The sequence below is a fragment of the Rattus norvegicus genome, chromosome X, assembly GCF_036323735.1.
Source record: "Rattus norvegicus strain BN/NHsdMcwi chromosome X, GRCr8, whole genome shotgun sequence".
NCBI classification, from domain to species: domain Eukaryota; kingdom Metazoa; phylum Chordata; class Mammalia; order Rodentia; family Muridae; genus Rattus; species Rattus norvegicus.
The window spans coordinates 135373830-135445918 of record NC_086039.1 but is presented as its reverse complement, the minus strand read 5'-3'; the positions used below and the strand labels follow the sequence as shown (position 1 = coordinate 135445918).

Sequence of the window (72089 nt, the reverse complement as noted above, 5' to 3'; positions counted from 1 at the left end):
CTACATTTGTATCATTTGTCCCCCTGCATACCTTACGTTTTCAGCCATATGGACTTGTCTCTTGTAATTCTCAAAAGTTCTGAGTGACACTTGCCTCCAGGATCACCCTCATACCCAAACCAGATGACACAACAAAGCCTTATCTAAATAATTATGAAGATTCTAAGTGATTTTATTATTCTGTAAATGAAAATGACAGGATTTCCTTCTTCTCTAAGGTAGAAAAATAGTTCATTGTAATCTATTTATGTCAAATTTTCTCTTCCATCCATTCATTAAGGAATATTAAAGTGATTCATTATCTTGGCAACAACATGAGAGAATACAGAAATCTTGTTAGTATACTGCTTTGATTTCTTGAATTCTGTTTTCAACATGTATTTCTTTTTTTTATTTTTAAGGTTTTTATTTTATTTTATTCACATTTTTTTATTAACTTGAGTATTTCTTATATACATTTCGAGTGTTATTCCCTTTCCCGGTTTCCGGGCAAACATCCCCCTCCCCCCTCCCCTTCCTTATGGGTGTTCCCCTCCCAACCCTCCCCCCATTGCCGCCCTCCCCCCCATAGTCTAGTTCACTGGGGGTTCAGTCTTAGCAGGACCCAGGGCTTCCCCTTCCACTGGTGCTCTTACTAGGATATTCATTGCTACCTATGGGGTCAGAGTCCAGGGTCAGTCCATGTATAGCCTTTAGGTAGTGGCTTAGTCACTGGAAGCTCTGGTTGCTTGGCATTGTTGTACATATGGGGTCTCGAGCCCCTTCAAGCTCTTCCAGTTCTTTCTCTGATTCCTTCAACGGGGGACCTATTCTCAGTTCAGTGGTTTGCTGCTGGCATTCACCTCTGTATTTGCTGTATTCTGGCTGTGTCTCTCAGGAGCGATCTACATCCGGCTCCTGTCGGTCTGCACTTCTTTGCTTCATCCATCTTGTCTAATTGGGTGGCTGTATATGTATGGGCCACATGTGGGGCAGGCTCTGAATGGGTGTTCCTTCAGCCTCTGTTTTAATCTTTGCCTCTCCCTTCCCTGCCAAGGGTATTCTTTTTCCTCATTTAAAGAAGGAGTGAAGCATTCACATTTTGATCATCCGTCTTGAGTTTCGTTTGTTCTAGGGATCTAGAGTAATTCAAGCATTTGGGCTAATAGCCACTTATCAGTGAGTGCATACCATGTATGTCTTTCTGTGATTGGGTTAGCTCACTCAGGATGATATTTTCCAGTTCCAACCATTTGCCTACGAATTTCATAAAGCCGTTGTTTTTGATAGCTGAGTAATATTCCATTGTGTAGATGTACCACATTTTCTGTATCCATTCCTCTGTTGAAGGGCATCTGGGTTCTTTCCAGCTTCTGGCTATTATAAATAAGGCTGCGATGAACATAGTGGAGCACGTGTCTTTTTTATATGTTGGGGCATCTTTTGGGTATATGCCCAAGAGAGGTATAGCTGGATCCTCAGGCAGTTCAATGTCCAATTTTCTGAGGAACCTCCAGACTGATTTCCAGAATGTTTGTACCAGTCTGCAATCCCACCAACAATGGAGGAGTGTTCCTCTTTCTCCACATCCTCGTCAGCATCTGCTGTCCCCTGAGTTTTTGATCTTAGCCATTCTCACTGGTGTGAGGTAAAATCTCAGGGTTGTTTTGATTTGCATTTCCCTTATGACTAAAGATGTTGAACATTTCTTTAGGTGTTTCTCAGCCATTCGGCATTACTCAGCTGTGAATTCTTTGTTTAGCTCTGAACCCCATTTTTTAATAGGGTTATTTGTCTCCCCGCGGTCTAACTTCTTGAGTTCTTTGTATATTTTGGATATAAGGCCTCTATCTGTTGTAGGATTGGTAAAGATCTTTTCCCAATCTGTTGGTTGCCGTTTTGTCCTAACCACAGTGTCCTTTGCCTTACAGAAGCTTTGCAGTTTTATGAGATCCCATTTGTCGATTCTTGATCTTAGAGCGTAAGCCATTGGTGTTTTGTTCAGGAAATTTTTTCCAGTGCCCATGTGTACCAGATGCTTCCCTAGTTTTTCTTCTATTAGTTTGAGTGTGTCTGGTTTGATGTGGAGGTCCTTGATCCACTTGGACTTAAGCATTGTACAGGGTGATAAGCATGGATCTATCTGCATTCTTCTACATGTTGACCTCCAGTTGAACCAGCACCATTTGCTGAAAATGCTATCTTTTTTCCATTGGATGGTTTTGGCTCCTTTGTCAAAAATCAAGTGACCATAGGTGTGTGGGTTCATTTCTGGGTCTTCAATTCTATTCCATTGGTCTATCTGTCTGTCTCTGTACCAATACCATGCAGTTTTTATCACTATTGCTCTGTAATACTGCTTGAGTTCAGGGATAGTGATTCCCCCTGAAGTCCTTTTATTGTTGAGGACAGCTTTAGCTATCCTGGGTTTTTTGTTATTCCAGATGAATTTGCAAATTGTTCTGTCTAACTCTTTGAAGAATTGGATTGGTATTTTGATGGGGATTGCATTGAATCTGTAGATTGCCTTTGGTAAAATGGCCATTTTTACTATATTAATCCTGCCAATCCATGAGCATGGGAGATCTTTCCATCTTCTGAGGTCTTCTTCAATTTCTTTCCTCAGTGTCTTGAAGTTCTTATTGTACAGATCTTTTACTTGCTTGGTTAAAGTCACACCGAGGTACTTTATATTATTTGGGTCTATTATGAAGGGTGTCGTTTCCCTAATTTCTTTCTCGGCTTGTTTCTCTTTTTTATAGAGGAAGGCAACTGATTTATTTGAGTTAATTTTATACCCAGCCACTTTGCTGAAGTTGTTTCTCAGCTTCAGTAGTTCTCTCGTGGAACTTTTGGGATCACTTAAATATACTATCATATCATCTGCAAATATTGATATTTTGACCTCTTCTTTTCCGATCTGTATCCCCTTGATCTCCTTTTGTTTTCAGGTTGCTCTGACTAGAACTTCAAGAACTATATTGAATAAGTCTGGAGAGAGTGGGCAGCCTTGTCTAGTCCCTGATTTTAGTGGGATTGCTTCAAGTTTCTCTCCATTTAGTTTAATGTTAGCAACTGGTTTGCTGTATATGGCTTTTACTATGTTTAGGTATGGGCCTTGAATTCCTATTCTTTCCAGGACTTTTATAATGAAGGGGTGTTGAATTTTGTCAAATGCTTTCTCAGCATCTAATGAAATGATCATGTGGTTCTGTTCTTTCAGTTTGTTTATATAATGGATCACGTTGATGGTTTTCCATATATTAAACCATCCCTGCATGCCTGGGATGAAGCCTACTTGATCATGGTGGATGATTGTTTTGATGTGCTCTTGGATTCGGTTTGCCAGAATTTTGTTGAGTATTTTTGCGTCGATATTCATAAGGGAAATTGGTCTGAAGTTCTCTTTCTTTGTTGTGTCTTTGTGTGGTTTAGGTATAAGAGTAATTGTGGCTTCGTAGAAGGTATTCGGTAGTGATCCATCTGTTTCAATTTTGTGGAATAGTTTGGATAATATTGGTATGAGGTCTTCTATGAAGGTTTGATAGAATTCTGCACTAAACCCGTCTGGACCTGGGCACTTTTTTGTTGGGAGACCTTTAATGACTGCTTCTATTTCCTTAGGAGTTATGGGGTTGTTTAACTGGTTTATCTGTTCCTGATTTAACTTCGATACCGGGTATCTGTCTAGGAAATTGTCCATTTCCTGAAGATTTTCAAGTTTTGTTGAATATAGGTTTTTATAGTAAGATCTGATGATTTTTTGAATTTCCTCTGAATCTGTAGTTATGTCTCCCTTTTCATTTCTGATTTTGTTAATTTGGACGCACTCTCTGTGTCCTCTCGTTAGTCTGGCTAAGGGTTTATCTATCTTGTTGATTTTCTCAAAGAACCAACTTTTGGTTCTGTTGATTCTTTCTATGGTCCTTTTTGTTTCTACTTGGTTGATTTCAGCTCTGAGTTTGATTATTTCCTGCCTTCTACTCCTCCTGGGTGTATTTGCTTCTTTTTGTTCTAGAGCTTTTAGGTGTGCTGTCAAGCTGCTGACATATGCTCTTTCCTGTTTCTTTCTGCAGGCACTCAGCGCTATGAGTTTTCCTCTTAGCACAGCTTTCATTGTGTCCCATAAGGTTGGGTATGTTGTACCTTCATTTTCATTAAATTCTAAAAAGTTTTTAATTTCTTTCTTTATTTCTTCCTTGACCAGGTTATCATTGAGTAGAGCATTGTTCAATTTCCAAGTATATGTGGGCATTCTTCCTTGATTGTTATTGAAGACCAGTTTTAGGCCGTGGTGGTTCGATAGCACACATGGGATTATTTCTCTTTCTGTAACTGTTGAGGCCCGTTTTTTGACCAATTATATGGTCAATTTTGGAGAAAGTACCATGAGGAGCTGAGAAGAATGTATAATCTTTTTCTTTAGGATAGAATGTTCTATAAATATCTGTTAAGTCCATTTGGCTCATGACTTCTCTTATTCTGTCTACGTCTCTGTTTAATTTCTGTTTCCATGATCTGTCCATTGATGAGAGTGGGGTGTTGAAATCTCCCACTATTATTGTGTGAGGTGCAATGTGTGTTTTGAGCTTTAGTAAGGTTTCTTTTACATATGTAGGTGCCCTTTTATTTGGGGCATAGATATTTAGGATTGAGAGTTCATCTTGGTGGATTTTTCCTTTGATGAATATGAAGTGTCCTTCCTTATCTTTTTTGATGACTTTTAATTGAAAATTGATTTTATTTGATATTACAATGGCTACTCCAGCTTGCTTCTTCTGACCATTTGCTTGGAAAGTTGTTTTCCAGCCTTTCACTCTGAGGTAGTGTCTGTCTTTGTCTCTGAGGTGTGTTTCCTGTAGGCCGCAGAATGCAGGGTCCTCGTTGCGTATCCAGTTTGTTAATCTATGTCTTTTTATTGGGGAGTTGAGGCCATTGATGTTGAGAGATATTAAGGAATAGTGATTATTGCTTCCTGTTATATTCATATTTGGATGTGAGTTTATGTTTGTGTGCTTTTCTTCTCTTTGTTTTGTTGCCAAGACGATTAGTTTCTTGCTTCTTCTAGGGTATAGCTTGCCTCCTTATGTTGGGCTTTACCCTTTATTATCCTTTGTAGTGCTGATTTTGTAGAAAGATATTGTGTAAATTTGGCTTTGTCATGGAATATCTTGGTTTCTCCATCTATGTTAATTGAGAGTTTTGCAGGATACAGTAACCTGGGCTGGCACTTGTGTTCTCTTAGGGTCTGTATGACATCTGTCCAGGATCTTCTGGCCTTCATAGTTTCTGGCGAAAAGTCTGGTGTGATTCTGATAGGTCTGCCTTTATATGTTACTTGACCTTTTTCCCTTACTGCTTTTAATATTCTTTCTTTATTTTGTGCGTTTGGTGTTTTGACTGTTATGTGACGGGAGGTGTTTCTTTTCTGGTCCAATCTATTTGGAGTTCTGTAGGCTTCTTGTATGCCTATGGGTATCTCTTTTTTTAGGTTAGGGAAGTTTTCTTCTATGATTTTGTTGAAGATATTTACTGGTCCCTTGAGCTGGGAGTCTTCACTCTCTTCTATACCTATTATCCTTAGGTTTGATCTTCTCATTGAGTCCTGGATTTCCTGTATGTTTTGGACCAGTAGCTTTTTCTGCTTTACATTATCTTTGACAGTTGAGTCCATGATTTCTAGGGAATCTTCTGCTCCCGAGATTCTCTCTTCCATCTCTTGTATTCTGTTGGTGAAGCTTGTATCTACAGCTCCTTGTCTCTTCTTTTGGTTTTCTATATCCAGGGTTGTTTCCATGTGTTCTTTCTTGATTGCTTCTATTTCCATTTTTAATTCCTTCAACTGTTTGATTGTGTTTTCCTGGAATTCTTTCAGGGATTTTTGCGATTCCTCTCTGTAGGCTTCTACTTGTTTATTAATGTTTTCCTGTGTTTCCCTAAGGGAGTTCTTCACGTCTTTCTTGAAGTCCTCCAGCATCATGATCAAATATGATTTTGAAACTAGATCTTGCTTTTCTGGTGTGTTTGGATATTCCATGTTTGTTTTGGTGGGAGAATTGGGCTCCGATGATGCCAAGTAGTCTTGGTTTCTGTTGCTTGTGTTCCTGCGCTTGCCTCTCGCCATCAGATTATCTCTAGTGTTACTTTGTTCTGCTATTTCTGACAGTGGCTAGACTGTCCTATAAGCCTGTGTGTCAGGAGTGCTGTAGACCTGTTTTCCTCTCTTTCAGTCAGTTATGGGGACAGAGTGTTCTGCTTTCGGGCGTGTAGTTTTTCCTCTCTACAGGTCTTCAGCTGTTCCTGTGGGCCTGTGTCTTGAGTTCACCAGGCAGCTTTCTTGCAGCAGAAAAGTTGGTCTTACCTGTGGTCCCGAGGATCAAGTTCGCAAGTGGGGTGCTGCCCACGGGCTCTTTGCGGTGGCAGCAACCAGGAAGACCTGTGCTGCCCCTTCCGGGAGCTTATGCAGCCTCAGGAGTGCCCACCTGACCAGGCGGTGAGGTCTCTTTCCCACGGGGTCTGGGAGCAGAGAGCTGCTGCGGGCCAGTATCCGCGGGTGTGGGACTTCCGGTAAACACAGGACGTGCCCGGTCCTAGAGGAATTCTGCCTCTGTGTGTCCCGATTTCACCAAGCAGCTTTCTTGCTACAGACAAGTTGGTCTTACCTGTGGTCCCAAGGCTCAAGTTTGCTCGCAGGGTGCTGCCCACGGGCTCTCTGAGGCGGCAGCAACCAGGAAGACCTGTGCCGCCCCTTCTGGGAGCTTCAGTGCACCAGGGTTCCAGATGGCCTTTGGTGTTTTCCTCTGGCGTCCGAGATGTGTGTGCAGAGTGCAGTCTCTTCTGGTTTCCCAGGCTTGTCTGCCTCTCTGAAGGTTTAGCTCTCCCTCCCACGGGATTTGGGTGCAGAGAACTGTTTATCCGGTCTGTTTCCTTCAGGTTCCAGCGGTGTCTCAGGCAGGGGTCCTGCCGCTCCTGGGCCTCAACATGTATTTCTTTACTTACTTATTCATTTATTTGTTTATGGGGTGGAATGTGGCATGTGTTCTAGAGAATAGATATGAAGATCAGAAGACAATGTTCAGAAGTTGGCTTTCTCACTCCACCTTGAGTGTTCTGGGGATGAAACTCAGCTCATCTTTCATCAGGCTTGGTGTGGAGTGCCTTTATCCTCCAAACTATCAGGCTGGCCCGGATTCTATTTTAACCTTTAGGGGTGTGTGCACACCACTTTCTACATATGCTTCCCAGAGTTGCCTAGGTCTTTTTCTCTATCTTTTGTTTTTCCCTCCATCTCTTCCTTGTTCATTTCTCTCCCCCCTCCCTTCCTCCCTCTATACTCCTCCCCCCCTTCCTCCCTTCTCTTGGTGCTGTGGATGTAATTCCGGGCCTCTTGCTAACCTATATTCCTAGTTGCCCTTTGTTCACTTAAGTGGGCTATCGTTTTTCATCGCCATTGAACTGAATTGGTCAAGTTTTTTATATTTGGTTGTCCCTTCATATTTGTAGAAGATGCTTCTAGAACCCTATACAGACGTCAAAATCTGTAGATGCTCAAGTCTCCTGTTTGAAATAGCATCTTCTCCTATATAATTTTGTCATCTCTAGATTGACATATGACCCAGAACATGTTATAAACGCTTTGTAAACAATTGTTAGTCTGTATTGTTTAAGAAATAATCACAAGAAAATTTTTGCTTGTATATACTACAGGAATAAATTGAAAGATATTTCAAGTCATGGTTGGTGAGATTTGAAGATGTGTAACCTCTGGCAACAGAGAATTTACCAACTTTGGATATGAACTTATCAGGTGTATAGTTTGAAAATATTTTCTCCCATTTGACAGGATATCAGTGTAGAATGTTCTAAGTTTGATACTATCCCCTTTAGCCCATTGAGGTTATTTTAAAGAGGAGTCACATACCTACTTCCCAGAGGCACTATAATTTTCAGTAAATAGATCTCTGTGACCTAGTCTTTAAGGGTCAGTTTCTCTTTACATCACCAGTGACTCATTTTATATATGGTGTGTGTGTGTGTGTGTGTGTGTGTGTGTGTGTGTGTGTGTACATATATAACACATATATGCACCAATTTCATTTCCCTCCTTGCCTTGCTGATAAAGGGATACACTCACCCCACCCCCACTCCTCACCTTCCACCCTACTTGCTTACTCTTCAGCATTTATCTTCTAACCTGCTTTCTCTTATTTCAAGTTTTCTCATCTTCCTGGTCCCCAATAACCCAGATGGGATAGAAAGACCAACATGCAAGGCCATGGAAATGTTCACATTATAATAAATATTCGACATTTTAGTTAATGTAAGGAGTCAAGCAATGTAACTTGTTTGTTTTACTGACATGGTATATAATATTTTAAAATGTCTCTTTTCTTTTCTCTTTATTTTTTTTCTGGTTTTTTTTAAAGACATGGTTTCTCTGTGTAGCATTGGCTATCCTAGAACTAACTCTGTAGACCAGGCTGGTCTCAGACTCAGAAATCGACCCCCACCCCACCTCTGCTTCCTGAGTGCTGGGATTAAAGGTATGCACCACAACCACCTAAAAAGTCTCTTATTTTCAAAATTAAAAATCTATTCAAATAAAAGTAAAGATGTCTGAAAGAACTAACCTGGTAGTCAAGAGACCTTCTTAACTCACAGTCAAGCATTGTTTCTTAGTTTTATAAACCACTATAATAGGCTTTACACATTTACACAACAAAATATGTGTTCTATTAGTGCCAGAGCCTAGTAGTCCAAGATGAAAATTGTTTCCTGGGTTTGTTGCTCCTGAGGCCAACTGCCTTGGTTTGTCAGTGGACACTTTTAATCTCTGCATTCGTAGCACATTTTTGTTATAACTGTACATCTAAATAACCTGTCCTTAAAATGTCAGATAACACTTTGGGTTAGGGATCACTGAGTTACAGTGGCTGTGATGAACCACCATGACCAAAATCAACTTGGGGAGGAAAGGATTTATTTATTTCCCACTTCCACATTGCAATCCATCACTGAAGGAACTCAGGGCAGGAATTCAAACAAGGCAGGAATTTTGATGCAGGAACTGGTGCAGAAGCTTTGGAAGGGTGCTCCTTACTGAATTGCTCCCCATAGTTTACTCAGCTGGCATTCTTATAGTACCACGGGCCTCCATCCCGGGGGTGGCACATTCAATGGGCTGGGAACTCTTCCTTCAGTCACTAATTAAGAAATGCCCTACAGGCTTGTGTACAGCCCAATGGAATGGAGGCATTTTCTCAATTGAGGTTTCCTCCTTTCAGATGACTTTAGCTTGTGGCAAGTTGGTGTAAAACCATCCAGCACAACTATAATCATCTCATTTTAGCATAATTATCACTTTCAGGGCACTGTCTCTAGATACAGCCACATTCTGAGAATAATAGGGGCTGGGACTGAAATGTAAGAGATTTTTATTTTTGACGAGGGGTGAATGTGAGTGCAGTCCAGAATCTCCCACAGACATTTCAGAGCACAAGACTTTTAAAAACACTCTTGACCTATCCCTCACCAGAAAAATCGAACTGGCAATATGTTGCCTTGTTTTGTTTTTACATTTATATAATCATGTGTGCATGCAGATGCACAGGAATAGTATGGTGGGGGAGCCAGTTCTCTCTTTCCATTGTCTAAATTTCAAAGACTGGACTCAGGTTGTCAGGCTTTGGTGTCAAGTGTTTTTACCCACTAATTCATCTTGCCAGCCCCCCCTACACAGTAGCTCTAACAAACCGAGTTCCCTCCTCAGTCTGACTTCCAAGTACTTCCCTCCTAAAATTGCCTGTTTCCTTATACTAGAAAGCCAAATGATACAAGGTAGAGACTTCTACGTTTCTTTGACTGTCCATTCTTTTATTTCCCTGAATGCTATGAGACGTCCCTCAGCTTTCTCTAGGAAGCTGAGTCCCCAGAGCACAGACACCATTTCCCAACATCCTTCGCAGCTTGCAGCTATGTGTAGTCATGTGAACAACGTGATTCCGACACCTGGAACTTATGAGTTACTTCCTTCTTGTTTCTGCCCTTCCTCGGGGCTACATTACTACATAGTCTGATGTGTTCCTCTCCATTGTATGAGGCAAGGACAGTACTTTTAGCAGATACTGTGAGCACAAGATACAACGCACACGGGTCTTTTTGAAGATGTTACGGGGCTAAATAATCTTTATACTCTCCATTTTATTTGTTGCTCGAGAGACAGAGAAACATCTATGTTGAGGTAGGGACTTAAAACTCTGGATCTGGACCTGGGTGATATCTAATTTAGTTAGCCTGACATCTCGTCCATGCTCACACCAAGGTGGGGGTTGGGGGTGGGCAGCTCTCCCATGCTGACCAGGCAAGAAGCAGGGCTCCTCTCCTAAGTGCTGCAACTGATGAAGGGTGGGCCAGCTCACTGGCTTTCATGCCCTTCAGACAGGGCCAGTTCTGCATAGCCCTTTGACATCAGCATGGCCCCAGGTGGCAGCGCAGACCAGGGACATTTGCATGGCCTTTGGTAGTAACATGGGCCGTGGACATTGATGCAGACCTCCCCCTTCCCCCAACTGCTGCAGGGCCATGGACCCAGACATGGCCCTTGGCAGCAGTCTGCAGCAGTACCTCACGATGGCCTCAGATGGTATCACAGGCTACTCACATCAGGCTGTTCCTCATTAGAGTCTCCAGTTCTGCCTCTCCTTATTGTACATAAACCATTCTGCTTCTCTTTCTCTTCCATTTCTCCACTACTTACTTGTTCCTCTTAGTGGTGCCCAGTGCCTCTTAGTATCTTCCATGTGATGCCAGGCAGAGTCCTCTAGAGTATACTCTGCCCTACCTCACCACACTGGTCATAACCCACCATGTGGGTGGTAGGAAGAACACCCAGTGCTCTTAACTGCTGAGTCATCTCTTTAGCCCTTCAGTTCATTTATTTTCACTTTTATTTTTTAAATTGTCTCTTATATGTACTACCCTGCCTCTCTACTTCATACTACTGTGATTGTAGGCATGTGGTCGAGACATGCCTAGAGTGCTGGAGTTGGAAACCCGGGCTTTCCATATGTTAGGCAGGCACTATATCAATTGAACTATAGCCCTGAAAACACTGCTATGTTTGCCTTACCAAGGCTGGCCCTAACAATGGGAACATTCCAGGAGTTACCCTTTGAAGCACTCTGAAGCAAAGTCCTCATCATTTATCTCTCTGATTTACCCAGATGAGCTCCTCCCAACATTCCCACAGTGAGGAAGCTTCCCAGGCTCCTCCCTGCTTGGCAGGACTTCTTAAGGTACTGATTTGGGCATTAGTCTGGATGGCATCCAGCCTACCAGACGTCTGGTTGAGGCAATTAGAAAAGATCTGGTAGGATGACTCTGGGTGCATGCTTGGGTTCCCTCCTGGGAAGGCTTATAAACTGTGTAGAGTGTTACCCTCCTACTGTGGGATCTTTGCAATGGCCATGCCTTGTGTTTCAGTTAGTGTATCTTCTGTCCTGAGTGCCACCAGAGGCGAGACTCAGTTCTGGAAATCTTATCAAAAGAGCATGTTGGGAATCTGAACCTGATTTCCCTCTGTGTCTGCCTCACCTTGTATTTTCTGTTGCCCTTTTCTACATTAGCCTTTATTTTGTCCATAGAAAGAAGAATGGTAGAAGGCAGGACAGGTTGATGGTGGTCTTTGGCAAGAGCTGAAACTGAGGCCAGGCATGCAGTTGTGCACCCAACACTTGGGAGGTAAATAGAGGTAAGGAGATTGCTTCATTTGAGGCCTGGACCCACTTTAGCCTGGTCTATGTAGCACAACCCTGTTTCCAAACTAACACATATAATGAATGAATAAATAACCAAACCAGAAGAGGAAGAGGAGGAAGAGGAGGAGGAGAGGCAACAGCAAGGTGTATGCAACAGGAGTTTTCTAACCAACTTTTTGCGCTTAGAATGGAGTGGCCCCCAAAGTCCTGTGAATTATACCACATTGTCCTTATTCATTTTTTTCTGTTGTGGGCTACATATACACAATGGACTTCGTTTTTAACCATAAGGAATGAAGTTATATTATTTGTAGGAAATGGATGTAATCAGAGCTAATATATTAAGTGAATTAATCCAATTGAAGAAAGATGAAGACTGTATGTTTTCTCACATCTGTGACTTCTAGACTATATATATATTATGTATAATATTATATTTATTTATGTACATATTATATATGTGTACATGGCATGGAAGTAAGCGAAAATTGCCTAGGGGGAAGCCCTGTTGATAGTCAGGCAAGAATTTTCTTCCAAGATTTTCCATCTGACAACTTGTTGGTCTATCTTGCAGGGCAAAATCAATACAATGGTGTGTCAATGACAGGTTAAGACCATATCTTGAGCAGACTGCTTATTTATGTTTATGTTTGGCCTGCTATTTAAACCTGAATCTCATGACAGGGCTCTGAAGATAGACTTGAGGACAACTTGTCCCTTTGTTTATTCCTCTTATTCATAAGGCCACATTTAAGTAGGTCTCTTTTTTCTGCTTCTAGCCAGTATTTGTCTCAATGTAAAAAAGAGTTTTATAATTAATCTATTGTATTTTATATATAGTATTGCTTTGCTTGTATGTATATGATATTAATCATCATTCAAGAAATTGTCCTCAGAGGCTAAAAGAGGATCTTGGATCCCATGAAACTGAAGTTATGGATGGTTGTGTGTCAACATGTAGGCATTAGGAACAGGACCTAGGTCTTCTTCAAGAGCAATACATGTATGGCTCTTAAACTCTGATTCATCTCACCAGCCCCTTCTACCTGTCTGTTTTTAAGCTTTGTGGTGTGTGTGTGTGTGTGTGTGTGTGTGTGTGTGTGTGTGATGGTACTCATGTACCATGACATGTATGTATGGAGGTCAGAGGACAACAATGGTATTGGTCTTTACTTTCCTCATTGAGACAGTCCTCTGCCTTGAGACAGTCTCTCCTGTTCTCCTCATTATATATACCATTATATATACTAGGTTTGCTGGCCCTTGAGCTCCCAGGGAGGCTGCTATTTCTACCTCTCTAAAGTCACAGTAGGAAGGTAGTGATAACACTTGTATGCATGTCTGTATTTAGTTTTACTTTGGTTCTGGATATTTGAACTCAGGTTCTCACCCTTGAGTAGAAAGTAATTTCCTCCCTGAGCCATTTCCCAACTGCTCCTTATATGTCTCATTTAAGAGGAAAGTTTTGGATGGGTAGCTGTGTTAGCGAGTTTATGTTGGTTTGGAATAAGATAGAGACATCTTGGAAGAGGAGAATGACTTCACCAGATTGTTCTGTAAACAAGCCTGTGGTGCATTTCCTTGAAGGATGATTAATTTCACTGTAAGTAGTGCCATCCACCCCTGGGATGAAGTCCTGGGTACTAGAATAATAACAGGTTGAGCAAGGCATGAGGAGCAAGCCAGTAAACCACACTGTCCCAAAGCCTCTATATCAGCCACTGCCTCTAAGCTCTTTCTCTTTGAGTCCTTGCCCTGACTTCCCTCAGTGACAGACCTTAAGTTAAAATAAACCCTTTTCTCCCCAAGTTGCTTTTGATCATGATGTTTGATCACAGCAATAGAAACTTTAACTAAGACAATAGCCAAGCCTATCCTAATGGGAAGGTTACAGCTTATTCTTAACCTTAAAAACTCCACTTTTTAAGAAAAAAAAAAAGCACTTTTGTGTAGTGGTGCCAAAGCTAGGGTCTCTCTAGTCAGTCCCAGATCCTAGTGGCTGCCCCATCTTTAGCCACACATTAGCTAGATGACCTTGGCCCTGTAGGAGTCAGACAAGACAATCCTTTTGAAAGTCCCTTAGGAATGAAATATGTCTATTTGGTTTGCTTCCTTAACTGAGATATAAGTGAGAGTTTCCCTGATGCCAAGTACCTAGCATCCAGCCACCCGTACAACTGACTTTATCCTGATCAGGATTTGGGCTATTATCTTGTATCTCCATGTTCATAATTAGTCCTTATTCAGAATTGTCCCACTCTATACTCTTGTCTTAAAACTGTAAAACAGGTAAAGCCACTATGGAAACCTATATGGAGCTTTCTCAAAAAATGAAAAATGGACTAGCATATGACCGAGCTGTATTACTCCTGGGCATATACCCAAAGGACTCTAAATCTGACAACAGAGATGCTTCAAATCCCATATTTATGGTTTCATATTTTTCACAATAGCCAAGGTGTGGATCAGCTTAGACATCCATCAGCAGATGAATGGATAATGAAAATATGGTTCACAAACATGGTGGACGTCTATCCATTCATAAAGAAAAATGAAACCAGGATATTTGCAAAAAACTTCATAGAACAGAAAATTATTATAATAAGTGAGGAAAACCAGGCTCAGAAGAACAAATTGTCTGTGTTTTCTCTCATATATGTTTCCTAAAATGGATTCTAGTTTATGTATATATATATATATATATATATATATGTGTGTGTGTGTGTGTGTGTGTGTGTGTGTGTGTGTGTGGTGTGTGTGTGTGATGTGTGTGTGTGGTGTGTGGTGTGTGGTGTGTGGTGTGTGTGTGTGTGTGTGTGTGTGTGTGTGTGGTGTGTGTGTGTGGTGTGTGTGTGTGGTGTGTGTGTGTGGTGTGTGTGTGTGGTGTGTGTGTGTGTGTGTGTGTGTGGTGTGTGTGTGTGGTGTGTGTGTGTGGTGTGTGGTGTGTGTGTGTGTGTGTGTAAAGGTATGTGTAGAGGTCATGAAGATGAAATGAAATCTGTGTCTACAGAGAGAAGGAAAAGAGTTATTAAATGATGGATGAGGTGACAAATGAGAATAAGAGGTTACATGTGACATAAGAGCTATTGTTGTAATGAGGAAAGGGAACCAACACGAGGAAGACAGGGTGATTGGGAGAGTGGAAAAGATGTTCAACAATAAATAACAAAGTAAACCTGGGAGGCTACACCCAAGCCCATTATTTTGTATGCTAATTTAAAAAATAAAAACCTTAAAATAAAGGTGCAAAAAAGAAGAAATCTTCAATCAATTCAAATTGTTCAAATTAAATAAAACTATAGATTTTATCTCCTAGGATTATTCATCAGATAGACAACTACTTATGATCTCGGCACAAAAGAGCTCTTGACACTCTTCTTCTTCAGTTACTGTTGAAGGAAACCACTCAATGTCTTGAAGTATGCAAGTTCAGAAAACGGGATGAAATGTTGTCTTACATTTTATCTTATGTTAAGCTACTGTGTTAGTTTGCTTTCCATAGCTATGATAAATGCTATGACCAAAAGCAATCTGGAAAAGAAAGGGTTTATTTCAGGTTATATTTTATAATCCACCATGGAGGAAAATTAGTACAAAAACTCACAGCAGCAACCTAAAGGCAAGAAATAAAGCAAAGGTCACAGGAAAATGGGGTTTACTGACTTGTTTCCATGGCTTGCTCTGCCTGCATTTTTTTATACAACTCAGGACCAGTTTCCCAGGAGTACCATGCCAATCAATTAATCAAAAGAAAATGACTCCTCAAACTTGCTTACATGAAATGGAAATTTCTGGTTTCCTTGGAGACTCAGTTGTGTCATGTGATATTTTTCTGGAAACTGTCTTATAAGAGGATTTTTTTTCTGAATCTGACACAGGGGAGGATGTTTTGCTGAGAACAAACATGTGTTTTTCTGGAAGCAGCCTGGAAAAAGATCTTGTGATTTTTGCTAGAGAAGATGTCTAAAAGAACACATGATGTTTAGAATGGGTATTAATGTAACCCAAAAGACAGTGGGCGACAGTTTGTGGTATTGGTTCACCTTGCCACTCTTTGCTGGTCTTTGTTGTGACTCCATAGAGAGAAATACCCCCGAAGAACTTCTGGGAGTATTCTGGTGGCTTCTGGCCAAAGACTTGGGTCAACTGGCAGAGCTTCACGGTTTCTTTTGTGAATGGTGTTTTTGAGTGGGTTGAGTTACCGCTACTGGTTTATGTGAACTGAATTGCTGATATCCTGACAATGCAGATTGGATTTGCCACAAAGAACTATTTCTAAGCAGGTCCACATCCTCCTCTGCCTAATTAACCTCTCCTTCCCACTACTTCTGGTGGATGGTGAACTACAAGAGAGGTTAAAGCACTTAAGTACCTTTATTAAAAGTAGGTTTTAAAAACTATAAGCTTACACATACAGGCCAATTATATGGAGGCATTTTCTCAATTGAAATGTACTCTTCCCAGATGAGTATGCAGTTTGTATGCAGTTGACAAAAAAAATTAACCATCGCTGCCACCACTGACTATTTTTCCAAGTAGTTCTGGTATATGTGAGTGTTGTGTGTAAGTACATGTATGTTATAGTGTGCAGATGCACACTCCCATATGTAAAACTAGTGGGGGATGTCAGCACACTTGTTCTATTACTCTCTACTTTTTTCTCTGTAAACAGTCTCTTACTAATGCTAGAGCTATGCTGACAGCCAGCACGGCTCAATAATCCTGACAGCACTCCATTTCCCACGGGTATGGGCTTATAGACATGCATGCAACCACACCTCCTTTTTAAACATAAGTTCTAGGGACTCCATCTCAGGTCTTCTTGCTTGCACAGCAAGCGCCTTTCCCCCAATAAGCCATCTCCCTAGACAATAGTCTTTGTTTTTACAAAAGTAATACACGCTGTATTGTAATATGTCACTTTTCCTAAAGAACATGTCTCCTGTTCCTCCTCTTTCCACATATGTGCCACATTTAACTGTTATTTTTTTTTCTCATGGTAAATTGTTTGATGTAAGATAATCGAAACCCTCTGTGCTGTCTCCATAACCCAGTGGACCATGTTTCTTCTGACAAAGACAATGATCAGTCAAAATAAGCTTGCTGAGTTTTTTTTCCTTTACCTCTTGTCTGAGGATGCATCTTGACTTCCATTAATCCAGAGCAGTGGCCCCAGAGATGATTTCAATCATCTCCTTCATGATGACAGCCTGGCAGGTGCGGTTCAACATCAACATCAATTTGGTAATCAGATCAGAAGCGCTCTTGCTGCCATTGATCACAGCCATCATCCTGGCAGTGTGCTCACTGTGGCAGACTCCTTCAGGAAGTTGTAGATACCGTTGTTGAGATTGTATTTCTGGTAATTCCACAGCACATCACTATCCATGTCATCATAAATGTTCATGCTTTCAGCCGTTGCAATGATATTGATTGATAAATGGGCTTCTCTTCTGTCTTATAGGAGATAACAGATTTGAACTGCTTAAAACTGATGGAGCTTTCATCAAACACATATCCAGATTTGAACAATCCAAGGACAATAACTGATAAGTCTCCAAAAGTAGGGGCTTTTCCCCAAATCTTTGAATGATACCCAAAACTGGTCAGAGTGAGTTGCTTAAAGTATGCCCTTGATTTATTTTTCCAACAATCTAACAAGCATAGTTTCTTTCCCAGAGGCTATGAGGGTAGCCACCCAAAACTGGATAGTACCACAAAGCCCTGGATCTGAGGATGCACTAATAAAGAATTGTGTGTTTCTTCTTGTCCTTGTGCTCCTTGCTGTCAGCCTGCTTTCTTATATACAATCAATGAACCTGTTCCACACATTTCAGCCAGCCCCATCTCCTGCTCAGCACGGATGATCTTCTTAGCTGGCACCGACATCATAGACTTGGTAATTTTCTGGATGTTTCTGATGCACTTCAGTCTCCTGGTAATGTCTTTCTAAGTTCCAATGTTGCAAACTTAGATCCACTGCAGCTGCAAGGCACAGGTCACCAGCCCAGCAATGCTCCCTGTGAGAACATGGTAGAACCTTAAAGGTCAGGCAAAAGGGCCTCATTATACATGCGTAGAACGTCCCAGCTCATTGGCCCTCTTAGCTTGTGTACTTAACTTTTAAATTTTAATGGTTTCCATGTTTTTAAATAACACAGGCACACAGTTATCTTTTCATCCATTACCGTGGGCCTATTGTCATGTTACAGTTGAAGATGAGGATCTAGTCTATCTATAACCTCATCCATACAACAGTAGAGTTATACCACAGAAAATCTACCCATAAGCACAATATTGAAGTAGAGAGTGAAGGGTGCTATGTTAGTTTTCTATGGCTGCCCTAGCAGAGTACTATCACATGAACTTTGGATCATTTTATAAAGAAAATATGTTTTACAGGTTTGTTTCTTTCTATATTATGCATATGAGTACTTTACTTGCATCTGTGTACGTGTATCATATGTATACACTGCCTTTAGAGGTCAGAATAATGCTCATGGATTGGCAGGATTAATATAGTAAAAATAGCCATTTTGCCATAAGCAATCTACAGATTCAATGCAATCCCCATCAAAATTTCAACTCAATTCTTCATAGAGATAGAAAAAAATTGCAAATTCATTTGGAATAAGGAAAAACCCAGGATAGCAAAAACTATTCTCAACAATAAAAGGACTTCAGGGGGAATCACTATCCCTGAACTTTAAGCTGTATTACAGAGCAATAGTGATAAAAACTGTATGGTATTGGTACAGAGACAGGCAGATAGACCAGTGGAATAGAATTGAAGACCCAGAAATTAACCCACACATCTATGATCACTTGATTTTTAACAAAGGAGCCAAAACCATCCAATGGAAAAAAGATAGCATTTTTAGCAAATGGTGCTGGTTCAACTGGAGGTCAGCATGTAGAAGAATGCAGATCGATGCATGCTTATCACCCTGTACAAAGCTTAAGTCCAAGTGGATCAAGGACCTCCACATCAAACCAGATACACTCAAATTTATAGAAGAAAAAGTGGGGAAGCAACTCGAACACATGGGTACTGGGGAAAATTTCCTGAACAAAACACCAATGGCTTATGATCTAAGATCAAGAACTGACAAATGGGATCTCATAAAACTGCAAAGCTTCTGTAAGGCAAAGGACACTGTCGTTAGGATAAAACCGCAACCAACAGATTGGGAAAAGATCTTTACTAATCCTACATCTGATAGAGGTCTAATACCCAAAATATACAGAGAACTCAAGAAGTTAGACTCCAGAGAGCCAAATAACCCTATGAAAAATGGGGTGCAGAGCTAAACAAAACATTCTCAGCTGAGGAATATTGAATGTTGGAGAAGCACCTAAAGAAATGTTCAACATCCTTATTCATCAGGGAAATGCAAATCAAAACAACCATGAGATTCTATCTCACACCAGTCAGAATGCCTAAGATAAAGAACTCAGGTGACAGCAGATGCTGGCGAGGATGCGGAGAAAGAGGAACACTCCTCCATTGTTGGTGGGATTGCAGAATGGTACAACCACTCTGGAACTCAGTCTGGAGGTTCCTCAGAAAATTGGACATTGAACTACCTGAGGATCCAGCTATACCTCTCTTGGGCATATTCCCAAAAGATGCTCCAACATACAACAAAGACACATGCTCCACTATGTTCATAGCAGCCTTATTTATAATAGCCAGAAGCTGGAAAGAACCCAGATGCCCTTCAACAGAGGAATGGATACAGAAAATGTGGTACATCTACACAATGAAATACTACTCAGCTATCAAAAACAAGGACTTTATGAAATTCATAGGCAAATGGAGGGAACTGGAAAATATCATCCTGAGTGAGGTAACCCAATCACAGAAAAACACACATGGTGTGCACTCATTGATAAGTGACTATTAGCCCAAATGCTTGAATTGCCCTAGATGCACAGAACACATGAAACTCAAGACGGATGACCAAAATGTGAATGCTTCACTCCTTCTTTAAAAGAGGAACAAGAATACCCTTGGGAGGGGATAGGGAGAAATTTAGAATGAGGCTGAAGGAACGCCCATTCAGAGCCTGCCCCTCCTGTGGCCCATACATACACAGCCACCAAACTAGATAAGATGGATGAAGCAAAGAAGTGCAGGCCGACAGGAACTGGATGTAGATCTCTCCTGAGAGACACAGCCAGAATACAGCAAATACATAGGCGAATGCCAGCAGCAAACCACTGAACTGAGAACATGACCCCCGTTGAAGGAATCAGAGAAAGGACTGGAAGAGCTTGAAGGGGCTCAAGATCCCATATGAACAACAATGCCAACCAACCAGAGCTTCCAGGGACTAAGCCACTACCTAAAAACTGTATATGGACTGACCCAGGGCTCCAACTGCATATGTAGCAGAGAATAGCCTTGTTGGGGCACCAATGAAAGGAGAAGCCCTTGGTCCTGCCAAGACTGGACCCCCCAGTGTAGGGGATGTTGGAGGGGGACGATAAAGGGGTTGGATGGGGAGAGGAACACCCTTATCGAAAGGGAAGGGGAGGGGTTAGGGGGCTGATGGACAGGAAACCAGAAAAGGGAATAACATTTCAAATGTAAATAAGAAATGCCCAATTTAAAAAAAAAAACAAGTTGGCACAAAATATCAAAAAAAAAAAAAAAGAGGTCAGAATAAGGCATGGATCTCATAGAACTAGCCGTAGAGAGAGTTGTGAGCCACCATGTGGGTGCTGAGGACCAAACCCAACTCCTCTGGAAGAGCAATTAGTGCTGTAAACTACTGAGCCATCTCTTCAGTTCTAGAAAATCCAGTTATCATCTCAGCATTCCATAGGTGTGCGGTCCATCTTGGGACAGTGTGGCTTTGATGGTTTCTGTGCTTTGAGTGTCTCAGTGTCTGACATGATAACTGCATTGATTTCTGGGGCTTCAGGACGGATCTGCTTTCATGTTTGTTCAGTTGTTCAGGAAATTCACTCGCTTACCTTTGTAGGACAGAGGTCTTCATTTCCTCACTGCCTGCTAGCCAGAGGGCAATCTTTGCTCCTGCAGTCCATACTCATTCCTTCTCCCAATCTTCATATCACCTCTCCCTCCAGCAAAAGAGGATGTAATGGCTGGGACTTGCTCTCATATTTCACGCCCGACATTTCCTTTTATTCTCCTTTTTCTCTAGCTCTCTAACTACAGCCAAGAAAAATTCTCTGATTACAATTGTACTGCTCAGATTGCTCAGAATCAGCCTGCCTGTCTTGAGGTCTGTAAACTTGAATTTCCAAAAGTCCTCCTTGTGCATAGCACACAGCACGCTCACAGAATCCAGAGGCTATGGCCTGAATATCTTTGGTGGACATTTTGCCTACAAAAGATACATTCAAGAAAATAAGTTGTTCAAAGCCAATGTCTAGAAGGATGGGAAAACATGAATTACTGGGCAGTTCATAATGATGGTGGCATGTGTGAAAATTGGGTTGGAGTGGCAGCCCTTGGCCCAGGAAATAATGGATGCTCACTCTTTCAACTTTCCCATTTCTCGGGCTTTACTTGTTCCTTTGGGTTCCTTTGGGTACACGATATCAGAATGTTACATCATAGCCTTGTCATAAGGTGGTTATTAAGTGTGTGTCCTTCTGATCTGATTCCTTCTCTTAGGTCCTATTCTCCAGCATGGCCTGCTTTGCTGCCAGCCTTCAGCCTTTTCCCATTACAGTTATCACTGCTCGTTGTACTGGCAAGGAAGAGTCTTTGCAGCTAGGGGGTTTGCCATCTGGATTGCCATATGTAATCCCATAAATCCTACTCTAATTGTCCCACAAGACTGCTTTCTTCATGCCATTAGGCTGTTCAGTGGATCCTGATGCCTTCCTGTTGACTGTGGAACTCAAATCAAATGTGTGTGGACACACACACACACACACACACACATATGGCAGTCAGAGGTCGGTCTATCTATCTATCTATCTATCTATCTATCTATCTATCTATCTATCTATCTTCCTTCCTTCCTTCTTACCCTCATTTCTTTTCCTCCTCCTCTTCCTCTTCCTTCTCATCCTATTTTGAGAAAGGGTCTCACTATATAGCTTTGCCGGTCCTGGAACTCACTAAGTAGACAAGGATGACCTCAAACTCACAGAGATTATTATTGTGAGGTGATTAAAGGCTCAGGGGCCCCACACCCAGTATCAAACCAAATGCTCAAGCCCATGCCAAGAAGACCAAGTGTAAACAACAGGCCATACCAACCTTCTCACATACTCTGTCCTAGGCAACTGTACCTCTTCTTTGCCTTTCTTGCTGGTTTTTTTCCTCCTTTGTTAATAAAAAGGCCCATTCCCTTTCATTTTGAATGTTCAACAATCAAGCTTTCAGTCACAGTCTTCCTCGGGATCCCAACTCATAATGTTACTTTGTTCCAGTTTATGTATTTTTTTAAAGTTTATAAAAACTTTTCTATTCATAAGACAAGGTCTTTCGGTGTGCACAGGCTAGCTTTGAACTCACCATTCTCCTGCTGCAGCCTCTGATCAGTGGGGGGTTTACTGATGCATGACTCCACAGCAGGCCTTTCTCTCATTTCCTGTCTTTCCAGAGCTTAAGGTACAGGTCTGTTTTTTTTTTTTAATTTTTATTTTCCTTGGATATCTTACATATTTACGTTTCAAATGGTATTCTCTTTCCCCCCTCTCTCATAACCCCTCCCCCTGCTTCTAAGAGGATGCTCCCACTGCCACCCCCCCCACTCCATCCTCAAGCCACTATTGCTGATGCCAAGAAGTGCTTGCTGACAAGAGCCAGATATGGGTGTCTCCTGAGAGGCTTTGCCGGAGTCCTACTGATAAAAATGAGGATGGTTGCGGCTAACCATTGGACTAAACAAGGGGACCCCAATGGAGGAGTTAGAGAACAGAGTGAAGGAGCTGAAGCGGTTTGCAACCTCATAGGAAAAGCAACAATATCAACCAAGCAGACCACACCAGAGCTCCCAGGGACTAAACCATCAACGAAGGTGCAGGTCTTTAACACAGTTAACTTCCTCTACTGCCTTCTCCTCTTCCTCTTCCTCCTCCTATAAGCTACAGAACACCTTATCTTTATTTATCAGTCTCTTTCTATTCTCTCATATATATGACTTAACACCCTTCCTCTCCAGATCCACCTCCCCTCAGAAAAGAGCAGGCCTCCAAGGGACATCACCTTAACACAGCATAACAAGCTACAGTAAAATCAGGCACATATTCTCACATCAAGTCTGGACAAGGCAACCCAGTAGGAGGACAAGGGTCCCAAAAGCCAGCAAAGGGTCAAAGACAGCCCCCACTCCCACTGCTAGGATTCCCACAAGAATACCAAGCTACTCATCCATGACGCATATGCAAAGGGCATAGATCAGGTCCCTACAGTCTTCCTGATCTCTGTGATCCCCAATTAGTCCCTGTCAGCTGACTGTGTGTCATGTTCTCCTGGTGTGTCTCTGACCACTGAGGTTCCTCGGATCCCTCCTTTACCTCCTCCCCAGGACTCTCAGAGCTCTGTCTAATATTTGGCTGTAAGACTCTGTGTCTGCTCCATTCTGTTGGTAGATGAAGTCTCTCTGATGACGGTTATATTGAGCTTTGGTCCCAATACACACTGCAAACCGATCTGACATTTTGTTTGTGGTTGGTCTCCTATTTCCTCTACTTGAGGCCTTGCCTGGTTACAAAATATGGCCAGTTCAGGCTCCATGTTTCCCATTATTAGGAGTCTTTGCTAGGGTTACTGTAGTAGATTCCATAGAGTTTCTTCTACCTTGCCCCTGAAATGCCTCCTAATTCCAGTATTTTCTCCATCCCTCCTCACTATACCTGATCCCTCTTGTTCCCTGGGACACGCTTACTTCTATCCACTTCTCTTTCCATCATGACCTCTCTTTTTAGCTGAATAACAGCTCCGCTTTCATCTTTCGAACTGCATTTGAAGCTATTTGAAGACAGGCCACATAAGCTTTTCAACTTCTATCCACATGTCAAATATTCTATTTCCAAAGGAGAGAAATATAAAGGATGTGTGTATATTTCTGTTTTGTCTATAAATCAGTTATCTGAGCCAACATAAAGTTAGGGGAACTCTCCCTTGCTATCACTTTGGTGTACAGTTATAAAATATGTGCCTGAGGCTTAGAAATTTTTACCAATCCCTTCATCTACATCTCCATGAGAACGAATGTATACATGTACTCATCCTAACTTTTTCTAGCTTTTCCCACAGGCCAAAGTTTTGTCCCTTGTCCAAGCATACAGATGTTTTGAACAGTGGTGTTGTTTCATTGAAGTCTTGCATACTATTCACTGTTCAATGGGAGGAGAAGAAACCCATCCTTTGAAGAATCTGCCAAACTCTTCCCTACAACATTTTATAAATATGAAACTGAATTTATTTCACAACTCATTTTGTTGAAAGAGTTTAGGTCCAAATCACAATCTCCTTAAGGTTCTAACTAGAGGACTTTAAAGACTCAAAAAACCTGAGGGTTTGATTCTAGGCAGAAAACTATTACTGGAAATGCTGACAGTTGATAAGTTTGAGACATATGGCCCTATTCTATTACTCCAAAATGAGAATGGTGGTTTTAGAAGTAAATTGATAGTGTAAGTAAATCTAACACTTGAAAGAATTTAATTAAATTTCCCCCATCTTTAGTGTAAACACCAGACAGAGTCTATCCTTCTGGTAAAGATAGGTAATGGAATTCCACCGTGGCAAATGGCTGCTGCACTAGCCCGGCTCCTGCTGAAACAGCAGGAGCAATGTCCACGCAAGATAGCCTGTAGTCAACAACAGATAAAGACTCTCCAATTCTGAGTGGGAAATTTATCACAAAAGGACACTAACGTGTCAGCCTCCTAAGAGGACTAAGCATCCATCCCTGTAATCTGGAACACAGTAGAACATAAGCTCGGCATTGAAAGGGAAAGGCCTCAGTCTCACCGGACTGGCAAATAGTATTGCACTTGAAATCACAGAGTGGAGGCAAAGAATGTCAGCATGGAAAGTCCAGACTTGATTGAAAAACATTTCCCAACAATACTAACATTTAATAGGCTAACTACTGATTAAGAGCTCTAGAAGCCTGGTTGGTAAATTGAATATATTTTCTAACACCTTTTTTTTTCTAACAACCGAAGTTTACACAGAAATCTTTACCAATAGACAGTAAATGGCACAGCCCTTGAAATCCAGTTGCAACACTTGGTATCATGGCTTTCACATAGAAAATATTTGTAAACAGTTTCAGAAACCCAAGTGAAAGCGTTTCTGACTAAGAGTGGGTTGGAATGGATGGGATTTTATGAAGCAGGGGGCAAGGCAGATGGAAAAGTGCTCTTCAGCTAGACAAAGTTATGAAGAGGAGCAGAATGATCCCATCATATACTCTGTGCCTCTTCCTGAGAAGGCTAGGTTGATTCCACAACAGACTTCAAATTAACAGTTGTGTAGACTAGGCCTAAATCTGTTTCCAAGAACTGGGCAATTCCAGGCAAGTTCAGACCTCAGAAGCTGCCCACCACCTGACCTGAGGCAAGGACAATGGTTCAGCAGCAGTTTCCAGACTTTCTCAGCTGCTTCCTCAGTCAACAGTTGCCAGAACTTCCCAGCAAGTTTTCAGTCCCCATACCCCAGTCCTGGAATGTCCATAGAGATGGACCCAACAGATTAGCATAGAGGTCACCTACTCCAAAATTCCCTAATGTGCTTTAAATCAGGTGTGCAAGTTCACTTGCCGGTCTCTCTATCTTGGTAATGAGAGACCCCATCATGCTGGACTTGTGCAGAATAAAACACTCTTTGCATTTACATGCTATTTGATTCCTGGGTATCATTCTTCAGTGACTTCCCTTCCCCCAACTCATGTAAAGTTGGCTGCCTCCTCCAACTTCCTTTCTTTTGTGTTGCATTCATCATCTTCCCTCTGCTGGAAATCACCATTAGCTCTTTGCTTCCTGTCTGCCTCTTTGCTTCCTGTTTGCCTTAGAGTCTTCCCTGTCCTTTCAGTACTATGGTGACCTCTACGAACTTTTGCAGGACAAGATCTTGGATTGGAAAGACATTGAGACAGATTGTTACAGGATATGTAGTTTAATAAAGATTTATCAGTGTCATGGACAAATACACAATAATAAGGTGAAGGCATTTAAACTCCTCACTGGAAACCCTCTAGTGTCCATAATTACAACTTGTACTTTGAGTCACAATCGTATATGTTTATTTCTCCTCCAGAGAGATGTTTTCTGGATAGCAGGAACACATTTTTATTTCCTTATTTATCTCAGGGAACAACACATAGTGGTTGTCCAACAAATCTTCACTAAGTGAGAGAAATAATTCAATATTTTTACTTCAAGGACAAAATGAATGTGCTACAAAGCTGTGTACCTGAAAGTGATTGCTTTATAACTCAATTTCGGCCGAGCAGCCACATACTTGATTTGTCTTTGGAAATAGTGTGCTTGTCTCTGTTTTCACTACCCATGATTCTTTCTGTCCATCTTTCTTGGAGAGTTTTGCCTTGGTAGTAGTGCCACATGTCTTTAATGCCAGCACCCAGGAGATAGGGGCAGGTGAATCTCGGAATTTCAAGACATCCTAGTCTACATACAAAGCACGTTACAGTCCGAACTACACAGAAGAATCCTATCTCAAAACAAAACAAAACAAGAAGAAGAGGGAGGAGAAGGAGAAAGAAGGGGAAGGGGAAGAAGAAGAAGAAAGAGAGAGAAAGACCAATTTTTTAAATGAAAGCCTCTGGCTTATTTATTATTATGGGGAGAGGCATGCCTGTCAGATGCTTGTAGAGGTCTGATGATAACTAGCCTCATGATTTTCTACTTCACAGTTTATACATACACATATATATATATATTCATATATATATTATATTCTTTCTCCAATGACTGCCTCTCCCCCCACCCACCCCCGTGTGGTGTGTTTGTGTGTGTGTGTGTGTGTGTGTGTGTGTGTGTGTGTGTGTGTCTGTGTCATGTTGTATATGTGGCTAGAACGTGCTTTTGCAAGTTCAGGCATATGTGTTCATAGAGATCCAAAACAGACTTCAGATGTCTTTCCTTGATCACCCTCTGCTTTTAGTTTTTGAGACAAGTTCTCTCAGTGAACCTGTAACTTATGATTCTGCTATGCTGACTGGCCAAGGAGCTTCAGGGATCTCTCTCCCTCCCCTGGATGCCCCCCCCCAATGTGGCATTAAAGGCATGTGATTCATTCTTGGCTTTTTATATTGGGCATTTTATGTGAGTCCTTTTGTGTGGATTCTGAACTTGGCTCCTTGTGCTTAATGGAGCAGGCACTTTTCCTGACTGAAGCACCTCCCTCTCCCTAAGACTATCAGTTTCTTAAGGGCAGGTAAATGGCGAGCATGAGTTTTCTTCCTGTGCATTATACACAGTGGGTAATCAATAAGCATATGTTGAGTTAATACCTTGTGTATGGCTTTTACAACTGACAAAGCATAGTGTTATTCCTTCAGTCCCTCCTGTTCTTTAGTTAAAGAAAACAATCGGAAAGCAGGAGGCTTAGCCCTTTATCAAACAATGGACAAGAAACAGGGCTGAAGGCTCTGGGAGCCCCCCTGCTTCCAGTGTTGAGAGTGTTTACTTCTTCCCTTTGTTTCCCTTCTGTAGGCCAATCAGCTTCTCCCTGCAGGGAGCTCCTTCTTGAAGAACGTCCCCACTGGGTTCATTGATAGAAACCACCTCATGGAATGCTTCAGACAAGGAACAGTAACAGCTGCAGGACTTGATTATCCAAAGGAAATTCTTCTGAGCTGGGACTTCAGGACCGTGTGTGTGTGTGTGTGTGTGTGTGTGTGTGTGTGTGTGTGTGTGTGTGTGTGTGTGTGTGACTCCTCTCTGCTTTTCTGAGCTAACACAGAAAGTAAGCTTTCTCTGGAGTCAGCTCAGAGCACAGATCAAATTACACACATCTGAATCCACGTTGCCTACATGTTAGTCAATCACATAATCACTGGGGGGAAAATCCTGTGCATTTTGGAGCATATATTATGCTTCTTCAATGTCCATTCAAATACATTACCACATTCAGATCATCCATCAGTGCCCCCAGGGGCAGCAAGAGGCAATTTTATTCCCAGGTGCCAGAAGGAAACGTGTTCAGAGTGATTAAATACATTACCCAGGGTTAGAGAGTTACCATTTTCTTGCTTGTGATTTTTTTTGAAGCCTGGAGACTAAGTAGTCCGGACTTAAAAGAACAAAGAACATTTATTAGTAGTCAAGATGAATACATACTGTGGGTCAAGAAGACTCAACGCTTAATAAAGCACATCAACCATGCACCAAAGAGGGAAACTCTTCCATACACAACTGACAAAGGAAGTCGTATGCTTCATTTATTTGGTCAATAAATAAAATTCATTTTTTATCACATTAGTCTCTGGCAGGCTCTTATGACAGGCATGCTACATTCTAGTCACTTATAATGGCACTGTAACACTGAAAATGAGCAAATCTATTGTACCCATGCTGCATTGTTAACCACTGAGCAAGAACTACTCACGTATACCACAAAGAAGTTCACTTTTGCTGGTTTATTTTTCAAACATCGAGGAAGGTTCTGATGTTCATTGACACGGTGATTAATTTCCCTGGATCTTGGTTTCAACATCTATCAAACAGGATACATGCTATCAATGTCCTAGCAGGACTTTGGGTGTTAATCTTGTACAGTATGGAAATGAACACCTGAAAGGAGGGGGCATTGGATATTGCTTTCAAATACTGTTTTGCTAAAATAAAAGATCTTCCATACTCCCAAACCATAACAATGAGGTCTCACTATGTAGCTGAAATAAGCCTGAACGCAATGTATATCAAGGCTCTCTTCAAATTTGTGAATCTCCTGCCTCAGCTTTCCAAGTGCTGGTGTTATGGATGTATGACAACATGCACAGCTTGATAATTCTTACTAACCTAGTAATTCAACTTCAATAAGACTGGAAGTCATAAGTACGTCAAGTAAGTACTGTTGCCTTTCCAAGTCTCCTCCCTTGGGAGATGGTGTGCTTAGACTTGTGATACTTAAAACATCTCCAGAAATAGAATTTACTTTCAGAACCAATTACAAAACCCTCAAAAAAAAATCCCGAACCTCATGTCTTAATAATCACAATTCAGTTTTATTTCAAAATTTATGGATCGGCCTAACCACTCATTCATTTGACTGGGCTTTAAATGTTGTCTGGCTATTCCCAAACACCTTGTCTACTCTGATGTAAATTAATACATCTGACCATGTGCCAGGCCACGGAACTAAGAATAATCTGTCTCTTACTTCAGAGACTTTGTGTTCTTGAATAGCAGTTAAGTCAATATGCTAGGTTTTGAATGTTATTTTTATTAATGCCTTAAGTGAGCATATGAGATTACAATTTTCAATATGACATTTTCATGCCTTTATCATTGTACTTTGTTCTATTTTAGTTTTTGTTTAGGTATGTGTGTGGTGTGCAACATACATGTACATACGTGTACGTGTGTGAAAGCCAGAGATTGATACTGAGTGTCGTCTTCAATTATACTCCACTTTAGTTTTTGAGACAGGGCTCTCCATGAACCCACAACTGCTCAGTCCTCACCATTATAGCTACCCAGTTTGTCTTAGGGATTCCTTGTCTCTGCTTTTGCGGTGGTGGGGGTTATAGGCAGCTGCTAGGCCTGCTTAACTTTTATGTGGGTTCTGCGGATCTAAACTCTGGCCTTTTGTACTTCTATTGCTAGCATTTTTGACACTGAGCAATGTTTGGTCTACTTGTAGTTTATTCTTATTCACTGCACTCCTCGTGCTCTCCCAACCTCCCTAATCCAGTTCCTTCAGACAAATAGTCTCACTTTCTGCTAGTTTCCTTTACTTTGTACTACCGCTTCCCCCTTTAGTTAGAAGCTCTTCCTCTTCTCTTTGATATCTGTTTATTACACTGTAATGACCTCTATGCACATGAACAGTTACCCAAGCACACAGATGTATAAATATGCATAGATAAACTGAAGTCTAGATTATGTGCATGTAAGAAACATTGTATTTTCTATTTTCAATCTGGCTTATTTCATGTAATGTAATAATTTCTAGTGCCATCCATTTTCCTGCAAATGTCATGATTTCACTTTTCTTTGTGGTTGAATATAACTCAATTGTGCATATGTACGATGTTTTATTTATCCATTCATCTGTTGATGGAGAAATGGGTTGGTTCTGTTTCCTGGCCCCTGTGAAGAGTGCAGCAATAAACATGGACCTCTGAGGTGTGCTGACTTAGTCCTTCACAGAAATATGCTGGAGAGCCATGTGATGGTGGTATTTTCGGGGATTTTTAAAGGAACCCCTACGGTGGCTGCACCAGTTGACATTTCTACTGGAAGTAAGTAAAGGTTCCTTGCTCTTTACTTGGTCTTCAGTAGCTTTGGTCCTCATTTGTCTTTTGATGATAGGTATTCAGATTGTAGAGAGATGAAATCTCAAAGGAGTTTAAAAATGCATTTACCTGGTGGCTAGAGATGTTGAATAGTTTTTCATATACTTATTGAATATTTTCATTGTTTTGAGAATTGTCTACTCAGATCATTTGTTAATGGGATGATTTTGGTTTGTAGTCAAAATTTTGTAGATTAGTTTCATTTGGAAGTCTTATATATCTAAGAATTTATTCATTTTTATAGGCTTTTTGGGTGGTTAAAATACAAGTTTTCAGAATATTTTCTAATGATCCCCTTGATTTCACTGCAATCTGTTATGACAAAATCCTCTTTTTCACCTCTTTATTTATTAATTTGGTCCTTCTCTCTTTTCCTTAGCTTATCTAGGTGTTTTTCGATCTTGTTTAAAAGAACTAGCTCTGTCTTGATTGAGTTTAAGCATTGTTCTATTAATCTCTAATTCACAAATTTAGGCTCTGGTGTTTATTATTTCTTGCTGTATACTGTTGGGGGGTTAATTTTTCTTATTCTAGTTTTTTAAGGTGTATCATTAGGTTATGTATTTGAGATAGCACTGTTTTTTAACACAAACTGTTATAGCTATAAACTTTCCTCACAAAATTGGTTTAGTTCCATTCAAAGGAGTCTGATAAGTTGTAGTCCCATTTTCATTTGAGTCTAGGAATATTTCAAACACCCTTACTATTTTTAAAAGTGAGGAAGCATTCAAAACCTTTCTCTAATGTATGATATGTGAGTTGGGTCTCCAAGTAGAAATGAATCCTTGAGTACATGTCTCCCTCCACCTCTCTCTCTGTCTCTGTCTCTGTCTCTGTCTCTGTCTCTCTCTCTCTCTCTCTCTCTCTCTCTCTCTCTCTCTGTGTGTGTGTGTGTGTGTGTGTAGAAAAGGGGATACTATGAGCAATATATTGTTTGCCAATAAATAATTTATTCCAATTTCTAGAAACACATGAACTGCCAAAATTGTTTCAAGGAAAAGAAATCGGTAACCTAAACAGACCTAAAGATGAAAAGAGTTTGACTTATTTAAAAGCAAAAAAGGAAACTACTCACGAAGAAAAAATGTTGGACCAGGTGGCTTCGGTTATTAATTCAGCAAATAGTTAAAGATGAATTAGTAAGAATTCTTCTCAAACTATTCAAAAATAGAGTAGGAAGGAAATCTCATGACATATCCTATATTATTTGTTTGCCTTTATACTGAAACCAGACAAAACATTCCAAGGATAAAGCATTATATGCCAACATCTCTTATGAGTATTGGTGCATGGTTTGGTTGATCTGCAGATTCAACACAAACTTTAACATAATCCCAGTCGGCTATTTTTTTTTTAGATGTTGGTTAGTTGAGTCTAAAACTTACATGGTGTGGCTAGGGACCCAGAATAACAAAAATAAATCTTATTTTTGTTTTTTGTTTATTTGCATGCTTGGTTTTGTGTTGTTTTTTCAAGACAGGGTTCTCAGTGTGACTGTGGCTGTGCTAGAACTCTCTTTATAGAGTAGGCCAGCCTCAAACTCAGAGATCTGCCTGTCTCTGTCTCCCAGGTACTAAGATTAAATGGCATGTGCTTATTTTTTATGTTTTAAATAAGTTTTGAATACAGGAAATGGTAGTTTTTCATATATGTTTTTACAATTAGGTAATTAATTTCCAGTATGGAATAACAAATAAAAAGCCCAATCCTATCAATGGGATATAATTTTGGAGTTAGCATTTGAGATTTCATAGATTCCTGTGCACTACAGGCTACAGCCACAGCCAGTGCTCTTGCTTACCTTCCAGAACTTGATATTAATACCCTTTGCCCCACATACTTGAGTCATAGAACATGATGAAAACAAGCTAGTACTAACTTGGAAATTTCATCCCTTCTGGAAGGTGCTATTCTAGCTATTGGGAAGAAAGAAATCAACCACAGCTAGATATGCATGCAACCCTGCAGCAAACCTCATTGCATGTTGTGTACCAGTGCAAGAGTGGCATGAAAATCATGGGAGAAACCAGAAGCTTTCTCATTAGATTTGAGGCCAGCTCCACAAGATATTACCAGGACCTTGCACCATTATTAGTCCAAGAACCTACGGCTAGATAAATAAAATAGGCTCTAGGAGAGACCCTACTATTACTGTGATGCTAAATGGACACAGAGTTATGCCAACTCCCAATGACTTACCATTGTACCCATAGATCAATGCATCTCTCAGTCCTCTGTAAAGGCTCTATTTTCAGTAGATGGTGATTAACATGGTGACCTACAATTGGCCACATTGCAGAGGATAGACCGCAGAATGCTCATTCCTAAAAGGATTGTATATATTATGCACCCAACCCCAAGAGTTAGGAATATTCGAGAAGGAGGGAGGAAAAAGAGTGTAATAGTCGGAGACAGTGAATAACTACAAAGAAACAGAGAGTAGTTCTGACAACATTTCCAAAACATAAGCAAGCTTAAAACAGTCCAAAGACCATCATGGAGAGGGAAACTGAGCATACAATCGCACACTAACTGTGGAGGAATTGTTAACTGTTAACTGTTGGGAGAGAGAGAGACAGTCTTCTTTAGAGTGTCATTCTTGATCAGTCAACCATATGGCAGTGGAAAACCCAATGATTTGAGCATCATAAATTGGTCTTGAATGATTTAAAGAAGGCCAAAAAGTTGTGTGGGTAGAGGAGGTTGGTAGGTCTCAGAAAAGTTGGGATAGGGGTGAATGTGATCAATACACATTGCACAAAACTGTTAAAGAACTAGTGAAATAAATTTAAAAATTGACATGTCAATTTGAGAAAAATTAATATCAAATATTAATATTTCCAGATTCTAAAACTTAGTAAACTCTGCAATAGTCAAGATAATATCTCATACCCTCTACATTGCCTAGGATTGTTCATAATACATCACTGTGGTGGTAAATAATGAATATTTATAAAGTATAGCAAATGGATTTTTACCTCTTATGTGTTATGAAAAATATTGGTAGATTTTAAACAAATTCACCCTTTGTAAAAATCTCTTGAACCATCTCATATATTTTAGTATCTAATGTTTAATTTTTCATATTTAATATTTTTATGTTCTTAGCTTTTCCTTGTTCTTTGTAGTCAGGGTTATATTAGACAAAATATGCATAATTATCTTTTTTTGGTCTCAATAATATGTTATTTAAAATTGGTCCTTCTCAATTTCGTGAATTTAGTCATATGAGAGCATGAAAATGTGAAAGGAGAAAGATTGGAAGGTAGAAAAGGTCAAAATATTTAGAAAACAGACCTTATGGGCCTGAGAAAATGGCTTGGTGAGTTTTTGAGATGCTTGACACACAAGAATGAGAACTTGAGCTCAGATCCACAGCACCCCACATAAAAGCTGGGCACAACAATGAACATTTTTAATATCAGCACAGGGTGGTAGGGCTGAGATCTATGTATACCTGGAGTTCCTTGACTAGGCAATCTAGGCCAATTGACTAACTTTAGGCTCAGTGAGAGCCTGTATCAAAACATAAGATTAAAAATGGCACCAAACATCAACCTCTTACACACACACACACACACACGCACGCACGCACGCACGCACGCACGCACGCACGCATGCGCACACGCACAAATGAATGTGTTGAGTTTTGACAAAGCAAGGTAGAAAGCCAACAGAAAGAATTAGGTTGTTAACAGAATAGGTGGTCTTCATGAAAGCTTAAAGGAAAGATGGAGACATCCAAACTATTTAGGGAGCTATTACAATTTTTTAAGAACAATGTCACAGAAATGTTTTCTGAACATATTATATATAATATATAATATAAAACGCACACAGACACACACACACAGACACAGACACAGACACACACACACACACACACACACACACACATATATATATATATATATATAAATGCACCCGTACAATGAGAAGAATTGAGAAATAGTGAGGAAATAATTTACAAGACTTAATAGTTCTTTATTATGGAAACTGAGGATGAAGGCAGTCTTGAACTTGGAATCCTAAGTTCTGTTTTCAATGCATGGAAAGGAACATAAAAATGGAGTGACGAATACCGTGGACAGTAAAAAAAAAAAAATCTAAATATAAAAGTCTACCTTTTGTGAATGAGTATCTCTTTTATGAAGTACTTAGAACCAGAAGTACTTCAGACTTCTGAGTATTTTTGGATTTTGGGATATTTATACAAACACAGTGAGCTACCTGGAAGGCACAATCCAACTCCAGACAGGAAATTAATCTGTTTTATATGCATCTCCTTCACAGAGCCTGAAGGGAATTTTATATATTTTTAGTGTACCTGCATTTTGACCCCAACTCCAGCGTGGGGCTAGATATGGACTCTTCCATTTGTGGTATGCTGACCCCGAAAAATCTGACTTGTGAGTATTTGAGATTTTCAATATATACAGCTCGTAGCAAGTTTGAGGTATCCTTAGCTTCAGCAAAGATGTCTTCTTTATTTTGTTTGTTGTTGTCCACATTGGAAGAAACTATAGCAGTTAATCCACACAAATACTATGATTGGTGTGAGCATCACATGACAATGTATAAGATCATCAGATGCTTAGGTTCTAGACTCTTCATAACTGAGGTCATATATAGTCTAAAATTCCTTAAGCCATGGCAATCTCCCTAAGGTACCTCCACTGAAAGGCAGCAATCTAAACTTACTCACATTGTGATCATCACAGCCACAGGCAAGTATGCTGTGTCTTTGTTACAAAATACAGGAAATGCATCATATTCTTATTCTTGTAAGAAGTTTGAAATATATAGAAAATAGAACTAAAGAAAAAATCAAAACAAAACACAAAAACAGAACAAAAAACCCCCCAAATGAGGTATTTTTATTTAATCTTCTGCTGACACCTAGTGCCAGAATTCTGCATATTCTGCTAACTGCCCCACACAAGGTGGGCAACTATAAGGCTTTTAAAGTTGCCATTAATGTGAAATTAAAACAATGATGTATTTTATTGAACAATCCTATTTGGGGCTGGCTACATGGCTAGGGAATATAAAGACATTTGGCTGGCAAGCCTAATGACTTGAGGTCCATCCTCCATGTAAAATTTAATGGGGTGATGAACATCTGTACTCTTAGAATTCTTAAACCACGATGGCAGATGCAGACAGGAGAATCGTCCAAAACTCATTAGCCAGCTAGCCTGAAGTACACAGCATAGCACCAACAGCAACAGAGGCCTTATGTCAGAAGGAAGATGTATGGAGACCTAATTTCTTGGCGTGGTCTTCCACACAAGTAATGTGGTACGCCTGTGCCCAAACAACAAACACATATCACACACACACACACACACACACACACACACACACACACACACACACACACAGCATTTTAAAACAACCATCCTACTATTATATTACCATACCTCCCTCATATTAAATATCAGCTAATAAAAGCAATTAGATATCCATCTTTTTGAGTGTTCAAGAATTCAAATTTCAAGTAACTTCTATTCTTCGTTTGGCTAGTTCTTATGAAAATCCCTCCAAGTTCATAGAGTCCTAAATTACAATTACATTCTGCAAGTTTTGAAGCAGTTAAAGGTTAAAATCTCCTTGGAAGTTATGTTGGCTGGGACTGGAGTCCACACCACTTCTATAATCATACTTTCCAACCTTTGAAGAACCTTCAAACTCAGTAAATGTTCGTACTAAACAACAACAATTTAGCCTTCCATGCAATTATTATAAATCGAGACTAACAAGGAAAGAGTATGTAGATGGAGGAGGGGCAGACAAGTTCTGAAGAATGAGGCTTGATCTGAATTTTTACGTCATTGAAATAGGGTTTGAAGGCTGTAGTAATTGAATCATGTAGTCAATAGAAACATTCAAGATTATATTTGTAATTGGTAATGTTGTAATCATAGAGGCAAAAAGAGAAATTAATACTCTAAGGTAATAATTCTCCACCTTCCTAATGTTGCAACCCTTTACTACATACAGTTCCTCGTGTTGTGTTGAACCCACAACCATAACATTGTTTTCAATGCTACTTTGTAACTGTAATTTTCCTACTGTTATCAATCATAATGTAAATCGTTTTGGAGATAGAGGTTTGCCAATGGGGTTGCAACCCACATGCTGAGAACCACTGCTCTAAGGTTCATAAATGAGTGTACTGGTTCTTTGCTCAACCTTATCTGCTGATACTGTTTCCTCTTCTTTAACCTCGAGATAATGATCATATAAATTGCCTTGTGACGTTGCTGAAAGGATTGAAATGTTAACACGAACCGTCACATGGCTAATGCCCAAGAAACCTAACTGCCATTTGTAATAACAGTATTGAAAAGAAGGAAGCATGTCCCTGTTTCTACCCATGCAGTCAAATGCTGTCTCAGTAGTAAGAGGAGGAGGAGGAGAAGGTTTTCTTTCTTTTGATTTTTGTTTTTTGCTAGAAATGCCCCAGAGAACGTTGGAAGGTAATTGTGATCATTACCATTATCTCAGCACAAGACCTGAGGCCAAGTGTCATGGCGGCATGTTCCCCAAAGGGAATATTAAATCCTTCCAAATAACTAACCTTGTTCAAGGTCACAGATATAAACTAAGAAAATGCAAATTATTTTTTATTGTTTCAATCAAATTTAGGTCCTGTTCTCCACTGAAGCAGGACTAGCTGCCATGGAATGAGGTGGCGAATGAATATAGTGTAGGCTCTAGGGTCAAAGTGAACTGAGTTGCAACGCAAGCTTGACCCAGGATAAGTTGTTCGACATTATACAAGCAAAGTGCTCTCAGCATCCACTCCTTGGTTCATAAAGTCAGGAGTACTGGGAGTATATATCTCTTAAAGACATCACAAGAATTAAATAAAACGTGCATCAAGCACTTTACTAAATGCCTAGTATTTAATCTGTAATCAATAAATGATTTTCATTATATCACTGAATCACAATGCTTGCTGCCACATCCAGTCTGGCCTTTATATTTGAAGTATCCTGCAGTGTCAAATGAGTTGCAATAATCATTTTTGAGTATGTGTGTGTGTGTGTTGTATATGTTTGCAGTTCGTACATCCACATGTGTGTGAGAGGGCCACAGGAAGAGACTTGGTGTCCTGCTCTATGGCCTTTTGCCTTATTGCCCAGAAACAAGGTCTCTCACTGAACATGGAATAGTCTGGTGGCCAGCTAGTCCTGGTATCTTTCTGTCCCTCCCCCAAGCAGACGCTCACAAAGCTACACGCTGCCTTTCACATGGATTGGGGATTTGAATTCAGCTTCTCCTACTTGTACAGCCAGTGCTGTTAACGATTGGGTCAACTCCCCAAGCCTGAATTATATAAGTCTTGGATGTCTTTACTTTTATAATACTCAAACCTGCTCATTATCACCTTCCAAATGCCAGATATTGGGGGCGGGGGCATTTGACCTTTACACTTGTAGAAATGGAAGCTCAGAGAAGGTAGGTAATTTCTTCTCAAGCAACACCATGAAATGTTGATCCAGGGCCAGGACTGTAGCCCACCAACCTATTGCTTAATGTAATATATTCCCTGGCCTTTGAAAAGATGCCATTTGGGCTGGGGATTTAGCTCAGTGGTAGAGCGCTTACCTAGGAAGCGCAAGGCCCTGGGTTCGGTCCCCAGCTCCGAAAAAAAAGAACCAAAAAAAAAAAAAAAAAAAAAAAAGAAAAGATGCCATTTATGACTTCCTATGGTATCCAGGGGAAAGGTCAAAACCTTATTGCACGAGGTATTTTTCTTTTTGTCTGTCTCTAGTTCCGATTAACCTTTCTGGTCTTCCTCACTTGTAGTCCAACAACCTCCCCAAAGAACCATATCCCCATCATAGGACTTGACTTGCCAGGTTGCTTGGTACATGTTGACTTTATTCTGACTTCCTAACAATGCTAACAAAATGCTCAGCACAGGGTAGGGATTCTGTGGATATATGTGTGGTGAATTAACCAATTAATGAATATTGACTAGGGAGAGTACAGATCTAAAAATTCCATCTTATTCTAGACCAAAATGTTCAGATTGTATTAGGTACACCTGTGTTTAATGATACCCTGAGTTTTGAGGAATTAGTTTTCCAACTTGGCAAGCAATGTCTGTGTTGATATGTGAATATTTGTCTGACCAGGCTGGGATTGTGACTATGTGCTAATCAGTCTCTTTCATGAAATCCCGGTGGATGGGTGAAGAATTCCAGGTAGGTAGGGTTGGATGGGATTAAATAGTAGTTGTTGTTGTAGGAAAGAAGGCCTACTTGGATAATCTGTAGGAACTATTTTTAGTGCTTTGTACAAACATGATATTCCAGTAAACAAAAAAGCTCCTCTTAAAAGTTTATAATTCCATCCTTTCTTAAACATTTCCTCCGTGTGTGTATGTGTGTGTGTTCATGGGTGTGGAAGGTACATCATCATTAAAATTGTTTACCACAGAAACATATTGTGAACTGATGGTAAACTATTAATGATTTTCTGTTAATATTGGGACTACACATTTATCTTATCTATTGCAAAGAGTATCAATCTTTATAATGAGAAAATGATAAGACCCAATAAGTTAGATTGGATTCAAAAGGGAAGGTTCAGGGATTTGAAATCTAGTGGGAGCTACAAGGACCCTTGGACCATTTCAATGGTCTGGTAAGGGTGGGGCCTGAAGCCCTGAGGTGAATCTGGCTGTAGGTGAGTGGAGTATACTGCTGACTCATTCGTCCTAGTATCTCAGCAAATTGAGGACAGAACGAAGGTAGTAGGCCTTGGGACAAGACTTTTCCTGTGGACCTTGAAGTAAGTTATTTCTCACAGTTAAAGGTTGGAAGGACGTCAACTGACAGAGGTGTGGACTTGAAAGTACAGGAGAGTTAACAGATGTGAGCTGCCAGTGCCTCAAGCAGCTGTTAGGACACTGCTGAGGACTTTAAACATCTGCCAGGATGGTTTTCAAAAACTGAAAATATTTATCAGTGATTTACATATTCAACATGCAATGTATAAGGCATGGGTTTTGATATCCTCCAATGGGAATGAAATGTATGGTTACAGCAGTTTACCTCCTTTGACCAGTTACTGTCTGCAAGGCTAAGTGCTTTGAGTAGGTTGTCTTGCTTGTTCTATGATACTATGATATTTTTGATACTATAATCAACTTTAGAAACAAAGGAGTGAACACGTCCCTGGCTTTTTAATTCTGAAGCTCAAATTCCTTCCAGAATATGACCCTGCATATTTCAATCTTATAGATACTTGAAAACAAGTAACAATATTCATAAAATGCTAAACTTAGTAATACATAGGATGAAGTTACAAAGAAAGTAACATGGCCATATTTCACTGGTGAGTATCCACATGCTAGTGGATTCACAGGAATCCACTTCTTACACACGCATTTTAAAATTAAATTAATAGTTACTCTATTCTGCACCTTGATTTCACATACAACTGTGGAAGAATAACTTGGTAATATTTTCCCAAAGAATTTTATGTGCAAATACCCTTTGTTTCCATTCTTGAACAACTAGAAGTTCACCCTGAAGATTAATATTTGCATGAGCCATTCAGTGCAAGGAACTGGAAACAAAGATTGTCATTCAGGGGAAAGGTGGTTTATTTGATATAGCAACAGATGAAATAAGAAACTAAAAGGAAAATAAAACTTACATGCTCTAAAAAGGGAAAATCGATCAAGGTGTATTAAGTACAAAATATTAAGGTGCAGAATATATAGTGTGAATATTAATTTTATTAAAATATGTGCATAAGAAGTGGATTCACAGACACATTAGCATGTAAAAAATTGTTTTACCTTGAAACAAAACACAAGAAGCTTTTAGCATTATACAACAGAGATTGCATTTTGTGTATCATTTGGACATATTAGGCCTTTAAAGGTTTCTTCCTTACCATTTTTTCACTTTTTATTTTATTAGCATTAAAAAAAGTGGTGTTTTGTGTGTTCAAAGCTGGCTTCAAACTCAACTAGTTCAAGATGTCCTTGAACTTCTGATCCTCTTGCTTCCACTTCCCAAGTACTGGCATTACAGACATGGGCCACTAAGTCTGGTAGTATGGGGTGCTGCCGATCCAAATCAGGGTTTTATGCATACCAGACAATGTCTTTAGCACCTGAGCTACATCAACAGCACCATTAAATTTTTATACAAACATCAAATGTATGTGTTGAAGCTTTGTAATGTTCAAGGGGAATGTGCACATCTGCTACCTCTAAGACTTCACTTCATTCCCTTGTCAGACTCTTATCTCCCTTTTACAGGTGAGGAGCTCCAGGCTCAGAGCCACAGAATCTCTTAAGGTCGTACGGATAGATGGCTATAGAGCTACAATTTGAATGTACCATTCAGAGCACAGATTCTCAACTGCCAGGCGGAACTCTTTTAAATTGTCTTTACACCCTCCCTGCCTATTGAGAGTATGCTGGTGAACAACTGGACCCTCGTCAGATAATGCATGAGAAATACTTTTCTAAGTATAGAGCTGTCCAGAGAGGCAGGCAGAAGGTTGGAGTTTGTTTTAATTGGACAGACCAGTCCCTAAATGTTTGGGAGATGGTTTTTTGATGAAGTGGTGATTAACAATTTTATTTACTTACTCCTTTCAAACATTAACAACGTTAGGGCCTGAAAGATGGCTCAGTGGGCAATGACATTTGCTACAAGCCTGGCAACCTGAGTTTGATCTCAGGAATCCAAGATGGAGAAGAGAACCAATTTCCCTATGGTCATCTGACCTCCATGCACGCGCGTGCGCGTGTGTGCGCACACACACACACACCATGCATGCATATGTAAATAATGATAATAATAATAATAATATAAAAATTAAAAGATTATGGTCACTTCCTTAGCTATGATAGTTTCAAATTCTTGTTTTAAAAAAATCATTTGGAAAATATAAGTCCCCTCAAAATACTCCATAATTAATGGCTTTGTGTCCAAGTCAAAGGCTGTATCACACTCATATATTTTACAAAATGAAAGCAACTATGAATTTGTGCACTATTGTTCTCTTTCAGGTCGCCACAGGCCATCTTTTCAAACCAACATATAAAAAAAGTTTCCTTGGACCTATAAATTACACTGTGTTCAATTTTTGAAAAATACCAAGCTCTTAAACATGATCTGAAGTAAATTGTAATTGAAGTAACTTCCAAGTCTAACTTCCTAACGAGTGGTGGAATTAATTAGCCAATGCCCTTCCTTACAAGGAAAGTATCTTCAGACTGTGTCTAACATCCATCCATCCAGTAGTGCTGAGTGGCTCAGTGGGGCTCTACTGTTTGGAAGAGGATGTTTCAGTACACGCAAAAGCAGACCTTTCTCCTCATTGAGGCCGAAGCAGAGATAATTCAAGTTGCCAACAGGTGAGATGGCCTCAAAAAGAAATGCTTTGAAAGTTTGGTGAAAGAGCACAGCCTTGCTTTGACTGCTCACTGCTAGCTGGATCAGAAGAGGAATTTCCACACTCAGTTATAAGCATGGCTGGCGAAGGGCTGTGGATTCCACCAGACAGTCTGGAGACAGCCAGACTGGGAGATGAGCAGCAGAGCTCCAAATCTGGCAACAGCACGTGTGGAAGGAACAGTGACCTATGGGGAGACTGAAACCTCACAGGCCAAAGCTCTGCCAGCAGAGGGAGTGCCTCGGATGTCAGGCAGGACCTAGGCTAGCTGGAGACAGAGACACTTCGCTGGAGAGACTGCACCAGCTTGAGACCGACCGAGGAGAAAACTGAACTAAGCTGTCTTTTGACTACTGTAAGTGACATTGGGGAATACTGACCAGGGCCAGTGGGATTTCACACTTCTCTGATTCGCCTATCTTCCAATGCCTAGCACTTCGGATTGGGTACTACATCTCTCTATCCAGCTCGGTCATTAGGGCTTGCGAATAAGGAAATGTAGAGTCACTTTTACTGGGCTGGTCAGAGATTCTCTCAGGTTTCTGAATGTGCTCAGATAAAGAGAGGGTGAAAAGCCCCAAATACTGTCCAGCCAGGTGGCCCCATGGATCTGACATGAAGTTTACAAATAGAAAGTTAGCAGTAACAATTTTTTCTAAAAATAGAATTTAGTTTAACACTAGAGTTATTATTTGCTTTTGAATTTCAAGGCTATGAACGATGGCCTTTAAAACAAAGCTTCACTGTGGACCAGCCGGGTGGGCAGTGTGTTACACGGTGCAGATGATGAAAAGATTAAATGAAATTATTCCACAGGCCTAACCATTTGCAGTCACCTTTCAATACTGGTTACCTTTTTTGCTGTGTACTAGTTGGAAATAGTTGGAACAAAACTGAATAGTCCACTATAAAATCTTCTTCTAATGCTGATCCCTTTGAGCCTTGTGATTTAAAAAAACAGAAAAAAAAAAGAGTTTCGGGTGTGCTGAGGGAGGTGAGGCAGATGTGCTAATTGATAAAGTACAGTGTCATACATGACTAAAACAGCACCGTCAAAAATCAAGAGCCCAAGTCAACTCTAAGACTCCTTTGCATACATTGCTCCGGAAAAAATATCAAGTGGAAAGAAATAATAGTAAAGAGATTCAACTTCCTAAACTGTTTTATTTTCCTAGCAACTTCCAGCCTAGGGATGTTTGGTGTTCTCTCAGCAGCTACATTATTGGCTGAGGGCCTCGGGCTAAGGAGGGAACCAGGTCCTCAGAAGCAGCTGCTGGACACCTAGAAGCTGAGGGACTTGGGCGGGCCCGGGATCGAGCAAACCGGCCAACCGCTTCAGGCGTGAAGGCACTGGAGCTGTAGGTTTCCCCGAAGCGCCCTTTCTCAAGGCCATTGCCCCGACCTGTAACCGGGCCGGGCCGCCTGGCTCGCTCCGCAGGGCGCGGCCCTAGCGCCACCCGGCTCGCCCTGAAGAAGAGGTGGGACTTTCCCCACCGGAAGTGAACGCGTCCAGTCTCGGGGAATTGGGGCACCTCAACCAGTGTGTCAGGGAAACCCTTCCGGGTTTATGCTGGGGGTGGGGGGTGGGGGGTGGGTGAGGAAAAAAAGAGGTGGGTTCAACTGGAGTCCCTGCGGCCGCCGCCGCCGCCGGACGGCCCCCGCCCCTTCCCCGTCCGTCCGCTAGCAGCAAGGCCAGGGCGGCCCGGTGGCCATGGCCTTGTCTTGACAGAACCTCCTGGGCGGCTGGGAGCTTGTGGACAGCAGGGTAAGCGGCGGCAGCGGCTCCAGGGAAGGCGGCGGCAGAGGTGGCGACTCCGGGCGCCAGTGTGGAGGTCAGGCGACTCCTAACGCGCGCCCTTTCTCCCCCTCCCCTCGTTGCAGGCCGGACGAGCCCCGAGGGAACCGGGGACCCAGAGACCCCGCCCCGGCGGCAGTGAGCGCGGCGGGGCCCGGAGGCCTTGGGCCGGCTCGGCAGCGGCGCCAGCAGGAAGCGGGGACCCCGGGCCCCTTTGTGTGCTGGGCGGGGGAGGGGTGGCGGGCAGCCCCCGGCCGCGAAGCCCCCGCCCCTTCCCGCGTTGGGGTGCGCGGCGGCTCCCCACCCTCGCTCGGCCGCTCGCCGGCGATCCCTCCTCCCCACGCCCCCCGGGCCGCCTTGGGTTCCTATAGGAAGGGCATCAGCATCCCATCCCCACCCACCCGACACTTGGCTCTTTTCCCCTCCCCCTCCTGTAACTTCCTCCTCGTCCTCGGTTGGGCCCTCCGCCTCTCCGCACTCTCCTCCCCAGTTCGCACATTTCCGCCCACCTTCCGCCTGGCCTTGCCGCAGCGCAGCTAGCGGGGTGTTATTTTTCCCCCCTTGGGTAAGGAGTTGGTGAAGGTGAGACTCATGAGGGAATACAAGGTAGTGGTGTTAGGGAGCGGAGGGGTTGGCAAATCTGCCCTCACTGTGCAGTTTGTCACCGGGACTTTCATTGAGAAATATGACCCCACCATTGAAGATTTCTACCGCAAAGAGATCGAAGTGGACTCTTCTCCGTCAGTACTGGAAATTCTGGACACCGCGGGAACAGAGCAGTTTGCCTCCATGAGAGATCTGTACATCAAAAACGGCCAAGGTTTCATCCTGGTGTATAGTTTGGTTAATCAACAGTCTTTTCAGGTAATCAAACCAAGTCTTGTAATTTCTTTGAAGGGGGGTGTGGTAATCCTACATGTACTTCTGATTTGCTTGAGCTGTGCGTTAATGAGTGCGTTTGGCTTTTGAAAGTTTGGCATGGTATGGGAAGGCACTGGATTGTTTCTGTAGAGAGTGCTAGAGTAACGCACATCGACAAATATTTTAAAGTTATTTTTAAGGAAAAGAAAAGTGAAAACGAAATAGGTCAGCCTGTTTTTTTTTTAGCCCTATGGTACAACCTGAAGTTGCTTATTCACTTCAACAAGTATTGATTAACGAGTTCAACAAAACATTTCGGAGATAACCTCAAGTGTGGAGCACGATGGGAGGTTTGAAGTCCATCCTCTCTTACACACAGCTAAAACCTGTGTACCTGCTTTTCCTTCCTCCCCTTCTCTCTTGCTCCTAAGTTCCTCAGCTTGAATCTAAATCTCAGTAGTGCAAAATACATGCGAGTCCTGCTTTCTTGGCATTTTTCTTGGGGGAATGCAGCTGAAAGGGAAGTTGCTAGTCTGAAAAGACTAGTACCTGGGATTCATAACCAACAGAAAGCCAGGATGACTCTCCTTTTCTCCCGTCGATCCATATCGTTGCTGCCATCACAGCCTATACTTAAAGAAAATATGTGGGACTGGGAACGCTGAGCGCGTGCAGATTTCCTATCCCAGTGGGGTAGCCAACCTGGATCTGGTCCAGTTGCTTTAGAAAAATCCCTCCATCCTTCACTGGGAAACAGACTGAAGTTAATGTTATTTTAAGAGATGCACTAATTGTTGCTATTTATTCCTTGAAAATAAATGACCTTATATTGACCCGTTATATTGACCTCCATTGATTTAGGAAACGGATATATATTTTTTCAGCGTTTAAAGGTATGCACTTAATGTTGCTTACTTAAGAAATCTTAAGTGCCTTAGCCAGTAGTATGCTAGTTTCACATTCTTTGGGAGTTGAAGTTAAAGTGCTATGTATGAATTTTTCTGGTAACCTTATACAACAACTTCAAGAACTTCTTTGTAAAGAGTCTAAGTTCTGGGCAAATAACTCTAAAGAACATTTTAGGTAGAGTCACATTCCACACAAAAGTCCTATAAGCATTTCCCTCAGAAAGTGCTAAGGGTATTATTTGACAGGTATTTTCTTGCTAAGGCATCCTAAGATTTGTTTTTCTATCATCAGACTCTCCTGGTCTTTTCAGAGGTGTTTCATAAGATTTCCACTGTATCCTCTCTGTTATAGACATAAATATGGAGTGTGGGACTGTGGCATTGTTTCAGCAGAGAGTCAGATTCCTTTGAGGCAAAAGTTGGTATTCGTAGCTAAACTTGTTCCAGAAGGAAACGCAGAAAAGCAACTTAACAATTCAGAGAAGACTGAATTGGTATATTTGACCTGTGTGTGAGAATGTTTTGTTTACTGTAATTAGTCAAATACATATTTATATTTAAGTCAACTCTTAAGTTACAAAATTAAAAAAAAATAGGCAATGCTGGCCTAACCCTATAATATTCCTATAGCAAAACCATTCTCTTCAGAAATTGATATAACTGAAAAGTAGCTAATGCTCTGATCTTTAGGAATTAGCTACAGTTAGTTCCATGCAATACATGTGTGAGCAAATCAGAAGGGAAGCAAACATGGGAGAAGACACGTATGACTTCTCACCCAGACTCCAGATGCATTGGCCTTCTTGGGCTGAGTTCACTTTTACCACAGTTGCTTGCTATTACAAGGCTAAACACAGTAACCAATGTAAAATGAAATATTTATGACTATGAATCTTAAAACTGGGTTTCTAAGCATTAGGCGGTGTCTGTCTGTCTGTCTGTCTCTCCCTCTCCCCTCTTCCATCTCCCCTCCCCTCCCTTTCTCCCTCTTCTCCCTCTCTCCTTGCCTCTAAAATATTTTCCCTTAAGCCCTCTTGCTAAATGACTAGGAGTTACATACATGCCGCAGTCCTATGCTGGGTTAACAGGTGTTACAAGGACTGATGACAACTAGGCAGGTTTAGGGAGCTGGCCAAACATCTGTATGTTTGAATGGAGAATCATATTTGGGGACATGATTCTTTAATCAAAGTAGACTGAAGGTGGGGGTCGGGTTAGAGGAGCTTTAAGGTTAGTGCACACTTAAGTTTTATATTCCTGATGCACAAAGCATCTAGTTCTCAAATCGTCAGGGGGAAATGCGATTGTTGTCCTTATTTCAGGATGTGACTTTAGCTTTATATAATCACCAAGTCGTGATTTTTGTGATTTTTTGTAAGGTGTCAGCTGTGCTAATACAGAAGGCTAATGTTGTTCTTTCCCTTTGTGATTGCTTGACTAGGATATCAAGCCAATGAGAGATCAGATTGTGAGAGTGAAGAGATACGAGAAAGTTCCACTAATCCTAGTAGGAAACAAAGTGGATCTGGAACCAGAAAGAGAGGTTATGTCTTCTGAAGGCAGAGCTCTGGCTCAAGAATGGGGCTGTCCTTTCATGGAAACATCAGCAAAAAGTAAATCAATGGTGGATGAACTTTTTGCTGAGATCGTCAGGCAAATGAACTATTCATCCCTACCCGAGAAGCAAGATCAGTGTTGTACAACTTGTGTTGTCCAGTAAAAAAGAAAACCTCAAACATGGCCATACCGAGCAGGTTAGTTGGTGGAATTGTGTGGACTAAGGGGTCTTTTGGTTTTAATCAAGTATAAAATAAACAGATGGTTAATGGTAATATACTCATACATTTGATACCTCCTTAAATTTCTGTATTTTTAAAACATTATTCCTCAGCATAAAACCATCGTCAATCAGTGCAGGTAAGCCGAAGAAAGGTAAGAAATTGTGTGTGTTGCCCTTGAGGGGGCTTACATTTTAACGGAGTGATTTTCTAGTTTTTCTTCTTAGCCTCGATAACGTTTGGAGGGAGATTCAAACCATAGTCCATCTTTCTCCTGGTTAGAGCACAGGAGAGCATTCAGAAATAATTTCACCAGATAATGAATGATTTTCAGGTACTTTTTAATATTTTTATATTCTGGGCAAGAGAGCCACTATAATTGAAACCACCAATTTTCTAATCATACAAGTATTTAATTTAACAGAATGATTATTTAATCAAGTTCATCTGTACCTTGCACTTCTGGAACTTAAGTGACCTCTGGTATTAACTTCCTTCTGAATAGCTGATGAAGTGAAAAATGTGTTTAAATCATCTGTAATGTGTCTGAAGACACTATCCTGAGCACAGATCATTTCTACTCAGCTTAGTAAATAATCAAGTTAAGAACAATAGCAAGCCTTACATTAAATGGTAGTATGTTTTTTAAATGAGCTTTCAAGAAAATAAGGTTATGTAAACCTTTGAGCTATTGAACATTTAAGATGACATAATTGTATACATATCTTGATCTTTTCAGCTGGCTTGTAATCCGATAACAGTCTCAGAGAATAGCCCTTAGATAATAACATAATCAACCAATACTGTGCAAGATTAAGAAAAGCACAGTAAATGCCAGATTGACGAGACAGTATCAGGATGAAACTGACCCCTCTGAGCCAGGGCTGACCTCCAGGCTAGAAGAAGCTTTGCAAATGGCAACAGGCATTTCAGGTCATAGAGATGATTCCTAACCAAGGGTCTGGCTTTATTCCTGCTGCCTAGAGAAAGGACTCAGGGCCCCCAATTTATCTTTTTAGAAAAGGTCTCTTGTCAGGTAGCATCATCTTTGAAAATGAAGGATGACAATAGTGCTTTATTCAGAATGTTTTTGCTCATCAGCCTTTATCATCCGAGAACATGGATGAAAACTCATTTATTATGTCTAGGTACATGTGTTGTTTTATAAAGTCAGTGTTGGGACTGTAGTTTAGCTTATATATTGCCGATAGTGTCTCCCATCCAGTTAGTTTTGAGGTGGCTCATATGATATGTAGGTGACAATTGAATCCTACCTCTTGATTCCATAACCTGTCTTTTAAATCATAAACCACCTTCAGGTTTGAACAAGTTCTGTGTGGTGATAGCATCTTTACCATTAAGTACTGCTTCTCTCACACTGGTGACTGAACAGATGACATATATTTACCTCATCCTTATACAAAGTAGCCAAATCCCATAAAATGTCCTTCCTGTCATTAATATAGGAAAGGAGGGTAAAAGTGAAGTTCTTTCATACACATAGGAGGTCAGTTGTTACCCCTGTTGAGAAGTGGATCATTTCTACAGCTGCCTTTAAATAGTTTGTGTTATAAGTGACGTTTGAGCTTGTTTCTCCTTTTATACATTCCTGCTCTCAGTTTTTCCATTACTTACAGGGATATATGTGTACGTGGGATGCATTGAATATATCAAGCCAACTGTGTCATGCTTTCTGTTGATTAGCATACTAAACTCAAATGTTATTAATACCAGTAATTCCACATTTTCTTAGGTGACTTTGTGTAACGTGTACCTTTTACTTGATTTTCTTGCTGTTGTTTTTATAAGCTGAGCACCAGGCTGAAGATGTAGCACCTGAAATGAAACTTCATCAGCCAGATTTCTGAAGGATCTTTTAGAACAGTGTGTACCATATACAGGCTTTTTCTAACCCCAAATCAGATAGAAGTGCTAGGTATGCAGGTCTGTGACCTGAGGCTAGTGGAGTTTGTGCTCGTCCTTCCTTATTGTCACCTGAACAAGTATGTGATGGATTGTGAGTCTCTGTGAGTCACAGAGCCCTGAAGGCTGTCAGTTCTAGATCTAAACTGACGAGCAAACTTCAACTAGTAAAGGTGACTTGAAAAGGTTTTGGCTGGCATCCTAGAAGAAGACTTTGTGTGAAGTTAGAAATAATAGTACTTAAGACACAAAGACCGTGGTTGCTGCTGATCATGGGCTGTGTTTAACTGAGGGGGACATTTATTAGTGTTCTGAGAATGGCCCCTGATAATTCCTCACATTTATTTCCTAATACTCTTTAATTTGGGTCACCAATCTGTTGCCTAACACCTGCTTCAGGGCCTGGCTCTCAGGATTGTTTCTTCCCCTTTTACCCTCCTACTGGCAGTCATTTTATTGTAAATTAGGAAGTGTGGCAGATTCTTTAGAGCCAGCCACCATCCTGATTTCCTTAGTGACCATCAGTGGTTTCTAGCAAGTTCTTTGTAGAACTGCAACTGGGCAGCCATGTTCTACCCCTTGTTTTAGTCCCCAAGTAAGTAGCTCCTACATCTGGGTGTCTAGTATTTCAATAGATAGTGTGCTATTGGAGTATAATGTTATTGAGAAAGATGACTTTTCTTACTAACCTCCTATAAAAGAAGAAAGTCAGAGAAGTGTGGGGATTGAGAGGAAGGAGAGAGCAGAAATTCTCAGTATTCTGGGCTTCTGTTGTTGAGGGCTGTTCTCTGATAGGACCATCAAGTGTTGAACATTTGTGGCAGCTACCCAGTAGATTTGATATTATACTCTGATCTTCCACTTTTGACTATATTATCTCTAGAAATTGCCAGATATTCCCATGGGAATGTGAGTAGAATGGCCCCTGGTTAAGAACCAGGGAGTTTAAGTTGCTTGGGACCAGTGGGTAGCATTTGAGTCAGGCCCTGAAACAGGGTATGGTGCATGGGCAGGGAAGGTAGGGTTTTTTTCTAAACAGAAGGAATTTGAAGATGAGTCATAATAAAATACTTAAATGTTCCATTTCCCCAAAAGAAGGAGGATATGCATTAAAGTTATCCTTTATGTGGTAATTGGGTCTAACCTTTTGGCAAGGAGAGTTTTTAAAAATGATGCTTGAGGCAGTCCTATGTGTCTATCCGGTATTAATGAGTGTTTCAAAGGAAAAAAAATTTTACAAAAGGCAGAACAGCGTCCTTTGCTATGTCCTGAAGGTCTGTAAATTTTTCTAACGTTTTCTTCAGCATGTTATAGATGGAACAGGTTCTCCCAAGTAGAGTAAATGGTGTATAAGGGTACCAAACACCAGGAAGCAAAATGAAAGAACAAAGATCATTATTTATGTCAGCCCCAGTTCATTATGTACGTCAGCCTGAAGAAAAAGGAGAGATTCTTGATTCAAGACTAGCACGTCATTTCACGTGCAGCAGAATGCCCGGGATGCTAACAAAGGCTCCTGGAAGGCTAAGCATCTATGAATGGGATTTTATTCTAGCTGAACTTACTATTTCTTAGATGGAGTAGAATGGATGAGAATTTTCAAGCCTTTTTTTTTTTAAATACAAATGTGGTCCGAGAACCGTTTCTTAATCTTTTTTCCTGGTTTTTTTTTTTTCACTAAATATGATAGTGCAGCAAATGTGCAATGAAAATCCTCAAGATTCAATCACATTATGTACCATGGAATGCTGGCATGTTCATATCCAAGTTAAACATTACTGTGTGAGCCTGGGGTGGATGTCTGCTGCAGAAAGTGCATGCTGTAGGTGCATCTGTCTTTCCTCCTGCCTTATCAAGCATGCAGTTTAAGTAGAGAGACAGTCCCCTATTTATCCTTTATCCTTATGTGCCAGAGAGGAGAGGGGGATCTGAACTGGGGAGAAGCGTGCTTTGGAACAGTGAGCCCTGAGAGCCTGGACTGAAGTAGTGGACAGAGCTGCTTGCCTCCTACTGCTGGAGACTCTCACCAGCCCTTGTCTGACCCCACAAGTTGTCAGATTGACACTTCAGTGTAGATGGGGGACTGATTAGACCTCTACTGGCTGTGGATGTGTCTCAGTAGAAAGACTTCATGTACCTTGTCCCTCTTTGATTGCTTCCTCCAACCTCAAGATTAGGCTTTTATTGTAGAATGAAATGGATGTGAGCTGATCAGTTTTACTCCATTACCCCTCTGGCTTAGCACGAACCATCAGTAGAATTAACAAAAATTGCATCATGGAGTTGGAGAACCGCCACTGAGGAAGCGTTCTAGCCTTTCTACTGGAACAATTCTCCTCATGGGATTGCTTCTCAGTGGAGTTGTACAATTCAGAAGATAATGTAACTAAGAAAAATGGAAGTTCTGTCAGTTATTAGAAAACGTATCCAATCAAAACCATATGCACAAGTGCCTTGGATTAGCCACAGTATACACAGTATTGGGAATATTGGTTTCAGAAAGTTCTATTTACAGTTGTGGGGAACAGTATTTTACTTGGACTGATTCAAAGTTAGCAATTAGAATCGCACCGTTGGCCACACACTATTACCTTGTCACTGTACATGGTGATAGTATTTGAGATGGTAGAATTGAATTCATCATGTTAAGCATCTGGTGATCTTAGCTCTAGGCCGTAAGAAGTATCTAGCTCCTTCCCTTTGACTCTGAGTCCATCATTCAGCATGTCATGGGGTCAGCTTTTGCTATCTACGTTTAATGGCATTGAATGAGTAGTTTAATGATTTAGTCTTCCTATCCCAGTGACTTTAAAAAGCTTCAAACAAATTAGGGTAAAGAAATGAAGCAAGATAGGTAACAGGACCACCAACAAAATACCCTACCTCTTCGCTTAACAGAGCTTCATCAATACCACTAATACTTAGCTCAAATATGAAAATGTCAAGTAAAATTATAAGGAAAATTTCATCTTCTACACACGCTCCTTACTTAAATTTCCAGAATTTCAAATGTCTGAAACTAGAGGAAAAAAGAAAAAAAGTAACTGTGGTCGCACATCTATATATGCTAAAAGATAAAAACAATTATGGTAATAAACACCATTGTGTTTAAAATTGTAAAAGCCATTAAAGCAAAAAAGACATCCACAGACGGCTAAGGCCCTCACAGCTCTTTGTTAATATCCTAGGCATTCTGCTGCCTCGTGAAATGATGTGTTTTGTCCTGAATCAAGACTCTCCCATTTTCTGCAGGCTGACATAAATACTGATCTTTGTCCTTTCAGGTCTGTGTCTGGTACTTTGGTGTACCAGCTTACTCTACTTCGGAGATCCTTTTTCATTTACTGAGAGAAAGTGTGAACTATTGTTTGTTTCTATTTTTTGCTCTCATAATTTTATTAGAGAAATATTTTAAAAAACCAAACACTTTAGCACGACTTTGAGTAGAAGCTTCCAGAATTAAGATTGTTGGCTGGCTGACAGTGTAAGTATTATGTTATGGTGTGGAGTGAAGGGAAGCATCAGGTCCCAGCTTTGCAGCAAGCATGTCCCAGTGTGATACCCCGAGAAGAACATGTGCTCAGCCTTTAAAGATTCTGGAGTGATTTTCTTTGAAATGAATGAGGGTGTTAATAAACTGAACATTTTGCTGTCACTGAGAGCAAAGACATTTACATTTTCCCTCTTGAATATTACTAATATGACATACTGTCCTTTTGGCTTAATGAAAGAAGTTGCTTCAGTATTCATTGCTGCAGAGAATTATAATTTATCGCTGTCTTTGAATGAGACCCTTATTATTTTGTTTAAAGGTATGCTCAATGTTAATATTGTTGAGTATGACTCAGAATTTATTGGCGTACCATCTTCAGGCATGTGGGTAGATAGGGTAAATGGTGCTCAGAGATTTTTAGGTGGAAAGTGGTGGACATGTAACTTTTATGTCATACAGAATGTGATTAGTAAGCTGGTTTGTGCCGTGTAAGTACTTTATCACTTTGACGTTACAGTATTAAGCCAACATATTTTATAAATTCAATAGGATGTTAAAATCATACCTGAAAAACTCAAGCTCTTGTATATTTATTTTGGAAATTGCTAATTAGAATTTATGGCAAGCTGTTTAAAATTAACTGGAGGAAGTCTAATACGAGTTAGTGAAAATTTTAGTATTATAGACATAAATAAATACTGTTTTGGCTTAAAGGGTATATAAATTCTAAGCTTGAAAAGTCCCTAACTGTGGCGGGTCTTTAGTGTGAATTATTAAAGAATTGATGATGTGATCCTAGTGGTCTAAAACTCAATAACATAGTAAGGAAATGAAAGCAATTCCTGACATTATATACTCAGTTATGAAGTTGCTTTCTCACTGTTTTATATACTAGAGATAGCAACTCTGTGAGAGAAGCGTTTTCCTTGCTATTAATGATAAGGAAGCTGGACTCGTTCAGACGTAACTCATGTTCTAATCTAATACTTAGCTTTCTACATTTAAGACTTACTTTTAACTCGGCAAAGTTTTTGTGATAGTTTTTAAAAAGGAAGATTTTTGTAATATGTTTAGGTGGCAGGATTTCAGTAATGATGAGTGGGAAATTCTTTCCAAGTAATCATGGTTATACTACAGCTAATGAGAACACATTCTCTCAGGCTCTTTGAACACTAATAGAAGTATGTCTGTCAAATGAAATTAGAATGACGTGTTTCTGGACGTTCCTTGTTGAGATCTTACACTGGCTTCACTTGGCACTGTCTCACACTCGCTTTTCTTTTGTTTCTGGCTATATAACATTTTTATCTTCTACAGTAAACAACAAACACAATTTCACTCCTCTAGAAGCCAATTTGTGACTCAGCACAGCTGAAGGACATAGTGTTTGTCTGGATGATGGATTTTTCTCGCCCATTATTAGATGGAAGGCAGAAATCTGTCAGCTGTAAAGGATGGGAACTGAGGAGTCTGTAACAGGAGAAGTTCTTGTGATTAGGAGGGTGCCCATAAAAAAGGGCAAATTAGCATAGGGCGTGTGGCCTGCTTCGTGTCCCACTCCAGGATTCCCACAAACCTAAACTCTGGTAACAGTAGTATACTAATCGGTAACTCATGATGGGCATTGAAGACTACCACCATTTCCAGTTACAATAGGAACAGATCCAGTTCCAAGTGAAGCACCATTTGCCCCAGGTTCTATACTGTAAGATCATTTTAATCAGTATGAATGTTTTAAATATCATATGTGTAAATGAGAAGTGTCATAGTATTGTAAGTAGTAACAGACACAATGTGTTCTCTCTGGTTCAGCCTTACTACACTTCTGCTTTTTGGTGACTTTTCTGGACCTTTGTAGTAAATTACTTTGTTACTTAAACTGATGGAGATCACAATGAAATTCCACTGAGAGCCCATGATTTACACTAGTGACCTGCAGTATGCATCCATCCATTTATCTAACCATCTATCGTCTGTCTGTCTATCCAACCACCCACGCATCCATCCATCATCACTCTCTGTCTACCTTTCCATCCATCTATCCATATATGTATGTGTGTGTATGTATGCATGCATATCTTTGGGTTTGTTATTGCAAGGGTTATCCCAATGTTCTTCTGTATATTTCTAGGTTTTCATGAGATGTCTTTGATCTTACTTGCAGATAAAAACTCAGAGGAAATTTGCACAGATGCTGCTTTGGAGAACTTTACAACCTGGGTTGCAGAACTGAGCCTTGGTAAACCTGTCTCTATCACAGCATGTTGCCATACATCTAATGAAGTGCATAAGGTCTTTGGCCCTCCAGATCCATGGACCTTAACAGTAATGCTTAGCACGTTTACCATACATTTAAAATCTGTTCTTTATCAATCCGTCCGTTTATAGCTTTTTAAGTTCTTATTGATGGCTAATATGAAAGGGTTAATTTTAATATGTTAGTTGATTTCGTTAATCAGTTTCTCAACTTGTATTTATTACTCAAACTCAGTATTACCTACTCAATGCCTTTTAAAAGAAAGATATAATGGAGAAAAAATTGAGCCTTAAACAAATGGTTACTTCTGTATATTACCTCGTAGCAATGCTTCATCCTATTTGTAAAATCTTTCTCCTTTAAATGGTTGGTTAATACTTTGAGACTTTGTTTACGTGTGGCAGTGTTGTAAAAAGAAACTAAAGATCACGTTTTACCTGTATGGATGGAATATCCCTTTTCTTCAAGTACGGTTTTTGTAATTAACAAGTTCTGAAAGTTCCAGGTGATATTGGAGATTGACTGTACAGCATGACTTGAAGAGTTAAGTATTTGATTCCATCAGGCCTTCACATGTGTTAATCTCATTGACAGCAGTGAATTGCGGCAGTAACATTTTTCTTTCTGTGAAGTTCTAAACTTAGTTCTGACCTACTTAGCAATGCCTTTGAAAAGGGATATTGTGTCCATGGTAAATGAATTGTATACCTAAACAGATAGCTCAGCTTTGCCAGTCAGGCTTGTCATTGACATCTGGGAGACTTCTGCACATGTAAAATTGAATTCAGATAAAACCATGGACAATTTCTAGTTCTTAATATTTGTCTTTCTGAATAATAGTTTAAAGCAATATTTGTTAATGTTTTCTTGCACTATCACAACTGCTTTTTAGTTATTTTTCAAGAAGCATGTTCGTAGTAGAGACAAAAATCTGTGTAACAGGAGGGAAAATAGCGCCAAGTCTCTGGCTGGCTGTGTTTTCTTTTTGCAAATGTGCTTTCTAATAGCCATTGCCTTCCGTGTTGTTTACCTAATCAGCACATTTTGTCTGAATACTTGAACATTTTACCAATAACGCAGGTATAGTAAAAGAAAAATACTTACAACGAGTAATTTTTGGTTCAGTTTCAACATCATGATGACGAGTGCTTTTTCTAGCAATTATTTTTCAATTGTGTAAGTTTGACAGTATTTTGTTGGGGGTTTTTATTTGGTTTTATTTGTGTGCTTTTAATTTGCAGAAGTTAGTAACTGCAGCTCACCTACTGCACCAAAGTTCTCGATTTTAGGAGCCCAGCTTTAGTCGTTTGAACATGCTTCTAAATAAAACAAAACCAAAACTATGCTTTGGATCTATAATAATAGCTCAGTAACTTTGTCAAGAAAAGCTCTATTATATGCAGTGATGGTTTGTGGAAGGGTGTGGCAAGTTTAAATTTGTATTGTGTGTGGTGTTCAAATAAAGTGATATCTACATTCATGTGACTTACTGGTCAGCATGGCCATTAATTAATGAGTAGAAAATGATTAAACTTTGATTTCCTTTTTTTAAATCGTGTTGCATTTGATTCCTGATCAGATTCCCTCAAGGTGAGCTCTTGTTCTTAAATTTGGGGTTCAATGGTGAGAGTATAAGGGTAGAGGCAGCTGAAACATTGGTTCTTCTTTACAAACTGCTTGAAATTCATACTTAGAGTTTGCACTTTAAAACCCAACACACATGTCAAGTAGCTTAAGTGGCCGCGGCTCATCATTATTGGCTCTGTGAAATTCTAGAGGAATCAAATAATTCATGATGGCTTCAACTGTCCGCACATTGATTTTTATACAGTTTCTTTCCTAGGAATATTCTTCTGTCCTTCCCTTCTTCGCCTTTTGTCACCTCTCTCTCTATCACAGTGTTCATTGACATTGACCTCAGCAGCAGATTTCACTTGGATTCACTTAGGATCGCAGGAATCAGGGGAAAGTGATTTTAAAGGTGGTTTCTCCAGCACATTTTAAGAAAAGGGACCAAAAGTTATTTTAGCTTCCTCAATAGATTGCATGTTGCTTATTAGGATAAGAAATGAATATTAAATGCAATATATGTCTTGTCTTTACTACGGCATCTGTTTAGGAGTTGTTCAGATCACTGCAGTAGGGCTCTGCAAATAAATCATGTAACCTATTATCATGGATCTAATGTACTGTAACATTATCAGTGAACAGGAAAAGCTCCAATAACAAGTACAAACATTGAACAATTACCTATGAAGATTTGTAAAAGTAAAGTTTTTCCAATAGATTTCATTCTTGTCATTTTGTAAGACGACCCTGCAGTCCACCTGTTTGTAACTTTTTTAATAAAATAGATATCTGTATTATGGAGGCTTGTCTCTTATTTAATTATTGGCATATTGCATCTTGTTCTAGATTGGCTAACTTGAGTTTTTTAGCAGGAAGTCATTAAACACATGATTATACATTATAGTACATACTTAAGCAGAAATTAAAAATTCATTCACTTGTTTCCTTAGTTGCTATTTTGACATTGTATGGGGAATACTAAAATATGCGCCAAATTAAAGTGCTTAATCAATTGGAGTAACTCAGACATGAAACCAATTAGTTTAAAAATGCATATAACTTAGTCTATATGCAGAAATGGCTAAAATACAAATTTGTTGACTGGAAACTGTGTATTAATAAATCTGGGCAATAGTAAGTAGTATAATTAAGTGTTAATGTATTAAATTAAGAAAATTCAAACAAATTATCATTTTGCTTTTGAGGTGAAGTTTTGGTTTGGTTTTGTAATGCTTTGAATTGAACCTAGAGCCTTGTAAATGCTGATTACCACATTGTCTTATCCGTTTGAAGGTTTAGCAAGTTGGTTAATTCATTGTCCATTCTAGTACTTTTAACTTGAACCAAGTAAGTATTTTAACCTTACTTTTTAAACTTATGATCAACTTTTTAAAATGGACAGGCATGTGGACTCCATTTGGGAATTTTAAAGAAATTATAAATGTGTACTCTATGTCGCAACATACAGGAAATATCTTATCAATCTCCAGTCTTGTGTTGGAATCCAGCCATCCCATATATGATATATTAGATATGGTCCTGCAGTCTTTCAAGGTTGCCCAACTTTCTCTGCCCAAAGCAATAGAATCCCTTCATCCAGTTAGGCCAACATTTCTAACCTTAGTAACAGAAAGAGGATGGGGTGGTACAAGATAAAGCTAAGGAAAATTAGCCAGATGAGCTGGAACTAGCATCAGGTATCAGAAAAGGACTCTATCCTAGGTCACCTTTACCTCCTCCGTATGGCTCTGAGACATCATTCTTACTTAAGAAGATGATTTCATCTAAAATTTATGTTCCTTCAAGATATAACATATTAGGGGGAGATCCAAAGCTGTAAAACTGAGGATTGAAGTGGGGACAGTTTTTCATTTATAATTGATGAAGCTAAGGTTTAGAAAAGTCATGGCTTAACTGTGTAAAGGAAAAATCAAATACCAAAAAACCTGATTCTTTTGGACCCAAATTCATCATTGGGTCCAAAATTCAAACTGGTATTATTAAAATTGTAAATCTTGTGGGGTCTAGAGAGATGTATCAGCCATTAAAGTGTAGTTAACTGGGGAAGATTACAGTCCAGGGGGATCCTACACCCTCCTCCGTTGTCTGTAGGCACCGGAAGTCTATATACATTCAGATGAGCATTACCATACATTAACGTTTTGCTTTTAAAAGAAACTTCAAGGAAGCAAGATTAATAAAAAATAGAAATGGCGGTTTTAACTCTGTGACAGTCCCTGTACAATAAAGTACTATGGGTCTTATTTAATGTGTATATGATACTGCTAAGAGTTTATGTAAGACACAAGTTATTTTCATTATAACTATTTTTCATTGGAAAGGCAATGTCTTAAATCAAGGATTTGGCAGCCTATGACTGCCAGGCAGAATCCAGCCCTGTTAGTGCCAAAAGAAGTGAAGTTGGATTTAGCAACTGTATCCAGAATCCATAGCAAAGCTCAGCTGCCCCCCTCAGTCCCATTTTGTGCTTAAAGCTACAGTTTGCGTGGAGAATCAGAAGCGCAGTTGATCCTAGTCACGTCCTTCTTCAGAAAGATCTCCATTTCCATGATTTTCACATGCTTTTGATAGGCCAGGTTACCCAACTCAGAAATGCCATAGATTTTACCTTTGAATTTTAATGTAAGCTGTTTCCTTGGAGGGGGAGCTCCTGAGATTTTGACTAAGTCACATGTTTATCCTTGGCACTTATCCCTAGTTTGTGATGACTATCCAGTAAATGTTTTACAAAATATATGTACATATATGCCTTGGCCCGTTAGGAGTCCTCTCTCCCAGCCCCCAGTTGTTTTTTTTTTTTTTTTTTTTTTTTTTTTTTTTTTTTTTTTTTTTTTTGCTGGATTTTCCTACCTCACCAATTGGGTGTAATAGGAAATGGTTTTTCTTCATCTTTGGTAGTGCTGGGCTGGATTTGTTTGTTTGTTTTGCTTTTGGGTTCTAATTGTAATAGTGATTTCTAAATTCACTTCCAAGGTCACAGTATAGCATAAGTAGATAAAAGTTAGGGAGCATAGGAATGTATTGAAAAGCCTGAAATCATAATCAAATCTCTGACTCAAGGGACAAAATCATAATCAGTGGATATAAGGTGCCACAGAGCAAGGTAATGTCTGGCATTCTAAATCTGTCTATGAACACATTGTTAGTTCATACGACCCATAGGAACCCTATTACTAATTTTATAATATATATACATATACATATACATATATATTTCTGCTAAATAAATGGAAATAGTATCAAACTTCCCTCTAAATTTGCATCTCTCTACTATCGATTAGTGAGCTCTCAGACCTCATCAGAGACATTTCTTTGCGCAGTGGACAGTAGTTCACATAGAAATGTGCAAACTGGTCAAAGTGCAGAAAATAAGGATCAGTGGAGCACACAGCCACAAATAGAACTTTATACCTCAACTTCTCCTTAAGCCTCAGGGACCATCCCAGAAGGGAGGGTAGACAAAATGTCAGGAGCCAAAGGTAGGTGAGGATCAGAGTCAAAGTCTGCAATTAAATCACCAAAGCTGTGGCTGAACAAATTCAAGCCAGCTAACATTCTAGTATGGAGTGGAAGGGGGAGGTCACAAGCCACCCTTCCTAAGGAGCTCTTGACGGTTTGTGGCTTCTGGAAGAGGGAAACTCAGTTTTGTTTAAGGGTATGGATCTTTGTAGGTTGGCCAATCTCCAGTGGTTGGCCCTACACTCATGATTATATGGGCAGCACAAATTGGCACTGAGGTTTTTTTTTAAGGTGGCAGAGAGGTAGGTATAGATCTGGAAGGAGTTGGAGGTGTGAATGGGGAGTAAATGGTAAGTGAGGTCAAAATACATTGAATGAAAGTCTCGATTATTGTCTTGAAAAATGATAATCATGAAAGCATTTGCTGTCCATCCATGGGGTTCCTTTCCAATAAATCCCAACGCCTCTCTACACTGACTTGCAGTCTGTTCTTAGGTAAGTCTGAGGAAAATGTTCACATTGAGAGCTGCAAAATGTCAAATACCTCCCTTTTAATGAGGCAACAATTTCCACTTTCCCTCTAAAGCATGAAATGATTTCCTACCTAGACGGCTACAGCCAACTCTGCTGCCTTTCCTTTGTCTCTGCCTCCATGTTCTCGTATTTGCCAACTAGCTTGACCTTCATTTAACTGAACAGCTCAGCACACCACCACCACCCTGCCCTCCCTCTTCTGTATGAATCAGTTTAATGAGTAATGTAGTTTCTGGAAGCAAGATTTGTTTTTCCTTTGCCTGCTGCAGGCCCTAATACTCCATCCTCAACTCCTTTGACAACAATAGTTTTTGAAAGTTTCATACTTACTTGTTGCTTGTCCTTCAAGCAGCCTCAGGCTGTCCTGGGAATATGAGTATATGTTCCAATATTGGTCATCAGTGCATTCTGCCATCTTAGCAGTTTCCCAGATGTCCCAGAAACTCTCAACTTTAAGTATTGAAAGAGCAGTCCCTAAAATCACTCTAAACATGTTTTTAGTGCTTTGTTCTGATCCCAAAATGTACAGAAGTCACAGGGAGGGCATTTAAAATACATACTGGGCTCTATATGCTAATTGTTGGTTAGTTGAGTCTAAATATGTGCTTGGGTTTCTCTGGTGGCTATGGCTCAGCCATTGCCAACTCCTGAGCTGCAGGTCTTTAAAGTCTCCAGCTGGGTAAAGATAACAGTTCCCTTCACCTATGAATGGATGATTTGCTTGTCACAGTGGAGTTGCTGTAGACCTGAGCTATTTTAGATAAACATGGACCTATAAGATCAGTGCCTTTGTTAAACATTCAGTAAGCTTCAAAGGATGTGCAAAACTAGTATAAGTTGGGTTAGGATGTGTGAAACGTGGTTAAGCAGAGTTTAAATGGTATATGATAAGGCTGCATGTTCTGATGGCTTCCAAACAACCATCATGGTGAGGCAATGTGATGTACCGGATGCCAGGGAGTCCAGAGAAAGGATTTGATTTCCTTTTCTGGGGGGTGGGACAGAGGGGGGAGGTCAAAGGAACTTGCATTGTGAGCTGTATCTTCAAGAGTAAGAGCAATTTATGAAAATGGGTATTTCCATGGGCATGTCCAGTGGGCTTTGAAAGAAGACTGTGAGCAAAGATACACTGAGAATTCCTGGTAGGCTTGGGGGAGCGACAGTGAGTAGGTACCAACTAAAGGGTTCTGGCTGCAGAGTGAGACAGGAGGACAGAAGAGGAGGCTGCAAGGCTTCAACAGTCTGGACCAGAGCCTGCTACAGTCTTGTAGACCACATAGAGCAAGTGCTTTAACTGGACACCCCACCACTTTCTCCAGCTTGCCTTCTTTCATATCTGAGGAATCCAGCTTGCACATTTCAGCATGGCCCACCCCTTTCAGCTCATCTTCCAGGACTTCTCTCAGGACCAAAGCCTAGGTAGCATCTTAGCTACTTCTTGTCATGTCCTCACATAAGCTATTTCTGTGTCATGCAGTACCCTGTCCCCACCTCCTTTCCTGAAGAGGGCTTTAGGCTACTACAGAGTGAACACTTAGTACAGTATTTCTCATTTACCTGAGTACATCTCAGCTCCGCAAGGCTGTCAGCTTCTGAGACAAGAAAGGGAATCTTTTTAAACCTGCCATGGCCTTAGATAAGGACTTAATGATTCAATAAGTACTGAATGATAAAATATATTTCGGATGTAAACCTCACAGAACCCAGTGTAATTGTTGGCGATGGCATGAAATGATTGACGTCTTAATTTCTTTGTTGTGGCAAATCAACTTAGAGGAGGAAGAGCTTATTTTTGCTCACGGTTTCCTCCTGATGGGGAGGCTGGCCTTGGGTGTCAGGTGCTCACACTGTGCCCACAGTAAGAGAGCAGAGAAAGGGCAGTGCCAGGACTCAGTTCAATTTCTCTTTTTCCTGCAGTCTTGGATCCCAGCTTCTAGGATAGTACTTCCTGCATTCAAGGTGAACTCTTCCCTGCTCAGTTAAAGCTTATTGCAAATGCCCCTGTAGACATACCCTCCCAGATGTGTTTCTGTGCTGAATCTAAATCCAGTCAAGCTAATAACACTTGCCATCCCAGGGCCGAAGGAAAAAGCTGTGGCTTTTAGGACGGGCATTGACCCTAAATTGTTTTTTTTTTTTTTTCCCCTATGGAGATTCCTTTGCTTGGTGTCTGCTTCCTTTGTAAAAAGTGGGTAGAGGGGCTCATCATGGAGTACAGGTTTGCTGCAAACCCTACGTCCTTTTCTCTCAGCTAGACCAATACTGGAATTTAAACGATGAGCCACCTCTCATACCCCTCTGACCTGCCAGCACCCTTGCTTTCACTCTTATGTTGTAATCCTTTCTGTGAGGCAACCAGACCAATCTTTTACAAATGTAAATACAACTCTGGCCTGATTTTCCCAAGTCAAAAGCTCCCTGGAGACTGCTTGCCTATCAGTATCAAATTTGGTTCAAACTTCCTGGCAGGATCTGACCCCTGTTGATTTGTCCATTCTTGTTTTCTACCCCTCTCCCCTTGATCCCCTCTTCTCTCCAACAGGAAATGGCTTTATAGCTTCTTGAATACTTAACTTGCTCTCTGACCTCAAAGTCCTTTCCCCCTTTTTGCTGATCTCTTAGACACTGAATTTACTTGCCTAGCTGCCTTTGATACACAGTAGGGCTATGTCTCATGTAATAGCAACTTCTTGGAGTGATCACAGGATTAAAACCAACAAGCAGACAATGGTAGTAGGAGAAGAGGAAGAAGAAGCAGAAGAGGAAGCTACTGGCCAAGGTGGGAGTAAGGGTGTCTGTTGTCATTTTAACCTGGGGCATGTTGAACTCTTGACAGGTGGGGAGGTCTATGATCCTCTCCAGGCACAAGCTTCTGTCTTCTATCCTTCCGGGGATTGACACTCTTAAAGCTGAGCCAACCACTCTTTTCAGTCCAGCAAGATAGCTGTGAGCTTCCCAGTACACACCAGTGCAAATCATGGCAGCGCACACTAGCAGTTCCAGACAGTTAGATGGCTGAGGCAGAAAGAGCTTGAACCCAGGACAGTACAGACACTGTCTCAAACAGCAACTATAGCAACTATGCATATGCACACGAGAGAAAACTCAATTTTAGTCTCTGCTTCTGGCCCTGTGCCTAGAGATGTGGACTGGACTAGGGCAAAATAGACATGCTTTTCTCTATCGCCCTGAAGTGCAGCAGTTGTAGTCCAAAAATACAGGCTTCCTCATCCCTGCAACCCATATAGAAAAAAGGGGATGAATTCCAGTCCTCCTCAGCTTCCTCCCAACCCAAGCAAATCTCTATGTGCCTTAATCTGGTCTTGAGCAAAGGAATACTCTCTTTTCTTTAGGTGTGTATGTCAAGGAAGAACTACCTTTTACTGATAGAAGCAGAGTTAAAGACTTCTGAGTTCTATGAAGGCTTTCTTGGGAGCATTAGAAACAAACATATCCATCCCCTTTGGCAAATCTATTTCTGATATGTTTCTTTATTTGCCACTTTTTAATACCAAATGGTATAATGGATGGAAGTAGAGATCATTCACCGTACAGAGGACAGTCCTTGTATAGCATGCATTTGTATTGTCTCTCACAAATATATTCATGCTGGTGGGTATTTCTTCAAAATAAATAATGCTCCCTCCCTCTTTCTTTCTTTCTTTCTTTCTTTCTTTCTTTCTTTCTTTCTTTCTTTCTTTCCTTCCTTCCTTCCTTCCTTCTTTCTCTCTTTCTTTCTTTCTTTTTTGTTTGTAGGATTCTTTCCCTCAGTGCTGGGAATGGAAACAAGGGAATGACTTCCTCTTACTAGGGAAGAGTTGTTGTACACAAGTCCACCCCCAGGCTAAAGCAGCTTTCTTTCATTCAAGAAGACTCGCAGAGATCACGCGCACTGGGAGTAATCCACATGTGACAGGAAAACAGGAGGATAACTTAGAGAGGGAAGGGGACCAGTAAGGAGGGAGAAGGTGATAAGAACAAGCATAATGTCTATAAAAATGTTGCAGCGAAAATGACTAATGTGCATGCTGATATAAAGTGGATTTCAGCAGCTCTAGAGAGGTGGGTGGCCCAGCACCCACACCATATTTCTCACAGTCACCTGAAGTCCAGGTCTAGGATCTGAACTCCTCTTCTGAATCCTGAGGACACTTGCCCTGTGTACACATACCCACCTTACAGACATGCACAACTCAATTAGAAACCATAAAAAGGAATCTACAAATTTAATTTTAGGGCCAGTGACATGGTTCAATGGGTAAAGGCACTTGTTAGTGACCTTAACTACCTGGGTCCAAAATTCACATGGTGGAAGGCGAGGACTGATTCCCAAGGTCTGTCCTCTGACCTCCACACATGGACAATGGAACCCCCACATGCATTCACTCTCACACAAAAAACGAATGAATGAACAAAGAAATTTATATTTAAAAAGGAAAAAAATGCCAGTTCATCAGATAAAGGTACTTGTTACTGAGATGGTTGGCCTGAATTTGATTCCTGGAACCTTAGAGCCATGGCTTCAAGTTGTTCTCTGAATTCCACACATACATCTCGGACTTCACCTACATACACACACAGACAGACACACACACAAATACATACATACATACATACATACATACATACTTACATACATGTTATAGAATCTAAAAAGATTATGTGTGTGCATGTACACACACAAGTATATGGTATATATAGTCTTATATGCAAACGTATATGTGATTATATATGCTTTCTGTAGCAATTTAAATTGCTTTCTTGGGTAGGAACTGTTTAAATATGTAGATAGGCATACTGTCTGAAATGAAAATATTCTTTTGATAGCTAACTAAATTAAGAAAAAATGGTTAAAAGACAATCCTCACCATGGGAAGGACTGTCAATTGAGGAAATACCTCTATATGATTAGCCTATAGGCAAGCCTGTGGAGCAATTTCTTAAGTAAAATTGAGGCAGGAGGGCCCAGCCCACTGTAGGTGGTGCCACCCTGGGCAGGTGGTCCTGAGTAGTATAAGAAAGCAAGCTGAGCAAGCCATGGGGAGAAAGACAGCAACATCCTTCTATGGCTTTTCTTTCAGTTCCTCTCTTCAGGTTCCTTCCTGCCTTGAATTCCTGCCCTGTTTCCCCTTCATGATGCCACAAATGTAAGTCAAATAAACTCTTTTCTACCCACGTTCCATTGGATCTTGTGTTTTAGCGTTGTAATATAAAATCTAACCGAGACAGCCTTATAATAGCAAAAAGGCTGTGCTACAGCCACAAAATGAAATCCTTTTGTAGCCATGAATTAATTTATATATTATGGAACGTATTGTAAGAAATGTTCTTTTTTTCTAACTACGCTTTTGAAAATATTTTATTAACATATTTATTGTATAAAGCAATGGAATTCATATTTTGTTCAGGTATATTATATATTTTGACTAAATTCACTCCCTGCCACCCTCTTCTGGTTCCTTCCCCTTCTATATTCCAAACCCTATCCATTCTACTATGAAGCCATATAGGTAAGAGTGTATGTATTTGTGTAGGGTAAATGAATGTATATGTGTGCACATATATGCTCTAGATTCCTCATACAACCAAATAATCCATCTGACTTTTCTAACCAGAACAAAAGATACCAGGGGGAAGCACTATTGGGGTAACAGTGACTGCTTAGAACAGTCCTTAACTGGTGGGTGACTTAGTTACTTTTCTGGCGCTGTGAGAAAGTGCCCTGACCAAGGCAACTTGTGGAAGAAAGAATTTTGGCTTACAGTTCCAGAAGGATGAGCATCTACAATGGCAGAAGGCATAGCACCAAGAAGCAGACCTGGGAGCAACAACAAAAAGCCAAGAACTAACAGCTTGAAATACAACAAGGAAGCAGAGACAGCAAACTGAAAATGGCACGAGGCATTTCATCTCCAAGTGTACTCCTACTTCCTCCAGCTGCATTCCCTCCCCTGGAAATGACACCAACTGGTGACCAAGTGGTCAGATGCTAGAGATGCTAATTGGGGGGCATTTCTCATTCAAGCCATTCCAGTGGGTATTCTTATTATAGACTGAAGGCACATACATCGAGGGCAAGTCCCAAGATTGTAGATTTCAATATACTCTTCCGTTGCAATTCAGTAACGCTGTGAATCCTGGGGGCCTAAATTTGATGATCCAACTAATATCGAAAGCCCTTTTTGCCTAGCCATAAGCAACAGATTTTCTTTTACTCGTGTTAAAAAACAAGCAAGCCACTCCTGCCCTTGAAGAGCCCAGAAAGTTCTGTCTCCACATTCTGGATTTACCCCTTCCTATGAAATACAAAGAGGAGTCTTTGGTCATGAGTTTCATTCTTTTAGGCACACAGCAGGCTTCGTTGACCCTTTGCTTCCTCTCAGCTCACTGAAAGGAAACTCCCAGCACAAACATTTTCTGGATGCTTTTAGGGAGAATCTCATGTGTGCTCATGAATAAATACTGACAATTTGTTTGTACATTGCTTTTGTGTCTTCTCTTTTTCCTATTCTTCTGGTCCAGCTTGTATCCTCTAAGGGCTGTTGTGTGATCTAAGCATAGCTATATTTCCTGGCCATAGTTGACACTTGTATTGTATAATGTTGCATTTGGAAAATATTGTGCTACATTGACTGGGAATCAGCTGCTTCCACTGGCTTCTGCAATTCACTCCGGAGACCACAGCCACTCCTATGCTCCTGGTAATAGCCTTTTCTAGAGATGACAAAAGAGAGTTGGTTATTGTGAACTAACCTGTGCTAAGAGAAAATATACCTTGAAGTCTCATAGCCAAGGTCAGCGGGGACAATTATGAAGAGTACACAATGCACAAGACATGATTAGCTGAGAAAATGAAGAAACTGAAATCCAGACAGTGTCTCCCTGCCATGTAGTATAGATGCAATGTTGAATCTGTCCTGGAGGAAGTGTTGACTCCTCATTTTAAGTTCACCTACCTTAAAGGTATTGCCCCAACTAAGCTCTGGGGATACCTACAGCATGTATAATAGGTACCATTTAGATTACAATTAACCCTACCTGTTTAGTGTGATGTCCTGAAATACTGTGACTCCTTTAAAGTCCACACCACAATGAGGACTTAGGCATGGTAGTCTCCTCAGCCCCTAGCATAGAATCTCCAACAAAGCAGGGCTGAGGATTCGTTGACTGAAAATTATGAGTGGAATAGTAGAGGCTCAAGATGTGTGTGTGTGTATGTGTGTGTGTGTGTGTGTGTGTGTGTGTGTGTGTGTGTGTGTGTGACCTAAGGATAACATGTTTATGCAGGCAAATAAAAGCCCTTTTTCCTTTAACGTCAACTTATTTTGGACTCATGGGGCCAAGATACTGAACCTATGAGACTATGTGAAGAGAGAAATTCAAGGGAAAAAACATTATCCTCTGCTCAGCAAGCCTCTCCCTTCTTATATTGACAAAAGCTTTTTTCCTGGGCCAAGTGTGTATACCTGTCTCTTTCTCCCTTTAGGATAAATGATCTCCGAGGAGCTCCTGAAAACTTCAATACAAATACCTTTCTGCCAGGCCTGCCTAACCTGTTTCCAGCCATGCCTGGGCATGTGTAAATGCCAACATTGACCTGGCTTCCTCTCTAGTAAAGACCCTCCCTCCCCCAGTGACACACACACACACACACACACAGCTACGTTGACTACTTCCCTAACCAGAGCCAGGCTCGCACATGTCTGTTCATGCAGAGCTCCAGCCACCCACTTCTCCATTCACATACATGCCATCTCACAGAGCTTTAGGAGCAAGCATGCAGGTGCATGTTCACAGACACACCAAACACATGCCCACGCAGAAACGCATGCCCAGAACATCTTTCTAACACACTCATCATCAGATGTAGTCCTTTGCCAAGGAACTTGATTTTATTGTTCAGTCCTGTACTTTGGGCCGAACACCCCCCAAACTAAATTCACACACAGGGCCATGGAAGTGTGGGGAATTCTAATCCACTTCAGTTGTCCTGGGAGTGCATGTATCTGAGCTTGGGCCTCTACCTCCTCTCAAACCCACCGTGTTTCTCTGGCTAATCAATTGTATGTTTTCTGGTTGAAGTTTCAGTCAGGAATTTGTGGTTAAATCTTAAGTATCTCACAGCTGAGGCAGACAGATGTGCCCTGGCCTGGCTGATAAATGAAATCAGAAAGCTGCAACAAGTCAAGGATGAGGTATGATGAGCTCGCTAAAAGCCGGAAAGTGCTGCTTCTCTGGTTCTGGGGGCGAACTGTTGAAAGCAGTACCACCTTAAACTAGGCCTTGAAGGATGTGGGGGTGTGGCTATGCCAGGCCAGAGGTAGTAAATTCCAGAAAGGAAGGAGGTTCACAGAAGTTCAAGTTAGAACAGAGGGATGAATACAGAAACTATAGTGGTTCAGAGGTTTGCAGCAAGGGGACTGTTTGCATAGTGGGATTATGGAAGGTTGGGTAATCCGGTTAAGTTGGTCTTTTGCTTTAGAAAACTGGGAAGCAAGACAGGTGTTGCTGGACTTCTGGAAAAACTTCAAACTAGAAGCTGCCTCTCTGTGAGGCAGTGAAGAAGTCAGAAAGAGAGAAAACAGACTGTCCCCAAGAGAAGCCAAGGAAAAGCTGTGCAAATACCCCCAAGAAAGCAAGCAGAGAACGAGAGGACCTGAGGGCAGAGGACGGCTTCATGCAAAGTGCATTGACAGAAGGAATGGCCAAAGCCAGGGAGACCTGTTAGCAGCTTGTGCACGAGCCCTGGCAGCAAGCCATGGCAGAGTGGGTGGGGTGCACGCAGCCTGAAAGAGAAAGCACTGATAATCCGAGGGTGTGGGGGAGGCAGGCCACAGTGAGAGACAAGACTGGAGGGGAAGACCCAGGGTGAACATGGCAAGGTCTAGGGAAGCCCTGGAAGGCATTTGTAAAAGATAGCTGGGGTTACATTGGCTTTTTCCCATGATGGCTGTGACTGCAGTGTAGAAGAGGTTGGGAGGGGATGAAGAGAGGCAGGCCAGGAAGATGTTGCAATCATTATGCAAGACATACTGGAGGCCTGGCCTAGGTGGTGCCTGTGGAAATTGGTGCAGGAGATTCTGTACAGTGGATTTGGATGGTGTTTGGTGGCAAGTACATTCTGAAAGGTATGAGAGTCAGTGTTACCGAGAGCTAGTGGTTGGTTTTCTATTAGGATCAGTGGGATGGGGGTGAGGGTATCATATTCCCCCAGGGAGCAAGGATACTTGTCACTTACTCACAGGAAGAGCATGGACTCACGAGGAGACTGAAACACGGTTGTTTGCCCAGAGGACGTTGACTGTCCACTGAGCTAATGTTTCTCCTCATCCCCTCCATTGCTTACATCACTGCCTTCCCAGCACAGTGGAAACGGCTGCCTGCTCAAAACAAGCTTCGGGCTCAGAAGGAAAGCAAAAACTCTAAACATACTTTCCTTTGCTTTCAGTACCCAAACCCCTTTCCAAGCCTGTGAGGAATCGGTTATTTTCCCCAATAGAAAGATGAACAAGCCTCAGCCAGGTCACTTGATGGCCTGGTCATCTGATTCAGATAGGGTCACTCCGAGTGCATGCTCTATCAACTCGATTAGTGTGGCTCTGCAACTCAGCTGCACACTCTAATCATGTGGTGAGTGGTCACTCTTTTAACACGGCTTGACTGAGATATGAGTCACACTGTACAATTTTCCCATTTAAACTGTCTAGTTTCAGGACACTCATAGATTCACAGATCGGCGCAGTCATCGCCAGCGCAGTCCATGTCAGAGCACTTCATCTCCTCCAAAAGGAATACGAACTAGTTCTCACAGTAGCAACATTCCCTCCCAGCCCACTCTCAGCATGCACTCACTCACTAGTTAAATTCCTGCCTGCAAGAAATGAACAAGAAGACAGAAGTGCCTCAGTACCCATTCACCTACTAAGCCGTCTCTCCTGATGACACATGCTTCTGGGAAAAGAAGGTCTGAGTAGAACTTTCAAGGCTCAGAGCTCTCTTTATGATAGTCACAACCCGAAACCAAGATGACAAAGACAATGTCAGTGCCCTCCAAAGGGATTGGTTCCACACACGGTCACATTTCCTAGAACGGTGCCATTAAACATTTCTCCACCGGAATTTGGTCAGGCTCTGGTTGTTAAAAAGTTCCTTCTGCAAAGGCAAAGATTTGTGGTAGAGAGGAAGTTGACAGGCAGAGCGAACCAGGTGGAGACACAACTTGGGTTTGGCAAAGTGAGTAGGGAGGGGAAATTGGCAGGAAGAAGTGCTTTCTTCTTTCAGCCCCTTTGTGCCCTCAGGCAGTTCCTCCACTTTCCTGCATTGCTGGAGAGTGAGGTATGTTCTGCTTCTGCCGGTAGGGGATTCTGGGAGTGGAGACAACAGATGGGGGTGGAGGGTGATGAGGGAGGTCAAAAAGACACATCCTGGATTTCATCATCCCACCCCAGGAGAACCCTCTAAGTTTGGCAGGACTTGGTGCCTGGAGTTTTACAGCCCAGGATGCTAAGAATGTTGCGAGGAGTATGCTCACAGCAAAACCACATCGAATCCACTGCTAATCATGCATTCTCCATCCACTTTACATTCCTTCCAGGCTATTTCTCTGCTGACTGGTCTTCTCAATGTGTTTTAAAAGAACTGCCACGCCTTTGAAATTTCAGTCATTGAATTTTCAACACGTGCTTTGTAGTTTAAATATGAATTCACAAAGTAGATTGATAGATATACATTACAATTTTAACCTTGAAATACATTGGAGATATTATTTTCTCTAGTTACATTTGAGGAAATAATGGTGGCTAGATGATATGTTTAGACACATTCCACTGGTTTGCAGCACAGAAAGTACTAGAACTGGGATCTTCTGAAGATATAATTTTTCTGAGATTAATGTCCACTATATTATGAGATGCATCTATTTTGTGTTAGATTTATTTTCAAATGTCTCCAACTGCAACTATTAACAAGGAGGATGGCGAGCAGAACATATTAGCAAGACTCAGAAACCTGTTGAGCTAAAAAAAAAAAAAACACATTTGCAACCGTTGTTCATAAACCCTATTTAAAAAAAAAAAAAACCTATCATATCAACCTCCAGTTCCCCCATTCAACCCCTCCTGGATACTCCCTCAATGTGCGCACCCAACCATATTTATGTCTAGTTAAAAAGCATTATCCAATGAGTCCAGTTACGGCTGCCCATAAGCATATGATGTAGGGATAGCCACTGTAGCATGGTCACCGTGTAAGCAGCCACAACCATGAAGAAAATTAATTCTCCATCAGCTGCCAGTAGCTCCTCTGCTAAAGGCCCTGCTATTCTTTCCCAAGTTCATTCTGGACTTCTTAACTGGCTTACTCTTGTGCAAGTCTTATGCAGATAATAAACGTGCTGGGAGGCCATGGTTACAATAATCGTGCTATGTCCAGAAGGCAGAAATTCTCACTATTTCATCGCATGCTCTGGCTCTTATGTTTTTCCCAACTCTCTTCTGAGATGTTCTTTAAGCAATGAGAGATAAGCAATCATAGTCATTTAGTCTCATATTTTAAGCAGTTTCAAGTCACATTATTAGTTGTGAATTGTTGCCCATTGCAAAAACTTGGCTTCTCTGACCAGAGTCAAGGATAGCACAAATCTACGGGTATTAATACCCATATTTAGAAGACAGTTTGACATGACCATTTAGTGAGGCAATAGTGGGTTCATCCCTAGGGTTTATGATCTCTCCGGCCATGGGATTTTGATCAGGTTTACAATACGGAACATAAAGTCTTCCATGGAACCTCAAATCCAACCAAAGAGCAGAACTAGTTATGAGCCCATTACCCCAGTGG

General features: G+C 40.8%; 1 protein-coding gene and 1 pseudogene across 1 annotated transcript; one reads left to right on the top strand and one right to left on the bottom strand.

Annotated features, from left to right (window-relative positions):
• Positions 1-16888: 16888 nt before the first annotated feature.
• Atp5f1c-ps2 (ATP synthase F1 subunit gamma, pseudogene 2) lies at positions 16889-21086 on the bottom strand (annotated as a pseudogene).
• A 22834-nt stretch (positions 21087-43920) lies between these two features.
• On the top strand, positions 43921-57038 carry Rap2c (RAP2C, member of RAS oncogene family). The gene is made up of 3 exons (NM_001106950.2): positions 43921-44312; positions 46659-46971; positions 54576-57038. The coding sequence occupies exons 1-2, from the start codon at positions 44040-44042 to the stop codon at positions 46935-46937; spliced, it is 552 nt and encodes a 183-aa protein (NP_001100420.1). The 5' UTR covers positions 43921-44039; the 3' UTR covers positions 46938-46971; positions 54576-57038.
• Positions 57039-72089: the final 15051 nt, after the last annotated feature.

Bases quoted from the DNA above. Each gene is read 5' to 3' on its own strand.
- Rap2c (NM_001106950.2), top strand. From the start codon at position 44,040: ATGAGGGAATACAAGGTAGTGGTGTTAGGGAGCGGAGGGGTTGGCAAA. The intron at 44,313-46,658 runs GTAATCAAACCA...TTGCTTGACTAG, and splicing joins TTAATCAACAGTCTTTTCAG to GATATCAAGCCAATGAGAGA.